Here is a 69,980-nt window from a genome sequence, read left to right as displayed (position 1 = left end):
GCTATCGAAGGTGTTGGAATAAGAGCATTGACGAGATCCGCTCAGTTTTTTCATGTCATCCACCGGGCTCAAAGGCGATTTTCGCATTCGCGAACGACAATTATGAGGAAAAAGAATAGTGGAAGGCAGCAGAAGAGAGTAGGCCGACATGAAAAAGCTAAACAGAGTGATCGTTCTAGTTGAGCCTGCGATCGAGAAAGCAAACGAACCAGCACCAGGAGGGTCGTACCTTGAAAAAAAATCATAATCACGAATATCGATTCACTGATCTCTCTCGGATCTGCGAGTTGGATGTCATCATCACACTCTGAATTCGGCTCGAATGATGCACTGAACATGATTGGATCTCGCGATTCGGAGGCGGATCGTGGAAAGCTCATCAAATCCTGCGCGCCTGTTTCGATTTGACAGACTCATTTTCAATACGATAACATGCATGATAATGACTTCCTATGAAACTGTCGAGTTACGCCTCCCCGTTGGTATCCATTACGGCGGGGAAAGCATCAAGAATTTGATTCATCCATTCTCATGGGACCGGTGCTCGATGAAAACCCTTTTCCGGCAAGAAACATAGGGCTCTCTTCTTTTTCCGAACGCCTGAATCGGGCTTGAGCTCTCTGTACACCGCCGAGCTTGCCGTCCGCAAACCTCGGCCGGCTGGAACGGTTGACGTGGGGGTCGACAGCTAAATCCATTCTCGGACACAGCTTCCAATGGAACGAGCCCGCTTTTGACCCTCTGAGGAGCATTTTGCGGAAACGCACTTGGAGTCGCGCACTGACTATTGGCGTTGGATTGGCGTGCTCTGCATCCGAGCTGTGTACGATCGGCGTGCATCTCCTCACACTCCGGATAATCACCTCGTATCGCTAGTCGATGCGAAAGTTTGTTTGTCCGCGTCTCTTCTGAGTACTCAAAGCATCGCATTAGGAAAATCCTGTCTGGGGCCAATCGTACACTGCACATGAATCGAGACTGAGGCTGACTTGCTCCTGCGGAAAACGGAATATTCCTAATAGACTGAGTCACGCGATCATTCACACGAGACAGAGAGATTACACTGCAACATGGGATCGAAAACGGGATGTTTGCGAAGTGCAGCAAACTATTAGCGATCCATTCGGCTAATGATGAAACATGCGAGCTCTAGCATTATCCACACCGTCGTCTTTTGTGTCGCTCGCAAGTTTTGGCGAGGAAAAATAACCGAACCTGGCGGGGGAAAGTCCTGGCATTATCATGCACAATATTTAAGTCGGGCTTTCTGACGCTGCACAGCCCCGCCTCGTGACGCGATATGACCCGTAGAACCGAAAGCTTGTCTGAATTCTATCCTGTATTATCCCGCCTAAACGAGACTTGACTTCTATGACAAAATAGGTACCGGGAATATTCGAATAGACGTCCAGTCTCCACTGAGCGGGCACCCTCGATGGTGTTAATACCGGTAACGAGTCGCGAAAAGCCGAAAATTCCTCTCGCCGCTCGTCTTTGAGAATATTAATCAATGGGCAAGTTACGGATCGTCGGAATATAGACGGGGATGCCCTTCAAGTCGAACCTTAAGGGTACGTTGTGAGAAGAGCCGGTCCTCCTGGTCAGAAGTTGGTCGATATTCCCCTCGCGACACTGCTCGCTCCTCATTATCGCGGCGGATAGGGCTCCTTCATTAAATCTCGGTCATAATCACACTGTGATACGAGCTCACGGACAGCTTAAGTCTGTCGAAAATGCCTTTCAGGCGTCGATTGAGTCACGTCTCCATGCCGTTCGCACCCGCTGAGCTCCAGAGTTTCTCTGAACTCAGCGATCGACGGAAATATTCCCATGAGGCCCAGGGAGAGACTTGAGGTCAGAACTACGACTGGGCAACCCCCCGGTGGATTGCCCCATCTGCAGAGCACCCAAGAGTATTGATATGACTCGGGTCGCCGTCATCGCGGCGATTTCCGATTCCATGATGATTAGTGTCTTACATACTCCCTCTTCTCTGTTCGTCCGTGGAGCGCTCTCCGCTGCCCTCTCCGATTTCCAATGCATACGTATACCTGCAAGCATCTGTGACGTCGTTGGAGCGGCATTGTGCCGTCGACGAATGTACTATGATCAGAACTTTTGTTTCCTATCGGTGGTCGCCAGCAACAGATCGACGCGGCGATCAAATCAGGCTTGTCAGCATGAAAGCTGTAAAATTTATGATCTGAAGGCTTTCTTCATTCTTTTCGATTTTCCATTCCACGCCAGCGCGAAATCATAGCAATGATGTCATCGGGAGCTCCAAGAACTCTCACGTTTCGCAATCAAGAGCCTCAGCCACAATGCACGAGCGATGACTTGTACAAATGGGGCGCACATCTTCGACGAATATACTATGTATATCGACGACCTTGTCGCTCCCCAATCCTATGACCCGCTCAATCACTGGCTCGCGAGGTCAGCACGATTCCTGAGCAGAGATCGGAGAGAGCTATTTGTGAGCGATCGATGCAGTAGACTGATAGCGTACTGTAGCGGTGTAGATGTCTTGACCATCTCGTCGCCATCGGCATCATCCGTCTTTGAGCGGCTGTGGTTAGATTTCTTTCCATCGAGGAAATCCCTTCATTTTCCGGTTTCCCACAAGTGACTCTATCGGAATCGACTTCGCGGCTGTTTATGATGCCGTAACGTTTTTCCTCCTTGCTGCGATATCCCAATGAGGCTTTCGGGCCGAGAGGATCGATGCCCCCAATCGATTCGGCAGATCCGAGCCCCGAAACACCGCTGAGGATCTTCTCGATCATTTTGACAGAATAATCAGGAACTTCAGATACGAAACTCCCAATGCCAACCTCGAGTACCCGTATGATTATCGTGGAGGTAGTGAATTATGGGTAAAAATTTAATCATATATAAAATATAGATTCTCCGGAGGTACATGGAAAATTTTTCTGCGCTTCACCTTTATAATCAAAACCGCTCGACTCGCGTGAATATTTTTATTTCACCTCCGTTCCTTGCCGGCTTCGTCCTTGATCCTCATTCTCAACGACGTGTGATGTATGCTCAACGGGGGAATACTGTCATGTGAGCGATAATAGGAAAAAGTTTTCGTAAAGAACAATCAGGTACATACTACGAAATCCACATCGGACCGCTGCGTGGCACAAAGTCAGCCTTGAGAATTCGCGTCGTCGCTTGCTAGAAGCCATCGATGTCGACAGCCTCACTTCAGCCGCAGCTGAACCCTGACCCTGCGTCTTCGGACGAAATAAAGAATCAATTGGAGGAGCAGCGGCCATCCCAAAATCGCGGCCATAACATGCGGCTGTATCCCCCCGAAGAAACTCCACCGTCCCGAGCGCTGTTCGTGGAGGGTCCGTTCCAAGTTATCCAGACGCCTGACAACCTCGTCCATCGTATACTGCAGTCGCACGACGGCGTACGATAGATTATCCACCGGCTGGACGTAACCTACAGGATGATTGGGATTACGACCTCCTCCCGACGCTCGCGAAGCGGCCCCATGAGCACAGAATTCCCCCGGCCACGGGCCTCGGTTTGAATGTGAAGCTTGATCTCTGCCCGACGACACGTAATATCCAGAGGGGGGCGGCGGCCCTGCTTCTCTTGGATCGCCACCTCCAGCTTTGATGATGTGGCTGTCGTCGCGTCCGGCCGCGCCGACAGCATTGTTCCTCGAGTTTTTGTAGATCACAGATCGGCTGTTTACAATGTCCGCTTGTTCTGGGCTGTTGCGTTCGGCCTCGATATTATTAAACGTGTCCGAATACTCTTCGTCGGATTCGTGACCGTCGATCTTCTCGATATCGTCATCCGAAGGACTTCCCCGATTGTTGTCTCGGAATTCGGCCGGAACATTATCGTAGTTGATGGAGTTATCGCTTTCGAACAATGGCTTGAAGAGGCCAATGTGTTTGGGTTCGGCATACGACAGCGCTTCCTGAACTTCGGCAGGAGTCGCGTTCGCTTGCAGTTGCTTGATGGTGTCCACGAATTCCGAGACGTATTGCTGCATGGCGGTTTCTTTCTCCATTGCACCGAGCTTTTGCCATGCATCGTATTTAGCCCGACCCACGATGTCCCAGAAAGCGGGTCTCGCTCCTTGACAGGGACCTGTCGTCGCCTGCTTGTAGTACGAGTAGAACGTCAGTTGCATCGAGTACGGGGGCTGGAAGCTGCCGTTTTTCGGGAGACTCCGTATAATCTCCACGGCAGCTTTGAAACGGTCATTCACACTCATTTTGGTCGAAGGGATGCACAGAATGTATCCGGAACTTCACTTTGACTCCGGAGACGTGAGCAACAGTAGTGTCCTTCGCCACGAGGAAAATCCCTGAATTGTGGAAGTGATGGAATTCTGAGCGGCCGCTCGTTTCCGACGGAGCCCAGCCGTCGGTTTATCCGACTCGCTGACAGCGGGGGACAGGTCGGGGATTCAGGATCCGTGGGGTGAACTGCGATCACTCAGGTTGCGCTGGTTCAGAGACCGAGAGAACAGGTTCACTTGTCTCCGTGAGCGAGCCGGTCCGTAGTTTCACAACGTTTTAAACGAAGTCCACATCATCAGCTGATGGAATTGTTTGGATTTAAGATCACTCGTCCACACTGTCCGCTAGGTGCACTGACAAAGGAGGAAGCAGCTGGCGAAGTAGTCAGGCCACCCGCTGCTACGAGGCAAGCAACGCACAAATAGCCGTCGCAGCGATAAGCTCACGCAGAACCGATGTTTTAGAAGAGACTGTTTTGATCGTCTTCGTTGTTACTCGCTAGAACGCCATTTTGTCTCACCGTCGAGCCAGGGAGAGGGGGATGCCACGAAATCTGGGACGGCTGTTGCCGGGGAGCGTGTTTTGGTGCGTGAGCGAGCAGCCGCGAAACCCGCAGCGCCAAGCTGAAGACGACGCGACGCTCACGGCCGCAGCTGATCTGCGGCTGATGGTCGATGCGACTGGTATTCGAAAGGGCGTCGACCCGCTGCTTGCTCTCGCAGCTGTTTACACCCGAAACCTGAGCTATGCCTCATTCCTTCACGAGATTCTCTTCGGACATCGTCGGCGTCGGTTCTACGAAATCTCACAGAATTCTTCTGTGCTCTGGATCGCGACGAACATTTTACACGAAAGAGAGGATTGACATCAGAGGCGGCACGACCACTTCTTCATTAGTGTCCGCTAATTCGACGGAGACTGCGCATGAGAGAGCGATTCATCAAAACCCCTCTTCTTCTTCTTATGACCCAATGAGCTGATGTATCTCCCGCGAGCATTCCGAAATTCTCTTCATGGGTGCACAATGCAAGCAGGCCCACTGAGATTCCATCAGTTTAGTCACGTCTAACCATCGCTATGATTCGGAGGCAGATCAAAGAGCGTAAGGTTCGGGAAGTGAAATTTTCCGCCAACTCCACAAATCCAGGATGCTTTCGTCGAAGTTCCGGGATCATTTATGACTCCTTCCCCCTCTGAGCGTGATTCTAACGACGGCAAACGCCAGCGCCGCGGTATCTGATGGAGTCCCGATTCGCTTTTTGGAGACATTTCATGTACCTACCTACCCAATGAGTCCCGCCAATGTGCCACTCCGGAAGTTTCCTCGTTACGCGTCCCTCCAATGCGACCTACATTGAGGAGGAATCCCGTTGAACGAGGAGTGAAGGCGGAGCGAGGCTCGGTCGTACGCGAGAATCTTCATGAAGAAGATCTGCTGAGATATACCCGACGCTACGGGCTGGTGGGCAATTTCGGAGAGATCCAGGATGTCCGAGAAGGATCCTTCTCCTATCCAATGAGAGTCCGGGGCTCAAACCTTCGATCTGAGAAGAAATAGAGCATGATTCCAGAACTCAGGAGCAATATCCGGGGAGGGTCGACTCGAAATCCTCACCGATAAGCCCCAGCCCCCTGTTGGAAGCTATCTTTTTGCGGGCATTCGGTCGAGAATTTTCTCGGCCGAGTTACCAGCTAGATGTTAAGAACGATCAGCAGAGGTTGAGCTACCGGAAGCGATTCCTGACGTGCGTCAAAACTCGCGTGCTCGGATGGACCATATCGTTTTCAGCGATCTCATCGCACCAGCCGCGTGTCTATGAAACGTGACCTCACGGGGGACTTCGAGCCTCTCCGATTTGAGAAACTAATCCACGAACAGATCTAAATCAGATTTTCGATTGCCGTTCCTCTAGGTCTTCGGAACGATTGCTGCCCAGAACTTGTCTCAAAGAAATGTACGAATCCCGGACTCAGCACCGAGTCAGCAGAGGGCACGACAAGTTGTAGCTCTCACAATTCTTTCGATAACTACACATGGGCTGCATCTGCTGCCTCCTAGGAGAGGGAAGGTGGACAGGTAATGGTGGGTCGGAGTCCGGACTATCATCCTTCAATCTATCGCATTCGTGCACAACGGAGGAGCACAATGCAGCAGGATCCCGTTCACGCCAGAATCACCATCACGAGAAGCCTTCCCCTTCGGGAGGGTATTTTTTCCTTTCTAACGTTTCTGGAGTAAATTTGAGTTACCTAGATTGAAAATTGAAATTGGCACCAAATTCTGGGAAGCCTGTCATTTTCCGCACGATGGCCGTGTATTCATCCGGTTGACATATCGGGTCATGCGGTGACGGAAACCTTCATCTGGATGCAGTCCGTGGTTGCGTGATTGTCTTGCTCCAATCGCTATAGAACACTATCGCTTAACGAAGGTTAACCAGAATTCACAATTCGCAATTCGCTCTTCGCCATGGAATGGAGCGGGCTATCACTATTCGGACGGTTCACGCAGAATACGTCATCGGGTGTCGGATCGACGAGATTGTCGATCGAGGATATTCTGATGCCTGATCAGAGTTGGGCGATTGTGATTTGAAATTGACATACATAAAGCTCCAACTGACGCTCATAGCCTTCGGGAAAATGAGCGGTCGATAGAAGCGACTATGGTTGATTCTCTCCGCCGCTCGATGTGGGATTCATGGATCCCGTCTGAAAACGCTCCGAACTATCTGGGACGTCGAGCTCTCGGAGGATATTTCGCGAAAGAATCGGATAATTTTTGCCTCGTCGCGGCTGTAAAGATAGCATCGTCAGAAATGAAATTCTGATCCTTCCGACGCCGATCGGGTCTTCCCCATGGTTAGAAGAAAAGCTTTTGACATCATGCGGCGGCGAACCTCGCAACGAAATTTCAGAACCAGATGAATGAAGGGTTCGAACGCCGCGTGAAGTTTCGCGAAGCCAAGGCTCTTGAAATTTGAAGACCGATGAAGATTCAGAAGGGTCGATAAATCTGGCGGGCTTGAATAATATCCGAAATGAATGTTCTCCGAGCCAGAGTAGGTCCAGAGCGGAAACCTATCGAAGACGCAGCCGTCCGAGTCCAAATAGAAGTAGCGGGCCGTCGAAGGCTCTGCCATGGAAGGTCATATTTGATCGAAAAAAATTGGCGAGATTCCTGCCCACGCACGGTCAATTCGGGATCGACTCAGACTGCGTCCGCGCTTGCTCGAATCGTGCCGTGCACTCGCATACGTCGGGGAGGAATCAGTGTGACCCCCGGAGGAACGACCATCAGAAACGAGAAATTCATGGTTTCCACTCGTGATATCGCCAAGACTTTCATCTCCGATTTCGCATGCATCGTAGACGCGTGTGCCATTGACAAAAAAAGATATTCGAAAAACTCCGAATCGAGCCTTGGAACATGCTCTCCAGCCAGTTCCATCCGATACCACGAGAAGAACGATCGAAGGCTCTCGCAAAACTCTTCCGTATGATAATCACCAGAAGATCTGTTGCCGATTATCCGCAGGATTTCGGTGGCATCCGGCTGGAATCTGTAGTGAGAGCTGATGCGGCTCCGAACGGATGTTGAATACCTGTACTAACCTCATATTTGGCATTGGGGTAGTCGGGCTTCGGACTGAGGAATTCCTCGTTGACGAGGTTAATCCCCTTCCGAGACGAACCTCACGTTGCTCCTGGGGACCGTGCGTCACTATCCTTGGCCGAGAATCACTTTCCGTGAGTCAGTTTCCGACGAGTAATTATATATCCGAGCCTTTCCTCAGGCGGGAGGACTGTGTTCATTTCGACATCACGGAATGCTGCAACCACTACCTGACGAAGTTCGAGTCTATTTCCAAGAATTTCCACCGGGATAGAATCGACGAATCTCCATAAGATTATTCCGCGTGGCCCAGCGACTACTGGGTATTTCCATAAGATAGCAAAACACAGAACTGCTAAGCTGAGCTCCGGGGGGACACAATTTTCGGCGGAACAAGGCAGCGAAAGATAATGTCGGCGGATTCCGGTGATTCTCTGGGGAAAATTTCCGACTATTCCATCGCGAACCTACAGATCTCTTCGCGAGCTGTGAACGCCTCCATGGAAGAAGACCGAGCTTGCGGAGCGGAATTCGTTTCGTCTCTTTGAAGGATCGTTTCCATTCTACCCAGGATATCCCGGCCGAGTGCGAGATGGTCTGCGGGGGATGAACGTCTATTGTGAAGGGGACTTGTTGATTTCTCTACGCTTTGAGTCGAGCTCCAGGTTTACATCTTCGGCAACAAATGCCAAAGTCGGATTTCCGAACATCTCATATTTCGGATCGCTTGGAACAAGATTGTCGGTCAGAGGAGAGCGAACCTTTATAGACTTCTGAGACCTTTCAGGGAGACACTGAGATGACGGGGTAGGACGTTCAGAAAAGAGAAACTCGAGGAAATTATAGTTTCCGATAAAGGGAAACAGGTCTCGATAGCACATACATCTGAATCCGATCAACGATGCGACATTCCATGCAAGCGAGAACTGACAGTTACCTTCCACGACGCATTTTAGGATACATGAAACTCTGGAAATCTCGACCTCAGCGGTGCTTGGTCGGATCGACACCCTACGGGACATATATACGAAGCTAGAGCTGGGAATTGCCGAACGATCCGATCTTGACTCACATGGACCCTCGATGCTCTTCTTCGAAGGTCTCGCTGACTCGTACGTGTGTCGATGCGCTGGGATTACACGTCGAGCGTTCCTCAGGGAGTTTATGCCTGGGCATTATATTGAGTGTTCGCAATCTGCCTCGAGTAAGAGACGTCTTCGTGTCGGTACGGATGCCTATCGCCAGCTCTTGAAGGTAAATATTCGTCGAATGTAGAAATATCCTATCTTGGATGCGACAAGATGGCACGATCCAATACAGAAGTGCTCTTCAATAAACGGAGCTTCAGGATCTCGGTTCTTCTCATATGTTGTGAGATTCTGATGAGAGTTGATGAGGAGAGAGAAAACTATTCCGAGAACACCACCATGAGCATTTTTACTTGGGCGATGAGGGTTCCCCGATGGCTCAAAGCGAGCCAACCCTTAGCCATAAGGATCGAAAGGCTTAGGCTTAGACATGGGACATCGGAGTTCGGGAGACGAGGGCTTATGAACAATTTCTCGGAAACTGCTCGAGGATATCAGACCCTCCGGCCAGCCCCTGTCCCCCGCCCCGCAGGGATCTGCGGAATTCCGCGAGCTCCATTTCCCTTTGCTCCAAAACCGTGCGATACACAACACAGGATATCCAAGCGAAGTTGATGAGCGACTTTGGAGAAAGATGCCTACATGAGTCGCGCGATCGTCGGTAATCTCCGCTCCCCGTAGTTGCTCCGAAGGCCGAGAAGCTCTCAATTAGTGATCCCACACAAAAGGAGACGGGGAATATTGACGCGCAGATTCGCTCTCCACAGGGGTACGACGGCGTTACGAATGCTCTGGACATTGACTCAATAAAGCTTCCGCGCGTTTCATATCTCTCAGCCGTCAGCAATGTAGTGAAAACAGCACATTATTCGAAGTGGCTATAAAAGGGAGAACCACAAACACATCGGTGACTACCTCCCCATGATACATAGATGAATCGATTTTCATTCGCTCAGTGATTATAGGCGACCTCCATGAAGGGCACGGCCGGCGCGACCTCGGAGTGGTCTGCCCCGAACGTGATTTCCCTCCCCGTCGGAGTTTCAGGGGGAATTCGCCTGTTGATCGACGCTCCTCATCCAATGGAAGATGAGTCTAGCGATGGAGCCTTACTTCGACTTCCATCCAACCGTCCTTAGGCGGTCTAAGGTCTAACAAGGAAAATATATAATTATTATATAGCTATTATTATATTATTATATTATTATAGTTATTATTAGTTATCAAATATATAGTTATTGATTATATCATCATGGTGAATTTTTTCGCTTGATTTCAACTAGATCATAACACGTGCGAACTTCAGGCTCATGAGTTTTGAAATTACCGTCTCTAATCGCACCCGTAGCGAAGCACGGGTAGGATGGGCTAGATTGCAAGGGATTCTCGTCAGCACGATCATTCCTCGCGGAGGGCCATCGTGACGTTGTCCGAACATGCGGCAGGGCACGTCAAATCCTGTCTCTGACTCAATATATTGATTATCTTCGCCAGGAGCGAGTTCATACGTCAAGATGCGTCTCTGGATGTAGCGCGTCTTGATTTCCCATACAATCGCGCGGGGAGCACGTATAGCATTGAAATGCCGGCTAATTAGGCGCAGCTCTTCAGAAGAGGGAGAATTTGATGATATGTATGGCCCCAGTCAGTGATCCGGCTCATCGTGAATCAGGTCGATGAGCTGGACTGAGCTGAAGGCCTTGTGTATGGAACAAATATCTTCGAGCAAACAAATCGCTCCCTCCGCCAGATTCGCCTCTGAGGCATCGAGAGGAAGCTTATTCTCATGGGAATGCGGTCCCGTATATTCCGGCACCTAAATGTGTAGGTTCCGGAGTATGGAAGAAGCGAATGAGCAGACGGGCAGGCTTCAAGGGGAGATAATTCGCTTAGAAACGGTACATATTGTGAGATCGACCCAAGCTCGAATTTGCCTCGAAACGAACGTGTAGCTCTAAGTTATCAGACAAGTCACTAAGTATGTCTTAGCAAATATAATCAGAGGGGATTATTGACACCATTCCCGGTAATAGGGAAAGGGATTTTCTTGCCCGACAGGAAATGCTAGGTTCCGGAATCGAGCGGAAGTAGTGAGTGGAATTTGAGGAGACGGAATCACAATTCGAGACGCTTGAAGGTAGAGATATAACTGCGGAGACCCATCTCGCGAATGTCCCGATAAACCCTCGGAATCTGCACATCCTCCTTCTGACGCAGTGATCGGATCCGAAACACTGCTTTACGAACTCTGTCTTGGAACTCCAGGGCGCCACTGGAAGGAAGGGAAGGCACCTGTCGCATTGATCGTATATATTAGAGCGCCTCCTTTCCCTTGAGCGAGGAGGCATCTGATTTATGGAAATCCACTGCGACTAGATCGTTATGTCTCCGCCGCTGGCCGTGTTGCGCAGGATCTGTGGAGCTTGACTTCTATCTCGAGATGCATTCCGTGAGACTACTCCGCGCATCGGATAATCGCGTACTTTAGATTCGTTGGAGTCTCGGAGCTCGGCTGTCCTCAAATCTCGGGGCAGCAATACTGGGCTCGTTACAGTCGATTCCGCGCCGAGCTCGGATAACTAGAAGCTTCGGGTTACAGAAGTCATGGATTGAAATACGAGTCCCGCGAGGGCCACCTCCTAATAATCTTCCGTCAGTTCGATGTGGGGAAGTCTTCCGTTGCGGTGCACACAAGACCGGAGCTGTCATCGGTGATTTCCGAGATAATGAGATAAAGCGACGCGGCATATGTTCCCACGAATCGGAGTCTGATATGCTCCCCGGCTCCTACTCTTCCTCCTGTCCCGATGACGTCATGCTCCCGCGGCGGAAAAGTTATTTAACGAGTCAATAATTCCGCGACTTGATATCCGGTGCGATAATGATCGGATCGCAGCGACACCTGCGGAGGCGCCTCGACAACTCACCGAGCTCCGTAGACTGCAAGGAGAACAAGCCCCGAGAGCCCAATGGAGAGGAATAATCCGCTGGATGAGCCGGGGAAAATACGGGAAGTCTCGACGGTCCACGACTACGGCCCCGACTAGGCTCGTAATCGTACGATGAAGCTAATGTCGGGCCTGCATCTCGCTCTGGAGGAGAGAAGAGCTCTAATATACTAGTTACGAAAACCTGAACACTGGCAGCACAGAAACGTCAATCGTGGGTCGAGCTGGTTGATGAGGGTCTAATGGGGTGGAAACCTCGTCGGTTTATTGATCGGATGGTCTAATTTGCGAGGTAAGTTCCGTCTCTGGATGAGAGTTGTGAAGACTAAACCATTTTTTTCGCACGGATAGAAAACTCATTCTGACCGAAATTGAAGACTCTCACCATCCGGAAGAGATGGTATATGGGACGAGTCATTATTCGTGAGAGAGATGTATAAACTCTACTCGTGTTCATTTCGCCTCGCTCATTAGCGCTGAGTATGATCTGCGGGCTGCTGGCATGTATTCGCGTCGAGAGGAATGCGACTAGCCGAGAACAGGACTTTGGTCCTCCAACGTTAGTGGATCCAGCGAAACAGCAATGCCGACTCTCACTGACCCTATGGTGTCCGAAAGCTTAGGGAGCAACTTCGTCGAAAGTTTGAAAGTGAAACCGAGCCTGCCAGATGCACAAGCGTGCAACACTCATTTAGAGCGGTATACCCCGCCGAGAGATTTTCGGCCAATTTCGAGGAACGTAAGACTCGGGGAAGGGAGGGGTCATGTCTCACGAGACAACTCGGAGGTTGGGCAGGTGCAATCTCTCAAATCTTGACTGGGTTTCTCCGTACTCGACTGAAAAAGGAGAAAACGGGACGAAGTTATCATTTTCCACTGAGGGTACGAGGCAGCTCCCTATCGAGTATGGTCGGCCTCTGCGGAAAGGCAGATAATCAGGAATGAAGAATCTCCATCATGGGTCGTACCTACTCGGGTAAGGTTTGGAAGCTGTCGCCGGCGTCTTTTGAGAAGATGGGTTCAATTACTCTCACTTATGCTACCTGAATGATGTGCGCTAGGACACGGGCGTACTCCGATAGACGAGCGCCTGTCGCAGAAATTCCGAAATTCATTTCACTTCTCATCATGAGTTCGCGAGAAGATCTACGTGATAGCTGGGCATGGGAACCTTATCCACTGCAATATCATCCCTGGAATAGTTTGCTCTGGGAGGATTGATCCCGCCGGCCCTGACCTGTATTAAAAAGATTAATGTGTATATACTCATGGTAATCATATTGAGGTACGAGGAGCTTGAGTTGTGCATCCATACCATATCGGAGTTTCACCCCAAAAAGCAGTCTTTCCGGTTCCTCCCCGATCATCTGCTGCCCGTAAAAAGTGTCATGGAATGTCTCCACCTCCCGGGGTAACGTTAGACCCCGGTCGAAGCCAGCACGTCTCGTGGAGTATCATCGCCACCAACTCCTTTCTCGAGAGAGTTTCTAAGGCTGGCTCGGAAGATCTAGACTCCAAACTGAAGAATTTCTCACTTTAATATCGTGTTTTAAGTCTTCAGGTGTGATTCAAAATCATATCCCGTCTGCTGCCGGATCCGTAGCTTCCGCGGTGTGTTGAGCCGACCGGAAATCGCTACGCCAAATCAAATTATGCCTCACGGAGCTCACAGGAGCAAGCGAGGAAGGCAATCAACACTATTTTGTTGACTCTACGCGTGGGGGAGGGCGTGGGATCCGACCGGGGAGGAACTTACGTTGACGTAAATAATGACGCATTTGATCTCTAGGTCTGCGCGCAAGTTCCCTGCTCGGCAAGCCTTCATTCGAGCCGACGCGTCGAGTCGCGTTGATGGACACAGGAGTGCACTGAGCTCGACTGAAAGATCAGGGGGCCATGATATTAGGTTCAAGGCACCTCCCGACTCTCGCTGCCCGAATTCGAAGCTCCTTAACCTCGGGCCACGGATATTAAGCCCGCGAGATGCGAGCTTTTCCCCCTTTCCAATAACATGCGGGACCTGCCGCGTTGGAAAACTCCCGATGGAACTGACGGAGATCCCGTTAATGATTCGTCCGCCCAAGTCTTCAAGCATGAGCCCTGAATTCCTTCGACAATGTGCCGATGCTAGCGGGTCGGACGGAGAGGACCTGCGAGCCGCTGCGAATCGACCACCCCAGCAGCAGATTGTTCTGTCGAGTCCCCTGAGTGCTGAGGCCTTGGGAAGTATCTAGGCCCAGGGTTTCGAGCCTCAGCCGAAGATCGGGCGTAGAACCGTCGGAGAGGTATCGATTGAAAGTTAAATCAGCTCAGGCACCGCATCATAGCGTTATTCGCATCGCCACTCGCACACTGCCCGGTGATTCTGATCCCAACAAAGAGAGCACGATTCACACCGTATGTTGTCGTCTATCGGGCATTGAGCGATCCTCGAAGGCATACGCGCGCTATCGGAAAGCTCCTCGGGGAGTCGAGTGCGCGGAATGACTCGAGAGCACCTCGACTTGTGTCGGATCGTTTGAGCTCCATCTCCTCCGGGAATCTGACTGAGTTGCAGAATCTGCGCATACCTTTGTTGGATTATGGCATCTCTCCTCGATTCAATTCTCGACAGATCTTGTATGTGCTCAATTCGATGCTATCCATCCTTCGAGCGACGCTTGTCGAGTGCTGTCCGGCTGTAAGCCCGGACGAGGAGGCGCAGAAGCTCCAGCTAGATAAGAGCGCGAGGCTCCCCAGCCTCACCTCGGTGAATTCTCCAATGGAATTAATCACCTTAGAGTAACTCAGTTTCCGGGACTGGTCGCTTGCCCTCTCCCGAGGACCTTATCGGACCTGACCACTTGTAAGGCCTCTGTCGAATACCTGTTAATATTCTCGCGCTTGAATCGGCTCGCGCTCGAATCGGACCCGCGCTAGTGTATAACCTGACTTAGCTACCGTTGAAAGGTGAATACAATTGACCTGAAGGATCGAAGGAGCTCCAAGCGTTTTGAGTTGACATGTTTAATTAACCACGGCGGATCGTCCGCTTACTCCAGTGAAAATAATTCAAGTCGTTGAACGGGGCATGGAAGACGTCGGCTTCGTCGACTTCGAAACCTTCTGTCCCATTAATCGTTTGAAGAAGCTCCTCAGTTGATCGTCAAACAACAAGAGTATGATGGCAATCGTCACTGTGAGAGCGATCGTGGAAATGGCGAATGCTACACGCGTCTTTCGGAACTTCCGTCTATTTTTCGAAGCCCGCAGGACCTAGGGAGAAGGCAGAATGGATTTATGCGATACTCGTCCGGATTCCTCCGGGATGGGAGGGATTCCAAATCCCTTCCGATGAGAAACATTGGAGGGCTAAAGACGTTCAGAGTGACATCGTCCGCGAGATTCAAAAGCGGAACGTGCCGTGATCTTAGCGTTGAGCGGCCTTGGAGAAATGCTATCTGTGTCGCAGTTATCGCTTCGGAGAAGGCTTGTAGAGCCTTTGGGTCGACGCGCATGCTTGGCAGAGAGGCTAAATGATCTGGAAAGCCATGGGGTGACTTCACTCAAGTCCGAGGACCATCCCATGCGTCAAACAATTCGAGGGTCAAACGATTCAGCTCGGATAAAAATACCATTCAAATACATATGGAGACTTGGATGACGACAGAAGTGGGCCCCTTCGATCAAGGGGGGCCCGAAGCACATCAGGGTTTAGGTACCTACTCGGGTAAGGTTTGGAAGCTGTCGCGATCTGTCGTATCAGGTTCGTCCTGGCTAATGCTCATCTCACGAGAGGCGGTCGGAGCTCTTCGTTATCGTCGTGACTCGCTCCGGTCCATGTTCAAGGTCGAGCGGAAGGCTCTTCCGAGCCCCGAAATTCCCCAACCAAGAAACTTCTAGTTTATGGTGTGCTCCTTGAGTTCGAGTTGCGTTGCCTTCTAGCGAGTTCTTCCGTGCTGTGAAATATCGCGATCAGGCCGCGAACGCTCCTCTCTTGGGTCAATCGCGGAACCGTTTTGCTGCTGGGAGATTTCCTATATCGAGGAGTGTGAATTGCGAATGAGGAATAGTGGAGTTCGATCCCCGTCTGAGAATCTTCTCTCGGTCGAGTCATCGAATACGCATCGAATGCCTCACCCCGATGGTGCCGATCCGCTGGACTGGCTCTCGATCTATCAACTTATCTGTACCCATTCCAGAGGTCAGACCCCGCCGGCATGTCGACGTGAGAGTTCGGCCGAGAGCTAGGTATCCAGCGAAGTGCGCTTTCCGGAGAACGAGTGCGTCTGATTAGGTTTCGCATTCATCAACCGTATGCGCCCAGTCGCGAATCACGAACAGGGAGCTCTAGAGTAGGGCGCACATGTTTGCATCTAACGCGTGGATACATTGGGTAGAATACGAAGGAGTTCATACGATGAAGTGCCGATCGGAAGATTTTTTATTCACCTCTCTTCCCGTATTAATTCATTGCAGTCTCCCTGGGGTAGATGTGTGAGTTTTCTTTACAGAGCGTTGATCCCTCGATACCTGCTCTATATTTCCGGAGACCTTAGCACAATCCCACGGTGTGCGTCTTGGAATATTTCAAATGGCTTCTTACTCTTCAAGTCGGGAGGAATGAAAGAAATTCCGAAAAAAAATCGGATGGAATTCGACGTATGGCGAGACAAAGCTCAGCTAGAGCTTTTGACAAGTCAGTTCCTCTTTGGCAGACGGCGAAGAACGTGGGCATCCGATCTGATTGCTTAGCTTTCGAGACACTACCAAGGTGGGGGCAGCCGTCATCGAGAGCGAATCTGGGAGGGAAGTTCAGCTCTCGCGTGGCTTGACGATTTCGATGCTGGACATTCTGCGGTCCTCTCTCGCTGCTCCATTCAAAAATCCGCCCGGAACAGTTTTTCCAGTGGTCTGTCCCCGCCCCCCGAGAGGATCTGAAGAGAGTACCGCGGTCATTCGAGTGATGCTGAAAGTAATCTCCTCTGGAAGTCTCGTCCGAAAAATCCGCTCGGCATCCGTACATGACGTCGCATGTCTAATTCGGCAACACTTGTCCCCAGACCAGATAGACAGCGCGACATGGCGTCTGATTGTCTGGAGTGCTCACTGCGGCTCGGATGCACGATCCTGCTCCAGTGTTTGGTATATTTGTATCGACAAATATCGATGTATTCATATCGATACTCTCAAATCGCTTGATGAAAAGTTGATTCAAACTCAGTCGGAGGTTTCTGCGGCCGCTGAACACCAAGGTCTCCGTTCCCTAATAATTCGGGGCCTGCGAGATATCAGGGGTCCGAAATGGCGGGAATTTGCCGCATACATGGAAATTCTCGAACCAGAATGATCGACGTATTTATAATCCACGCCGAAACAACTTAAGGGTGTCGTTGGAGACTGGAGACTGAATTCGGTGGGAATCTGCCGTCTCCGGAAGCGGATGCCGCGATTGTTCATCCAGCGAGTAGATAATGAAAGCCGGCGAGAGAAGATTTGGAAAGGAAAAAAATTGTCAGCCTCGCGGAGTCTTCGAGACAAACGACGCAGCCGACCACCAGTCGAAAGATGAATCTGCAAACGATTCAGATCATCCATGCCGCTCGGAGCGCATATCGATGTATCGATATCGATCGATATGAATATATCGATATCGATCGATATGAATATATCGATATCGATCGACATGAATACATCGATATCGATCGACATGAATATATCGATATCGATCGACATGAATATATCGATATCGATCGACATGAATATATCGATATCGATCGACATGAATATATCGATATCGATCGACATGAATATATCGATATCGATCGACATGAATATATCGATATCGATAACGCATTCTGCTCCACGCATGTGCGCAGGGATGGAAACCAAACGTCTCGAATCAATTTCCTCGGAATTGAAGACTGAGAACGCGGTTCGTACTCCGATCGAGATACCGAAGAATCCAGGAGCCCCGGTAGCCCAGCTCGCACTTTGAAGGCTGGCGCAGCGCCGGCGCCGCCTACCCAGCGGAAATGGTATTTTTCCGGACGGCGATTATATGTACGGATCAGCGATTCTGAGGTTGTTGAGTCCCATCCGAAGGAAAAACAGAGCCGCTTACGCAATCCACGTAATTCTTGGGTCTATCCCTTGCGGAATAAATGTTTGTTGTAGAAATTTGTATTCGTCGCGTCCGCGAAGGAGAAACGGACAATTTTGGCCTTCGTATTGAAGAGGGCGGATAGGTCGCTCGTTCGATCAGCGATCGGTACAGCAGCTCGGTATGCAGAGCACGCCCGAGCGAAGTCGAGATAGAGATAAGTTGGAATAATAATAATAATCTGTAAAGGCGACGCAGATCGGAGTTTGAGGGAAACTGCCTCTGCCTTCATGGGCTGCTTCGGAAGGTGTCCGAGCCCACATTTGGGTCAGAGCGAGTGACATAGCATCGCAACGTATCGCTATGCTATATCTGAATAAAATTACTACAATCAATCGACTTCGACAGTCTAGCGCTTCCGATGGATCGAGAACCACTGTAGTTACCGTGGTCGGACCTTTATTCGATCTGTCAATCGGGCATGACAGGATATATGTATCGAGCTTTACGTTCCGTATGTAATCTTCTCCAGATATTTCCTTGGACTCGGCGGGAAACTCTGAGGATTCTCAGGCGAAACGGCCCGGCGTCCCGATACCCCTTCACTGGCAACAAGATTCCGACGCAGTCTCCAATCGTCGTTTGAGGTGTTCACTGCGAGAAGACCTGTCGCGCCCCCGTCTCGATGTAAATTCTGAGAATCCCCTCGTGAGCTGCCACGGCTACCTTGGTTCCCGGAATCGATAATGGGTGGGACCTCTAGGCCGAGGCGCCGTTTTTCTGCCGCTATCGCTCGAGGTAGCCGATTCCTGTGAATATTTCTTCCGTCCTGTCTTATGTGAGACGAATAAGAGCGCCCTTAGGGATGTGTGCACGCATGGAGTCAATCGACTCTGGACGGAGATGCTCAGCCAATGATCTGCTGCATGCTCTATGCTAGCGAGTCCGCGTCATCGTTTCGGACCGCTCTCGAGCTCGGTAACGGTTATTGAACTTCTCCGGAAGCCTCGAATTTTATTCGAGGGGAATTAGATGCGAGCTGGCGTGTACAGAATCCATCCCCTCGTCTTCGCTGACGAATCCGAAAATATCTCCGGCTCACCGACGGCATCTTCCACGGTGGCTTATTCACGGTGGGAGGGGGGAGAGACGCTACCTGTCTTCGATGCGTCGAATGCCTGCTTCGAGAGCTGGAATTACTCTCTGGACTTCGAGACCTTACTTTACGATGTCGCATCCTCCACATAAGACCAGAATCGGGCTATGACGCCCCTTACGTCTGCCGAAGAATGGCTCACCGGTGGCCTCCTCGCATGTATCACTCTGAGGAGGTAATCGACGGCGAGGAGTCCTCGGTTCCTTTGACGTCATCCGAAATTTGAGATTCCATGCGAAAGCATTGCGTTCGATGCTTTCCAACAAGCAGTTTATTCAACACAAAGTCATTGAGGGGACTCCGAGCGTGCATCAGCCAATGCATGAGACGCACCTACCGTCTATCGGTCGATCGTCGAACCGGAATCTTAACTACGCTCGACTCAGATCGGATAATCATTGAATCAGGAGCGTTGTGTCAGCATCGGGATGGGAATTATTCCTGCGTGTCGGATACATATTGGTAGCTTCTCCATACATGATAGTCGGGCGGACTTCTCGCAAGTTCTCCACGCACTCCATGACGACAATAACTTTCTTCAATGATAACTGAGACCTCATTACGAATTGAGGCACTCCCATCGTCGCATCATCGAAATATGATAAATTGTGGATGCGATCATACGCGGGTGCGAAGAGTATGAGATAGTAGCGGGGAACTTTGACCTTGAATATCGGTAGGGAACCTTCAAAGTCAAAGCCCCCCAACCCCAGGTCGTTCTGAGTCGACCGGAGCCCGGCCGGTACTCATATCTCACATGACTTCATACGGGAGGGGAGCTCCTGACTTCTGAGGCTCTGACATATCGCTTCGTGGAAATAGAGAGACAGGAAATTCTTCGTCATCCACCGTGCGACGCTCGGGAGCCATGTCCCGACGTTCGATACGATGAATGAAGAGTCTCGATGTGGCTCATTCGTCCCTTGGCTGATAGAGGAACTCAAAAACATCGGACCTCGAGGGTCGACGCACTCAATTGAGCGGACCGGAGACCTACAACAAGTGGAATCTTCGTCCTCACTCACCCTTTACACAATGGCTCTTCTCTCCCGCAACCACGGACTCTATCGAAGGGCTCTGATAATAATTATTCAATTTGGCTCGAGGGGAGGTGAAGCCTCCGCGGGGTCAGACCTCCACGGTCTGAGAGAGGAATACGACGTCAATTTTCATCGGAGAAAAAAATTATCGGATGATCTCTCGCTGAACACCGTCAGACTCTTTTCTGGGAAACAGGGTTGTAGCAGTAGTTCTGAGTTGTGAGCCATATGATACGCATTGAATGTATTCCTCCATTATGGAGAGGGGGCGGCGAATGCGTCAATTCATCACCTCGGCAGGGCATACACCCACTCTGACGGAGGCTATTCTTCTCCATAGCTTATGTGGCATCATCGTTAGGAAACAATGGAAGTTTCCCCGGAGCCTACGTCGCCGAGTTGATGAAGCGTGACGCTTCTTCATATGGGAATCTCGGTCGGATTAAGCGAGTTGAAGGTCGCGCAATCGCCAGTCGGGAGGATGATTTTCCCTCGCTCATTGTCGAGGGTTCCCGTTCAGCATTTAATCAGAAGGATGATTTGGTAGGGGAACAACTCGAAGACTTCCATGTCCACAGGCACCAGTCAAAAATTCCGCGTGTCTCGTTCTCGAAGTATTGATGACGTCTACGTCGTTAACTTCCGAGCGAAAGTTCCTCCCTGTCACAGCACGCTGAAACCCACCGAGGTGCTGTCTCCCGAAAAAGTTGCAGGAACGCTCATCACTGAGCGGCAATGAAAAATCCCATAGGCTCCGATTGCCTCATCCTGGAAGTTCAGGATCGTTCAGAGCGGTGTTGCCTCCTACGGGGATCCTTCGCGTACGGCGGCGATTCCCTCACGGAAAAATACATCCCTGACGCCGCAGAACCGACTTGGTTCGCTCTTGTGGAGCAAGCACATCCCAAATCGGATTCACTCGCTCCGGGTGTTTGTGCCAATATTTCTCGATGCCAATACGGCGCAATTCCTTCCATTCGAGCAAAAGTGATTGCGTGAGTCACTCCTTTGTGTCTTCCGTCCGTTCGACCGATGGCTCCTTTTTATCATATGTTATCTTTCGGTCTATATACAAGTATTCCTATAGGCTACATGATATCCCTTTGTCGTGCACACACGATTGTGGTGAGCTGCCGAGAATTCGGCAGCGGTCTTCGGCCCGGCTCAAGTTCATTGTGTTGCGTCGGGAATTCCAGTCGACCCCACGTTCTGCTTTGTGCTCGGAAATCTAGCTTTGTTGGCGAGGCTGTGAAGATCTTGAATGAATTCGCGGCGAAAAAAACAGGAGGTTCGCGCCAATCCAACTGAGCGTCAAGAGGCGTAGACTTTTTTGCGTCGTGTCTGCACAGCTTTGAGGAATGGAATAACATCCGCCGGGAACGCTCACACGCCTAGCGCATCACGTCGAGAACTTCATTTTGTTCAGTCCGTTTTGGAAGTCGCTCGGAGAGGAGGATAAAGAGAACAATTCAGTGTGAGGCCCGGGGCGGAGGCGGCTCGCGAGGACTCTGCGAGTCATATCATGCGCCTCTGGTGGACACCCATCGTTAGGCTGCGAGCCTCGACCGACCGGCGAGATGCAGGCCTTCACACGCGTGTCGCTCCGATTGAGATCAGCCCGACAGAAGTTCCGTGGGTTGCGCGTTGCGCGATAGCGAGGAGAAGCATCTTATCTCACTGGTAGCATTTCCTTTGTTCGTCGTCGGTGTACTCCAGATCGATGGATTCCCCCTTTGTTTCTGGGGAAATCGGCGGGTATTTCTGGAACCTCCCAGCATCCCATATCATCTTGGGGACGAGTCCGGAGCATTCTCCAGGGGAATTGCAGCTGACAGAGCAGACGTTTCGGGTGAAGTTTTGAGTGTTCACGCGGGTCGCAGAGCTCGAGTACGGAGCTCATGGGAGTTGTTCGAGTGAGATGGGTCTTGAGTGCCTTGCGAGCATAGCCGTTGTTTTCTCTTCGCATGAACCCGAGCCTGGCAATTCGATTCTTTTGCTCAAACAAATCGGAGGAAATATTCATCTCTATTAGCATAGTTCCCCGGTCGTTGCCCTGGCCAGACCCGATGGGAGAGAGAGCGGGTCGAATATTTCACCATGAATTAAATAGACGAGCTCAAGTATTGGGAGAACTCTCGCGACCGATGGGAAGAATAATCGATGCTCTTTTTAGGGGATCAGGGATCGCTCGCGCATATTTTCCCAAGAGAGACCCGTCATCGTGCTCTTTCGGGCTCGAAGCTCCCGCGGTGGAACACCAACGGGAACGATATATTTCTTTGTTTTTCTCTCACGCTGCTGCTTCCGGTGAATACGACGGCGGCCACGTAGACTAAGCTCCCCGGCTTTTGACCTGGGCCGAAACCAGCTCGCGAGCGGGGAGGAATCTGTGGCGGAAGTCCCTAAGGACTAGCTCCCTTCTTGACGTCATGTCGTGAACAGCGGAAACGGCTCGAGATCATAAAATCCGAGATGAGGCTCAGCTCGTGGCGATCATGTCGTAAGCAGAGGCCCCGCATGATCACGCCGGCCTTCGCACCCGAAGGAACTGCCTTCTCGAAGACGGCTGGGGCTTGGTCCTGATCTTTCGATCGGGGCCACGACGCGACGTGTCGGCCAGATAAATATGTTTGACTCCCTGAAAGCGTCCGTTGGGAGGAGCGCTGCTGGATTATGGAAATGTGGCTCGCGATTTTCATGGTCGTAGCATTCGAAGGCAGATTCGGCTGCGTTTACGTTGCGTGAAGCTCGCGGAAGCTCGTGACTTCGGATACCGAAGCTCTGTGCGTCTCTCAGCAAACGATCCGCTCCGACAGAGCTCCCTCCACCCTCCATACCCTGAATGGAAAGCCTTCGATCGCAAGAACGAGGTCCGCCCTGCAGGTGTTTAACTTTACTTATTGTGACAAGATCCTTATGACGCCGGTCACCGTCATCGGCTTTCTCCATCTGCGAAACATCGGTCCAGATGGCTGGAGCGGAAACGGAAACTTTGTGATATTGCTCGTTGCTCCAAGAGCTTCTCGTGGCTCTGTTGCCGCGGGTCAATGGAGCAGGACCCGTGACATCGCCAAAACGCTCAACGAGTTCCCGCGATACGTGACAAAGTTGATTCATGGGTCGAATGAGATGGTAAACTGGGTTATTTAACGCCCACGACGAGTTCGAAATTGAGAACATCGATTGCAGATCCCGTTTTAGCATCAGATTATTTCCTCTGATGATATTCCCACGCTCTGCATGATCCGACAAGGCGGTGGAGATCTGTCCTCGATCGGAGGTGATCTACAGGGAAAATTCTCCTACCCGTTCTGAGTCCTTGTGCCTTCGAGTCTCATGGCCCGTCATTCATGCCCCAAGCATCCTAGTTCATGGATCAGCATCATTCAGCCTGAATGTTTAAAGGCCTCATTCCAAGTGCCCCTCGATCTGAGCCCTCATCTGTGAGGGAGGTCTGAATCGAGGAGAATCCCGAGAGCGGATCAGAATCCAGCCGGAATTACCTCATTTTCCGTAGAATCGGATTATCCCATCGCGACGATTCGCGTTCCCTTTGCGAGAGCGCGTCGGCATCTTTCAATTATTCGCTCTCGAGACGTCTAGTCTGTCACACCTAGACGAAGTTCAGCATTTATGTTTATATATTAAAATATCAGGAAGATGATTATTTGCTTTCCCCAGAGAAGAAAGCACAGCGGAGGACCGTCTGCTCGACACTACAGCTTTGGAAGTTTGTCTCCCTCAACTGTATCGGGGTAAGTGAATCGAGACCGAGTACTACGCCAATCGTGCAGGGCTGCGCTCATTGTTTGAGTTCGCATGAAGGATGGAGCTGCTTCGAGGGAACTCTGGTCGGGAAACTCCCAATTAGAGGAACTTGGCAGAGGAAGGTTTGCTCACCCACGTAGGATGACGCGCGATGCCGCCTACGTATCGATTTGTGCGCAGCCTTGCTCAAGCCTGCATAGATTGCTTCTCTAGATACAACCGACTCCCTACATGTGGCGTTCACCGCGCACTTCCTGACATTCACGTAATTCCGTGTTCTCAGCAGCGTCACTGCGAGCAATATTCGCTGGGGGAGTCCCGCTTCCTTGGCCCCTCGCTTGTTCCACTGCGGCTCCAGCAAGCGGAAATCGAGGGAATCGAGACCTGTGGGACTCTGTCTGGCGAAGCAGCTCTCGGGACGCGAAAGTTCGCGGAAATAGTAACTTGAGTGATAAGTTCTCGGACCGTTGCGTCGATCCAATGGCTCTCGCCGTATGACCCGAGACACGAAGGGTGCCCAAGTCGCCTTCCGGGTCGAGGACCCTCAGCATCCGGCATCGACTCGTAATTTGTGGAAGACGTTGCCGTGCTCCGGCTGCTGTCGCTCCTGTTCGACCGTGCTATCCTGGTCATACTCATCCTGATTATGAAAGTTGCGATTTATCACGCGGGGAGAATGTCAGCAGTCGTTCACCCACGCAAACCCGCGTCCCTCAACCTCGGGGATAGTCTCGGATGAGTTTCGTTTATTGAACTGAAAGTCATGCTCTCGGATGCGACTCTGCGGAGCACAATCACTGTCCTTGACAGCAGGATATCACGTCCGTGTGTTTAGACGCTCTCGAACGTGTTCCCACACCCGTTTCCGGCGCGGCCTTCCTCCCGTTGACTCGCCTGAGCGAATACATTCTCTCTCATCCCTGACCTGACGGATTTCTACAGAGTCTCAGGTGTCAGGCCGGTCCTGGAACTCAATCCGAGCAGGATATTATTCTATACTTATCCATTGAGCTCAAAATCGGCTGCCGAATCCTCCGGATCCCTCCCCCTGGCGTTTCTGCTCGGCTCTCGCCAAAGGTGTCAGCTTCGATTGACCCCTAGCGGAATCGGCCCTTCAGGTCGGCAAAAATTCGATCTTCATGTCAGAATCCTGGTCAGCGTTGGCCCGATGGTGCGGGCATAGAGCCAGAGGAGTGCTTGACGAGAGAATGTTTACAAAACACGCGCTCTGGCGACAAACGATTTCCAGCTCCTAGGTCCTAGAGTTTTCTGCTCGCTCCATTGGCAGAGCCTAGTGGGACTCACTTACGGGAAAACGAGTCTTAGTAGCAGCAGCATTCCCTCGTAATCCTCGTTTCCTTCCGCATCTACTATTCGAGGCTAGCTAGGCAGCTTTGGCGCGTGCAAGACGCCCGATCTCTAGTAGACAGGGAGGATTCTGTCATTTCCCACAAGGGGCTCGGTTGGACGCGGACATTGCTCGATGAATTGGGACACAATCGCGAGCCAACGAAGGCCCAGCGAGGCAGCTAGTCCGTCTCTGGAGCCTGGTGCTCGCGATTTAGTTGCGCATCGGAGTCAGATGTCGACGTGCTCATTCCTGGGAGGAGAAAGGAAACTCCTAAATTCGTAGACGGTACTTCATAGAGCGTCCTCACGGGAGTATCTCAATCTTCGCCTATGGAACGCGGGCTGTTCGATACAGCCCCGGCTTTTGGTGTGCACGAACGAAGCATGTCACCCAGCCATCTCGCCGGCCAGATATCACCGGCCAGATATCACCGGCGAGCTCATCGTGTCGATTGAGTAGGACTAAATTACGGTAACTGTGGATGCAATCCTCGGCTCGTGTTTATTCGAGCTATTCTTCGTTCGAGACTCTATATTTAGGAAGCGACAGTTCACAACCAAATTTATAGCGCTCTCTCGGCTGTATATCTCGGAGGAAAATAAAATCAATGACCGCGCACGGTCCAGAGCAACGGCCCTCCACGGGAACAAATCGGGAGCGACGCGATCCACTTCCAGCGAGATAAAGGCGAGACCGACAGTGTCCCGAGGTATCTCGAGATAAATTCGGGACTTGGGGAGTATCAGTATGGCTGAGCTCATCTGCCTTGACGCATGGTGTGCAGCGATTTTCTGATTCTGCGCCGAAGTGAACGGGATCGATATCCGTCTCGCGAAGTCCGTGCGTATGGTCCTGCGAACGTGCTCAACGAATAAAGAAATTGGATTTGCACGAGCGGTGTCAGCCAGAAATATTCCAATACGCTCTCCTAAATTCGATAGTAGAAGCACCCTTGAGAGACATTGTTGTTCGAGCGGCGCGCAGGATCTGAAAACCTCCTCCTGCGAACGTGCAGCTCCTATCAGCTGAAAAAGAGTGAGCGGGACCGAAAGGATTGGAACAATGTGCAATCTGCGAGAATCCCAGGAGCATTTCTCTCCCGAATCGGGCGTGCCCGCGACATGGAAAGCTCGTCCGGTGAAGGAAAGTCGTTCAAATCTTCGAATCGATATCTCACGGCCTAATTTCTGGGGATCTGGGCCCAGATGAACAGAGGGGGGGGGCGACGATACGGCGCTGCAATGCCAATCGGAAGAAACAGAGAGAATCCTCGTTCCGACCGTGCGGACGGGTGTGAGCTCGAGCGAGTCCATCTCCGAGCGAAAGGAAAAGGTTTTCTCCATGATGATATCCATAAAAAAATGACATCGGACTCACGGCGACCGTAGGTCCTTAGAATCTCGGCGAAGCTACCGAGTGTCCCGCCGCGGACGCTCTCCTTAAAAGAAAAACCGAACACTTCTCTGATCCGAGGAATCTCGAGACCTGTCATATTGGGACAGGGAAGATATTTTCGGGGAGCAAGTTTCTTGAATATTGATATGAATCACGCCGCCCGTGCCTTCTCTGTAGTGCGATAGAATCGAGGAAGACTCTTCCTTCAAGGTGAAGGTCATGGTCAGGCTCTCGTTCGAGGCCATCCCACCGCTGCGCGGCCACTCACTCACTCACCCTCGCACCGATGATGTCAAGAGCAGCCTCGTAACACTCGCGCGCTCACAGAGAAGGATGCGTCAAATCCAAGATGGCGACCTCCGTGATGTCCTTTCGCACGTCGCGGATTCTGACAAAAATTTTAATTCGTGATGTTCAGGGCTGTCCGAGCCGGCGAACGCTCTTCGGAAACATACTCGGAGCACCGGACGACACATTTAGTCATCGAGATCGACGACTTATAGGTTACAGTCAAGAACAAATGTATGCTGTGATTAGTGAAACCAAAAATTATCCGGAGTTCCTCCCATGGTGTACGAAACTCAAGAGATTCGATGAACGGGATGACAGCGAAAAAGTGCTAATGACCGTGGGATTCCCACCGTTCGAGGAGACTTACGTATCGCGGGTGATATTCGAGGAACCTTCGAAAGTCCGAAGTTTCTCCGCAGAGGGCACGTTTTTCAAGGACTTGGATGCATTGTGGACGATCGAGGACTGCGGGAAGGACTCATGCATCTTGAGTTTTCGGATCAACTTCAAATTGAAATCTAGACTGCACGCTCCGCTCGCAAAGGTATTTTTCAAATCAACCGCACTCACTATGAGTCGGGCTTTCATCGGCAGAGCGGGAGACCTGTATGGAGAGCCATCGTGTAGGGAGAAAAGATTGAAATTATGAGAATAAATTGTAGACACTTGTTTTTCCGAACGCGTGTTTTTTTCCGAGAACTCTCGCAAGGCTGGCGATTCAAGCAATCTGAATCTTTCTCGCGAGGGCATGTTTTATCTTCCCGGATCGACTCAGCCGCCAGGACAGAAGTTCCCAAGTCTCGGTCAACCACTTGTTCGTTCAAGGAGAGAGCTCTTAGAGAATGACGTTCGTTCTGTGCCTCTCTCTAAAACTTCCAAGGTTTCGTGGTCTCGATCAGAACTCTGAAATCTTTCAAAAACCAATGGAACTCCGAGTGTTCACAAAGTTACGGATAGAGGGCAATGCCAGCTCTGGAACGTTCCTGTCGGAGTCGTCGCTTGTTCAACAGTGTCCTGATCGGAGGACCTCGAATCTTCTCTCGAGGGAGGTACCAGATCCTGCTGCAGGAATCAGGATCCTGCTGATCCTGATTTATCGAAAATCCACTATTTTTTCTATTCGATTCTAGTCGAGCCGCGTACTGAGCCAGATCCTCCTGGCTCCCAAAGAGAGTTTCCCTTCCCGAGTTGCCTGAGTCAGGGAAGCGAATTTCCTGGTCGCAGACAATTCTTGACGCCTTGAGGAATTCTGCCGCCTGATATCGTACCATCACAGATTCCCCCTTCAAATAAGAGGAATTGGGTTCTGACACGAGTCCATGCCGGAACATTGACTGAGCCTTCTTCCGCGATTAGCTTCGAGAATCTGCCCGTCTTCTAACAAGCGTCTTCGGCAAGAATATGAACATCGCATGGACAAAGCCCTCTCAGAAGATTCGGCGGAGCGTGAAGCTTCTGCCGCCCATTTTCTGATCGGGAGACAGCTGTTTCTCCTGCGAGCTCCTGCTCCGTTCAAGGATGTCTGTATCGTGATCATATTACCGGAGAAACCAGCTAGACAGCGAGACAGAGTGGATAGCGAATTAGGTATATAGCGCCGGAAGTGCCAGCATCTCAAAGAGGGAGCACTAGCTCTCCTCGGAATGAGTTACCGAGTCTCTCGGGTGTGACTCCGGTTCGTGACCGAGGATCCTTACAGTATTTTCAGACAGAATCGAGCAGTCGCTGCGGACGCACAGGGAGTTTGTGCAGACAAAGGCAGAATTGAGAAGCAGCTAATCTCGTGGTCGATCGCGTGAAGGAAACGAATATCCGTTGCGTTTCCGTTACTAACCATCTTGTTTCCTGGACCACCGTCGCGTGAAAGCGTCGCAAGCGAGTTTCACCGTCAACTCTAACACACTCAGGAACACTCAATGAAACTCTAAACACGACGCAGTAGCTTGTCTTATAATTTTCAGGGAATTCCCAGCTACTGTCTCCGAGCCTCCACCCGCCACCAAAACCCTGCGTTTTCGCGATACCGTGACTGGTGTCCACCCGGAGCCCGAGATTCTTAGCCTGCCTCCCGGACTCATCCTCATTCTCCATTCCATGTCATTCTAAAGTGATCGTTCAAATTCTGGAGCCCTGTTCGCTTGAGCATTTCGGTTCTCTCAGAAGCCTGGAGTCTCCCCCGTCTGATGAGGTAGACTCCCGGGCTTTGACATCACACCGAGCGCCTCGCTTACCTCCCCTTCCGGAAAGAGAGGGGATTCGTGGCAAGGACCTCCACCGCTTCGAGCAGAAGTCAGTCATATACTTTCTCAGGTATATCTTCTATTATCCGTCTCAAGCCCTATTCTTCAAGCCCCATTTCCACGCTGAAACCTCACTCATGATTTTTTTTCCTTCCGACGATGGAGTACTTATGGGGGCAGGGCTCGCAAATTCTCAGTCCTGTTCAGAAGTACTTGAGCGGTCGGAATTTCTGCGAATCCTGACAATCGCTCTCTCTTCAAGGAATACAATGTCCGAGAACCCAGTCGTGCTTTCGCCAGCTACAAGAGAGAGGCTTCCAACAGCTATGCTTTCTCACGAATTAATGTTGGGCTCGAGCCACGTCCAGCCGCGTAATGTCTGCCTGAGCAAACTCGGTCCCATGGGAGGTCCAACGCCTAAGCCCCTCGCCGACGAAGGATCTGCTCCCTATTTAGGCGATGCGAATGCATAGTCTCGGGATCCGATCTATCACGAGTTCTGCCCGGAGAAGTGCTTCTTACTGCCCGGAGCAGTACAAGCGCAAGTTCGTTCCGCGAAATCCATTACTTCCCTTGCACGCACTGTCAGACCTAATTCCAGGGTCCTCCCTGGCCCGGTGCGCCCAACCTCACGAAGGTTATTTATCCTCAGCGTGCGATCGCACAGAGGTGACTCAGTGGAACACGGCGAAATGCCCGGAGTCCGAACCTTTTTCTGTCTGAGGTGCTTCCCCAGCCGGGAGAGAATCGGAGCTCCGAATGCTCGTTATGGAATTGAATTCCTTCGTCTCGCTAACACAGTCGACATTTCACTTCGAGTTGATCCTGATTCCGGAAGCAGGAGATCGACTTTCCATCAATGGAACAATCATGATTTTTTGAGTGATTTTCGGTGTGAGCATCATTCCTACACCAAAATACTTTTGATCAAGCTACTCTGTAGCCTCGGAGTCCTCAGGCCGACCGGCTTCCCGATCCGCAGGGATCTTCCTTATAGATGAGTTCCCCCAGATTAGAATCTCCCGTCGAAGTATCATAGATTCGAAAATATTTTTTTCCACTTTGAACAGAAAGTGTTGAGAAGGTGGTCCTTCTCCGTCTCTCCCAAATCGCTGATCCCCTGAAGAGCTCAGATCGGCCGTGCGAACGGCAAATCTGCTGCAATTTCAATCTCGGAATAATTTTGATAACTTTGATCATTTTTGATAATTAATAACTTCTTCGTAATAAGAGTATCCCGCCTGGAAAACTCTCATCATCTCATAGCGTTTCACGCGTCGAGATTCTCAACTCGAAAGACACCGAGGTGCAAGCAATCAATCGATCAACCAACCGCGCGCGACGCACCGAACCGAACGTGGATATTCACATCGTACTCGACACGTATTCCCTCGGTCCGGAAGTTTCCTCCTTCCCCGTAAATCTCATTCCTCCGAATTTCTCCCGCGCGTATCCAGCCGCGCGCCTCCCCCACGTCCACGGGGCTGATGCGAACACCGAGAACGATAGACTGTTGTATTTTGCATCCGAAATTGGAGTACTACATACGTTATGCGAAAACCAATCCATTGGGTGGGAGCAATCGACGGCACTTCCTGTTTCGAGCAACAGTCGGGGAAATGCCGCGTGGAAACGCGCATTATCAAATCTTGTTCCGAGCTCCAGTAGTGAGGATCATTCCTTTTCAGAACGACGGGTCGAGAACCCCGGCAATCACCGAATGAACATCGTTTTATCCACTGACCCCAGAAACCACCGTACTTACATACCGTCGCCTCTTGTCGCGTCAGCAGGACGGAAAATAACTTTGCGAGGTTCGCATGGTGAAAGCAATCCTTAGCCTGGATCTCCTCCGGTCGGATCTTGAATCATTGCCCGGCTACGCATGTCGCTACGTTATACTATACGAACTGAGTCCGGATTGAGACGTGGCGGAAATCCCTCCGAGCTGCTCTCCCTTTCCTCCATCCTTGATGATGCCCGCGAGAAAGCTATTATGGAAGCGTACACGTCGACTTGCGAGCTCGCTTGCGGGGATCTTTGGCTCGTTGTGTAAACAGTATCATGCTGCTGTCCTGTCTCCCATAATACGGCGAAACATCCGTGGAAGAATTCCACGCGGTAATGCACTGAAACCAGCTAAATTTGCCCGGGAACGGATACGCCATCGTGTTTCCGCTCCGCGAGGATTGATTCCTTGCATTAAGGCTCGCTGGACGACGCATCCGGATGAAGATTCCGGAAGACAGTAATCCTACCTGCGAGATCCGGAGCTGTCTTGTCAGTAACCAACGATAGAGTCGACGTCGCGTCGCTGTGGCATTCTATATATCGAAGAAATGATATGCTGCATCGAGAAGCCTATCGAGTCATTCCGCGCCTCCGGGGTGATGAAGGGAACTAAGGCGCTAGACTCGTGAGCTGCGCTGAAGTTCTCTCGCGACCTCGACCGTGAATATCAGCCCCCGCGGTTCCTTACCTAGAAATTATTGCCGACATTCTCGGCAGAGAAGATGCGAAGCTCGAACCGTCCCCTTCGAGAACTCCCAGAATTCCTGATCAATCAATTCATCCGCATTCAGGGACGGGGAATCAGGAGAGAAAATCAAGGTTCAGGAGGCAGAAATACGAACACGATTGAAGATATCCTCACACAGAGACCGAAATCCCGCGTATGCAACATTGAAGGTGATGCGTTGTGGGTTGTGGAATACGGGAACGAAGATGAAGGGAGAAGAGTCGATGGCCTGGAGGAGCGGTCCTCCAGGCGCTGGTACGCAGTAGACACCAAACAACAACAAGCCAAAAGCGCGCTACATCTATCAAACGCTCTATATATGGCTCCGGTACAATTTGGGATACGCATAGCCGACATTTCTACCTGTTTACACACGCAACTCGGTTTTCCTTGCGGAGCCAATCGAATATCTGGTCCGCGAATTATGCACACAACATCAAAAACTCCTCTGGGAGCTCTCCTCGCTTTCCGGCTGTACACATCTGTTTGAGTGGCTTCGCGTGTTATTTTTCCCGGTGGGCCGGGAGTCTACCGAAACAGCCAACCCGAAAACTATTTCTCTCGGTCGAACGAGAGAGGGAATTTCCATGCTCGACTTCACCTTCACCGCTTGACCAGCGGCACGCCCTAGAGGAAGTATGCGAGTTGGACAAAAATAGCGGACGCGGCTTATCCAGCAGGATGGACACGTTTAAGGACCGGATCCTTTATTACTTCAAGGGAGAACACGACAGCGCGTCAGCTGTGGAGAACAGCTGAATCTGGGAGCATGCCGTTCTAATACAAGTAGCGACTCTCACCGCTCAGCTGGACGGAGTCTGGTACGTGCATGTGAACTTTGAGGCCTCAGCTGAGACCGCAAACAAAGCGTTTTCAACGGAAACTCTCTCACAACTCCCAGACCTCGACCACTGCTTTAGAATCAAGAGGGAGCCCCGGGCTCAAACTTCTCTGATCAATTCCCTCCTCAGCTCATCCAGGGTCCACGATTCGTTTGGGAAGACGTCCTCGCGGAGGTGAGTCTACCGACACAGAGCGTGAGTCACTCCTCCATCCACGGGATAAGCTCGATTCGTAGATCCATCGCATGATCGATCGATTGATTGATTGATTGGCGGATCTCTCGTGATTGCTAGATGCATGAGAGCGATGCGATCATAGCGGGAGGATTGTGCGATGACAGCTCCCGTCGCGTTCCGTTTCCGATACAAGCGCGCGCAGCTGAGCGACAAGGGATTGTCTCTTCTGCTAGAGGGAGGATGTCGAGCGCGGCAATGTTCTAATCCGTTTCACTGACGTTGCTCACTGCTACATCACAGGCAACAACAACGCCACCGCCGCGCTGCCGGCATATTCGAGAGCAGCACCGCCATGAGACTCGAATTTTCCACATCGAATCGATAGTTTCCAATCGGGGAAAGCCAATGTTACCGACCGCCAAACCATGTTGGATAACTATGCAATCGACCAGTACAGGAATTGGTTCAATGACAATTACTACCGGATAACGTACGGACTCTCCATCGAGCCAGGTAGGTGCCAGCTGACGCTCGTCCTGCCCAACAGGCGACGACTCGACGACCGATCTGGAATGCAGCGAGGAGAGCTTCGCTCGGTAGAAAGTCGGTGATTTCATGTCTCCCACCGCTGTCGCCCTGCTCGACGGACTAGTCGGTGTTGTCGCCGCGGTCGTACTGGAAAAAGAATTCAAAACCCGAATTCATCAGAATGTTCTCCGAGCTTTCCACGACTGAGCGGTTTAGTCATAATTATTGGCCAGACTGAGCTGAATCGTTGAAATGATGTCCATGTAACTGTGAGAGAATTCATCTCGCTATCTTCTGTTCGAGTGTGGTCGTATCGTGTATCCGGAATTCGAAACCGGCAGCGATTCATGAATAGCAACACAGATCTTCGTGATGACTGTTTTCGGCAGAATCCGTCGATATGCTGTCTGACTGAGCCGATCGAAGAGGAAAACTTCGTCGCGGATTTTTTACCGTGGCTTCCCGACTTGGGAAACGCTCGCTTCCATGTCATTCATTATTATGACATTGAACTTTGATCCGCGGTGACGGCGGAAACAGATAGCTAGACCGGCTGGCTGGTTGGCAGGCCGCGGCAGTTAGACCATCCAGTCCAACAGACAATCGATCTCCCGGAAGAACCGGCAGGCAACGCTGTGAGATTTTAAGGGACCGAGCTCAGTCGCTCATATTCCCCAAATTTGATCAATCGACGTTCAAGAAATCCTTATTTTCGAAGGCCGGTCAAGATCGAGTCAGTTAAGTTGACCGTGGCATAACTTCAAATATTTTAGAAATGGAGAGGCATCGCAGCGAAATGACTCAGCGGGCTCATGGGTAGGCTCCATTCCTAGTTCTTTTCCCGGGCCGGAGATGAACGATTCCTTGGATACACCGACTCACAGGCCACAGATCAGCAGATTCGCTCGGAATGATAATTACTTCATGGAGCCGAGGTATTGCGTCCCGAACATGTTGTTCGGATGCTGGGCTCGTAAGCCGATCTGCGAAGACCGAACGATCCGTATGATACGACGCAAGCCAATGATATTCCCCTGCGGAGGGTCGACTCGAGGATCACTAGTGAATCCGCTCTACCGAATTCGAGGAAAACCTCCACGGGAATGAAGGATCGGACGGAAAGACAGGCCGGCACGCGCCCGGCGTCGAGCCGCATCAGCCGAACGACTAACCACCTACATTCGCAACCATGCTATGAAGTTCAGAGGCTCGAGGTTTTTGTTGCTCCTTTCCGGCTTTTATTTACTTTGCAATTAGGTACTCATAACGAGCGCTCCGCTCTATCCGGAGACAGCGTCGGCTTAGTGGCGGGAAAACTCCGACAGCGGATGATCGCGGGAGCAGCGGAACTTTCAACAGTGGCCGTATTCTGCGGTGCTTTTTCGGTGCGTGAATTACTTCCTCGTCTGTTCCGATGTCATTTCAGTTCTTCCCCGAGAAACCTCAGCATGACGCGAGATTCGTCTTTCCTGGAACGTCCCGAGGATACACGGAGGAAATTAGACATTCCTCGGCTCCCTGTGGAACGTCGAACGAGGGAGTTTTTGTTCTCAGGGAAATGTTTCAGGATTCCTACGCGCCGCAGACAGGATCTGTCTCCTCCCTCCGCTCAGTCTGTTGTTGTGTTTGCGGAAGTTGGATGGGAAATTTGTTAAAATCATTGCGAGGGTCCATGGCACTCCCAAGTTCCCCGCGCGTCGAGTCGAAAGCCTGGTCCATGGATGATACAGAACCCGGGGGGGGGTCGATTGCAGTCGGCATCCGAGCTTGGAAGGGTCATGCTGACGTTCTCAGCGAGAGACGACGGTTTCTCAGCTTCGGCGTGAATGTAGTCCCGTGTTCAATCTCCTTCGTTGAGTCATCAGATTGAGTTCCGAATCTCACATGGAGAAGCTCTCCAGCTTCTCAGGGACTCGAGACAAGTGTATCGTGATTTATTGCCACGACAAAGACCGTCTGGATCGCTGTGACATCCCGGCGCGTGGCATTGCTGCCAGTCAATATCTCCGTCCGTAGAATCGATGGCTCTTGACGTGAAAACGTCTTTCCTCAGGCTCAGCTGCCCTGTTCGTTTCGCTTCATCCTCCATCTAGCCGAAAATTGTCGCTCTTGCCGGCCTCATGAGGCGGTCCCCATCGGAGCTGGCGACACCCAGATTCCAGCAACGTATAGTGAATTTCCGGATGTCTGCTCCGGTTGAAAGCCGATGGCGATATATGTCGAGGCTGTTCCGTGGGTTTCGCCTTTCCACATGCCTCCGAAAATGGCGCGGAACCCGAAAAATTATGACGAATTTCAGCGTTGTGTTACAATCTGATTCGAGAAATCCCATATACGGAGGCTGGCGATGGGAAAACTATGAGGATTTGATGGTCATCCGGGGCCAAAGCAGCGAAGTATCCTTGATAGCTCTCGAACCCCGAACACTCACCGAGGTCGAATTATCCGTCGGCGTCAAAGACGCAATCTTCAAGAATCGAGAATCTCCGTGACGAGTCGCACGAACAAGGGAATGGGGCCGGAACGAGTGAGTCCTCGACGAATCATTCCTGAGAACAGTGCTGCATTCGTGACGAAGAATAGCCGCGAATTTGCTGAGTGCCTATTCATCATCGATTCAATGGGTCAGAGAGCCCTGTATTGTCTTTTCAATCAACAGAGATGCGCATGCCGTGCTCACGTAGCTGACGGTTATGTCACTGACATAACCTGGCCCTCTACGTATTTTCTCGAGCTGATTTGTCGACGGCGGGCGGTCCCCTTGGAATCTCCTCCTGGATATCTTCTCACCTAGATTGCGAAGTTGAAGGAGAACTTCTATGCGCGTAGCGATGCCACGGAATCTATCGCGATCTCAGTATATCGATAGGACCCGAACAGAATATGTATGCATTCATTTCTCCGTCCCCAGATTTCAGCGTACACAGGCGAGCGGCACGTCTCATAACCGCAATTCTCATACCACCACTTACATCAATTGGAGCCATCTATCTCATTCAGGCAGCCGCGGCAGAGTGAGTAATTCCTCCCCCGAACATCGATGCGCCGCGTCCGGAGTTCTCAAAAAACGTCCGCGTTCTGATGGGCGGTCTCGAGTTCTCCCTTGTGGCCGAACATTGCTCGCCCGATCGGAAGCGATCTCGATGTGTAATCGAATGCGGTTTATTAATCTACCCATGAACGTCTAGTCCTTCCAGACACTTGGCCGAATTGCGGATGCTCCGATGGGAAGCCGCATTGATTCTCTGCATTTCTCTACTATGGGTTTTCCTTCATCTACGTTTCCTTCCGGGACGCAGGTAAGTGAGTTGCCTCTGATCAATCCCTGAAACACTGATACTGATCGCCGGGATGTCTCAGATGTCCACTCAATTCCTCGGATCGAGTAATAATACAAATGAAGTGCGCGCGGAGTGCGGATACGGTATATTTCCAGGTACGATGGTCCCGTCTGCGGCAACGGTCTGCGACCGAGTTATAAACGCAACGGTTTCGCATTTTATATCTTAACTTCTACCATAGTCGGGACAGTGACTTGGGTTTGTGGAAAATCAGCTTTCTCGCTCCTTCCCGGACTATCTTTCACTGCCGTCGTGTTGGGTATATTCGCCGCATTGGCCGCCTACTGTAAGGCATGTTTGGCACCGGATCCGTCGCAGAGTTCTGCGCCTTCTAACCTCGTTTCTGACGTCTTTCACGGCCTCGAGCTCTATCCTAGAGTCGGTAAGTTCATCGGCTCGATCATTCGATATTGTCTCTCTTTCGGCAACGCCTCGTGTACAATATCCGATATCGTGGGGCCTGGAACCACGCCGAGCTAAAATCCTTTCTCTCTATCAACCGGTGGAAAAAGGCGAACTTCATGTAAAACAAGCTTTGATCAGACTCGGTGCCACTCTCAACCTGTGGGTCTTGTGGAGTTGTTTTTTTGCTTACCTGCGACCGAACCTCGTGGGCTCTGTGATAATTGGCCTCCAATTCCTGCACGCGGCTCGCCGCTTCTGGAACGAAGAATGTTACTCTCAATCGATCGAGGTCTCCTACTACAAATTCGGTAAGCATGTCTCCACACATTGCCGACGAATGGATACTGATGCTTGCGCGTGGTTCCTCTCAGCGGAGGGCCTCCCGAGCCCACATACTTTCGACGGAGCCAAGTCGAATATTCACCGAAAGCTGAAGGCATTCGCCAGTCTCATTGGGTATTCGCCACTTCGCAGGATTGAGAGAAGTTTTGCGACATCTCGTGTTAAAGCCCTTCTTGCTTAACCTCGGGACGATCTCGAGCGTTCATCGACCCGCTTCCTGTCGGCCAAGTCTCCTGATCTTAATAAGTTTGATCGCGATACTCTCTATCTTACTCGTTTATCTGATTGACCGACAGAAGTTCCTCGTCAAAAGCAAGAAGGTGAGTTTTTACCCTCGGATACGGATAAGACCTCAGCGTCGATTTTTCAGCCCATTTTCTCTCCGGAGAGAGATCTGTCTGCCGAGTATTTCTTTGAGCTTCGCCAGGGGGCTTCCTAGAGCCTGCTGTTGAGGAACTCGAATAGCGAAGCAGCTTCAACTTCAAGCGCGACTTAGCAGATTCTCACGTGGCACCGCTGAATTTTCCATTCTAGTGCAAATCCTTCGTGAGCACCATTCCTTGTCCCGACGTCTGCACGAGTCTTCGCGTGGAAACCTCATAGGCCGGAGACCGCTCGTTCAACCGCTCTCCCTGTCCCGTGATATACGGAACGAGCGAGCTGTACTTTCCCGGGGTTGTCCAGAGCGATTCCATGAGAATCGTGCCGGAAGTGGAGGAATGCCCGGTACCGGGACAAAATATGAAAGAAGATCCTTCCCTGAGCGAGCCCGACGGCCGTTCGCATCTAAGCTCAGTCTTGGTGCGGTGATCCCAACCTCTCTCCCCCGGGAAGTTCTCCGATACCGATGGGAATGGAAGTCATGAGTTTATGAGTCGGCGGTTTGCTCCGCCCTGAAAAAGATACCGCGCTCAGATACCGCGAGGTGACACGGAATTTCGCGTCAGGTCGCTGAGCCCGCCGCGTCCGCCGCGTCCGCCGCGTGCTTGTCGTACGGAGCTCAAACCTTCCCCCACGAGCAATCGATGAGCATTCCGCTTCATACGTTCCTTTCTTCATGCCAAATCATGCGAGATTGCCTTATGCTCGAGAGCGTGGGAGTGAACCGGACCCTCGTTTGTGCCTCTCTCCCGGGGTCGGCACGTCTCTCCTGCAAAACCCGATCGGCGTTCAATCAATACCGTGGCAATCGCGACGCCGCGCCAGCGCCGGAAGAGTAGCGACCGATGACCCCCGCTTCGACGAACTCGGGCTTTCCAGCGCTTCGGCTTTCACTTGGATTTCGGGGAACCCAAGCCGAACTGTACTTCCGCTCTCACTGCTTTTCGAGACATCTCTCAGCAGGAATCGGTTCTTCTCCATTTGGAGCTGCGGACGTCGCGTGGGATTCAGGGACTCAGAAGAGGCCGGGAGCGGTTTGCTCTAGCGAGCTCCGATTTATTAAATAGTGATCATTGATCCAATCTCAGTCTTTGTGGCCTGGGATAATTCAATGGGAGGGCATGCTCGTTGCCCCCGTTCTCGACGCCGCAGGCTCATTCCGATGGTCGGCCTTTGACTGACGCATTTCCGAACGAGTGACTGGCGTCCTCGGAAAGAATACTCAAGGACCTTCCGAGAGAGAAGGATCACCACGGAGAACGGAATGTTGTGTTTCGCTCAGGCTTTTTCGCCATCCGATACGCACGATTCTCGGTCTTCAGATCGAGAGAGCACCGTCGGGGTCACATTCGCGCCTCAGTCGTAGATCGGATCGAGAGAGCTCTACTAATCTCCTCGAGCCAATGGAAACTCGATCTAATCGTGACGCCGATAGAGTACCTAATCGTAACGCTCCACGATCATCACCGCTGAAGCCGGCTGGAGTCGAAGTTTTCGAGGCTCGCTCCGAGACGATTAGGATTTTTTCAGAAACGCTGCGGAGCTCCGTGGAATCAAGGAGGGAATAAGGATGGAATAAGGGTTATGAGACCATCGATGGTCCGGCGGCAAGGAAGAAATACATAAATAATCAATGGGCCGAATGTGTTTCCACGATTTCAGGGGAAATGCATGACTTGGGGTCGCATGGCGAGAACAATCAACGCCTTTTACGTTGATGAGCACGGATTGCGGAGGGCTTCCATCCTGTTGTTCTCTGGTTTCTGGGGCCTAGCACGCCATCTGAATTACACGTTCGAGTTCATCGTGTACTGCGTACTCGCTGGACCGGCTCTGACCAGTTCCAACTGGTTTTCTGCGATACCGCCTGGACTAATTCTCGTGAGCCTTCTGCACAGGTAAGCCGATCAAGTATCACTCTCGCAGGATCCATACGTTCTATTATTAATTCAGTCCTCATGTATCTGGGTTTCCATGTCGCGAGAAGAGCTCATGGCTGGCGGTGCGGCTATTGAAGGATTCCATCAGGGTTGTCGCTAGAAAAATGATCATACGAAGATTTCGCCTAAGCCTCTCGGAAGATTCATTCATCCCCTGGGGAGAGGGCATTTTTCGTTGCTGATTGGTTTTTCTATGACAGCTTTCGACTAATACATGTTCGCTTGCTCGGAAATTCCAGGGGCAAAGAAGACTTCGATAAGTGTCGCCGGAAATACGGACCATATTGGAAGATGTATTGTGATAAAGTTCCTTACGGATACATTCCGTGGCTGTGGTGAACGACCGGAGGGAGGAGACACTGAGTGATTATTTTTTGGAAGTTGAGACTTCTTCGCCTTCCTCGCTCTAAAGTGGGTTCAATTTTGGTTGTCACTCTCAGCGCTCTGGGAGCCCGTGCAAGCACGAGTGGAACGTTTTCTGAATATCTGAAGGAAGAATCCCGCATATTTGTTTCTGGCGTACTTCGGAAATTCCAGGAGCCTTCCCGTTCTCCGGTCGTTATTCTGTCAAAATCAATGTTTGTCAATTGTAAAACTTCGGAAAGTACTTCAAAATGTCTTGTCTCAGTTGGAGAGGAGGAGTAAGATCGTTACCGACAGAAATTCGGCTCCGCTCGAAAAGTGAATCGAGATGAATATTTCCCTGCACGATCAGCTGTTCTGAGAAATATCAGAATAAAACGAGGGAATATTTCAACTAGAATCGATTTGGTTTCTCTCGGCTTCGAATGCTCGCGATCCGCGAGCTCATCGGCTAATCTCGTAATCCTGCGGGATTTCAACAGCGTCACGACGATGAAAATTAATTATCACACACTTCATGTCGCCAACGGTGGCGATCGACGGAACAGATCATCGAGTCCGAAAGAGAGTATTGCTTCGCGCTCCGCTAGAAAGTCTCGGAGCCCGCGAGGGAAACTCTACCCTCGACGAACAATCGCGAAACCGAACCAGTTCCGCCGGTTTCGTGAAATTCGCTGTCGTCTAGGGATTCGAAGTCTGATGAATATTTCCAAGCTCCACGGAGCGATCGGCCGCAGTCCGATCCCCCGCTGACCGACAGAACTTCCACACACCAGCAAGAAGAATTCTTCGCCCTGGAAATAAATTGAAATACATAATGATCATCGAGTAGATCACGCTAAGCAATCGGTTGACGAGAAGGGTAAAAACTCCATCGTCAAGATGGCGGGATTCGCGCCACCGACCGCCTGCCTCGGGAGGGCGGCAGCAGTCTCTGAGTTCACTCTCCGGCTCGATGATCTTCACGGATCCAGTGTCTGAGCTCGTCCGGAGCGATCAGACAAGCTCGAGAGAGCGATCGTGCTGCAGCCGCGCCACCATTTTGGGATCAGTGCCTGGTTGTTGATTCATAATCTAGATCCCAGTGAAGTGCGGTGCAAAGCCACTAAGCGAACGTAATTTACGCCAGCTGACCGGCCATCGACCCCTTGCCGAAATTACCTTCTTCACCGAGAACAGAAAAATCATCGACACACAACAAGACTGGTATTGGTTGTGTCTTCATTGACCACACAGGCCATCGGTCGATCGGTGTATCAGCCGAACCTCGGCATAGTCTCAGCTGAAGCGATCAGCTGCACTTATGTGGAGACGGCCTGAGACGGTCTTCTGACAATATGAAGGCGTCGTCGTTCGCCGCAGTGCTTTTTGTGACAATACTTTCCTTTAGTGGTAAAATTCAATGCGAAGCGCAGAATGACCGCGACTTCTACCGGACATTGGCCAATGTCACGCTGGACCGTTACATGGATCTCATTTCGATACCCCAAGTGCCCGGTCGCTACGTGACCGATGAGGATCAACAGAGCGTAAGTTTTCTGCGCAGAAGCGCGTTCTTAGAAATACGCATCCAAGAGAAGCGGGATTGTTCTTCGAACGTTTTCAACGAAAGCGAGGGAATTCCACGAGTGTCTTGTTCGCAAATCTTCTGCGCCCGACCATCCTTCGATTTCACCCTACACCGAAGGGCTCGAATCGTTCGCGAACGAAGATCAGTGTTCTGAGTCGTGTTGGCGGAGCAGGACAGAAAGCTCTTATGTAAGATAGCGTTTCAAAGTCGGCTTACAGGAGGATTTTCCAGAACTGGGTTTGGGAGGAGAACGACGACGAGTACATCAGGAGTTATCAGGTGACGAATTGCCGAGATGAGAGAAATTCTGTGGTGAGTAGACCTACCGATTTTTTTGTTCGCTCTCTGCTAGCGGAGCCCCGCGGGGAACTTTCGGTGCCGGACGACGGAGGGAGAAGAAATACCTCGGTAACTATATGAGCCCTTCAAGGTGAAATATGGCGATCTCCGCGTCGAACCAGATCCCCTGGTATTCCCTGGAACGATTCGAATAACTTCCGATATACAAGTCCTGGAGGATTTGGTGGATCCGATCAAGGTGAGTCTGACCTAGAAAGTCGATCAGCGGACCTGGAGGCTACCGTGGTTTTTGGAGGGAGCTGCTAGGCTCGACATCCTCTCTCAGAACATCTGTGACGAGGACTGGTTGAGTGACATCCAGCAGTTTCACGGGGGTGCTTAGATTGAGGCGGTTCGTGAAAAGCCTCAGTGAGCTAGAGATGCTGGAAAAAGCTCGGAATTGGAAGGACAGCAGATGCCTCATGGACGCCTTCAGTTGTCGTCAATGCGGCTGCTGCTGCTCGTGTATCAGCAGTGTTTTCTGGCTTCGGTGGGAAGGATTCACCGTGCTCTGAGCGGCTCTGAGTGAAGCTCCTGGACAGTATCGATAAAAACCTCGGACGTCATCCGAGATACGAGCCCTCACCGAAAAACGTATCTAATCCCGGACAGTCTACGACTATTGCTCGATGGACCAGGAGCCGCGTTTCCAGGACACGAAGACACTTCAGCTCTCCGAGAGATCAAAGCGATCGGTGCCTTTGACGAGTCATTTGACACGTCGATGGAACAAGCCGTGTCAAAAGTCCACTCGACGCGTGACTCGAGACTTTTATGATGGATGTCCCTCTCGGTCAGGACGGCGTGTCGGATCCTGAGCGGGTCGCCTAGCTACGGCACGCGATTGATATCCTATAGGTACAGGTCACTCCTCGAAGATATGCATGATTCGCTGCGTGAAGCTTCTACCATCGTGAATGAGACCGCGGTGACTGAGTGAAACGACATCTATGCGGCCTGGTGACCCATCGCTTATTGTCGGGATGAACGATCTGGATATTTTCGCCTCATGAGGACGAGTCTCGAGTATCCAAAATCTATCCTGATGTTAGAGGCTGCAGAAATCGGTGGCCAAAATGCGATGTGTCTAGAACAGTGGTTCCCGACCCGGGTTCCATGGAACCCTAGGGTTCCATCGAGAGATTTCGGGGTTCCTTCGGGAAAGATTTGGTGGAACCCTGGGGTTCCATCGAGCGATTTTGGGGTTCCTTCGGGGAACATTTGGTGGAGCTCTGGGGTACCGTCGATCATCTTCTGAAGTCTTCTCAAAGCCCAGAGTCTAGAAGGGAATAATATAAATAAATCGAGGCAGGCGTTCCCACGTTGCTTTCTTTAATGCATCGGAACGGGGGTACTGCTAAAAAAATTATCGAAATACTTCACAACACGGGCAAGGGTTCCGCAGGTAGCTTTGCGGAACCCAGAGGGGGTTCCAGGAAGGGCTTTCCGGAACCTCTGAGGGTTCCGCGGGGAGAAAAAGGTTGGGAACCACTGGTCTAGAACTCAGCTTCAAGATCTGGCTCTTCAATGCGACGATCCCTTAGGAGCCTTCGCACGTCGGTAGGCCTCGAGGTGGACGGCGCCCATGGGAATTTTCTTAGCGGCAGGAATACATCGGGAAGACTGACACAATCGAGAGGGTTGCTGTGGAGAATACGTGCGTCATGGGAGCAAGCGAGAATGTATACTGTTGGAGAAATTACGCTTCCGACGGGAGCACCCTCTAGATCAATCTGAATTAAGAGTCGGAAACGGACCGCGAGCCAAGTCCGTAATAAGGCGTACCTCGGTCGTGCCTAATGTTGTCAACAAAGATCTCATGACTGTGAGCTGCCAAAGGTCTGCGCTGAGCTTTATCGGAGTGAGCGCGAGAATTCTCACCACGTTTCATCCTCGGGCGCCCCGTGCCTTGATCCTCACGAGCCACGGGATCGATGCCTAGGTTCGGGTGAAATTCAGTGACCAATCGTTAGCGGAGAGAGGAAATATCAGCTCGGAAGAACATTCCGGAACCATTCTCGAATTTCAGATACGGGTTCAGATGCGCCGTCGCATGGTTTACTTCTGGATGGACCTTCCCTGCTTGGCTCAGTACGGCTCGTGTGTCTACGAAAATATTTGCGAGTCATCGATCAGATGTCCAATATTCTACGATCTGCTCGGCCTGCCCTGCGGTTGCCCCATCAAAAAGGTTAGTCATGCCTGGGGGAGCTAGAGCGACTGAATTCATATCAAGGTCCCGGAGGAACTTCCCATTTCGTTTTTCTCTTTCGAGTTTCATTCTGTTCCCCTTGCTTTCAGGGAAACTACTCTACGGAGAACAAGCTGTACAACGTTCCCGATGTTCTTCCGACTTGGCTCACATCCGGAGACTACCAAGTCGTCCTCAAAGCCTCATCCGGAAGTCGATCTCTGTTTTGCGTTCATTTCAAGCTCTCGGTGGAGGGGCCGGATGACCGTGAAAAACTCCTCAACCTGCTCTCGAAGTATTGATGGGCGACCTAGACAAGATCTTCGAAATAAAATGTGTGTCGGAACGCAGAGGAGGACCCCTTTCTTTCTTCATCGGTCCTTTTCGGAACTTGCGCAAGAAATCCGTTGATCCTTGGTTTCGGAGAGTAGCCACAGCGACATCAGGGGGCAACGATCCTCGAATCCGATGGGATCGGGACTTAGTACGCGCTTGCTTTTCCTTCCGCTTCCTTTTGCGGGTGCGAGGCCTCAGTCCTTACGGGACCGGATTCTCCGGAGGAAAAGGATTAGAAAAAAAGTTCAAGAGTTCGGGGAAGTTCTCGCGATACGGAATAATGTCCTGTCCACTAGTTGGAAACGTTCGCTGCCGAGCCAGAAATAGGCCCCGGGTGATTCTCGACGGGATTGATGTCGCTGCGCTAGAGAACTCCTCAATTCAAGCCCCTAAGCACGTACCTACAAAAAACGAATGTCCTCAGGTCGGAGAGCCCATTCGCAACTGTCTAAGAGGCTTCGTTTTCATGCGCACCTTGTTCGAACAGCTCTCGTCCGAGATTGTTTGTTCTGCTCAACGGTCGACTCGTTGGAAGACAGATTCGGAGGAGAGTTCCCTCTACGCATCGCATGTGACCCTCGAATCGTCCTCGAACGGAAGCCGGTTTGCGGTGCGTCCGTTGCCACGGGTGATGAATCTCGCTACTCTGGAACTCTATTTCTTATTGCCGGTCCCGCTGAATCCATCATGGGAATCGTCGACCAGGAAACTTGAACACTCGAGCAAATTCCAAACTCTCTCAGCGTGGACGGAGCTCAGAAGGCGCAAACTCCCCGGGAGCTCCGAACGTGACTACCCCTGCCTTTTTGTTTTCGTTCGCGTCAGCCTCGACCCATATAATCAACAATCCTCAGAAATCCATCCCCCGCATAAGGCAGAAAGACTTCTCGGTCGCAAAGAATGGCGCTCACATGCTCCGAGCCTCTTCGACTGACTCTCTCAATTCGGCCAGATCAGCATGCAGCGCAGCGCTCTTCGGGGCGAGATACTCATAAAGAGGAAGTGAGCACATATGAATATATGGGACTAGCTGCATGCATTCGCTCGCCGCTGTGTCTGCTCCCCCGTGAATTTACCTCCACATTACATTCGTTGTAGAATGAACCGAGGGAATTCCCCTTTCTCGTTTCCTCACTCCCCCTTTTTCATGCATACTTCCCCTTCCTCGTCCCCCCCGTCGCCGTTTACCGTCACATCGCGTCCCCCCTCGCTTCCCCTTTCACAAAAGTTACCATGTCCATTACCTCGTTATTCTTGTCCCGCTCTTTCCTGTTACCCGATCCTCTTTTCTATCCAATTACTTAATTACAAGGAAACACTTCGGGCTGCGGTGACATCTGATGTGAGAAACGAGTGGAAAGGGTTCACGATTGCCGAAGGATGGGGAATATTGAAGAAACACATATTTTCCGCGGGGATACTCGTCTATCATGCCTCTAGACAGCTCCTAAACCACACATACGTCTCTGCCGAACTTCGGGACAATAAGCCCGCATCGATTGAAGCCCGCAAATTTGAAGTTCCGCCGGAGGGAAAGGTCGCCGGAAACTGGTTCGTTATCAGACCGCCCCGCTGCTTCATTCTACAGGGGGATGGAGGCGGGCAAGCCATAATTCAGATTCGGGGATGCTATTGTGTGGAAACGGTAAATCGTAAGCCTCGATCTCTGCTCCCTCCGGTGCCTTCCAGAGCTCAGGAATCGATTTAAGGTTCATTATTCGGTCGGTGCCGCAAGCGCGAATTTATCCTCGATATCGAGTTATCTAATAAGCATCCTGAACTGAATCCAATTCGGCACGCCGCGGTTGACGGATTCGGAGAGCATTCAACCGTCTTTGGACTGCGGGGTCGCACGTCTTGAAAAGAGATACATGATCCGACCGGCAGAAATTCTCCATTCGCCAGAGAACTGTCCCGCACTGAATGTGTCAGTGTTCCGGGGAAACTCATTCCGTGTTTTGAATCCCTGATGGGTAATCAAATTGAAACATTCCGTTCCTGTCCCTATTGACCAGAATGACTTTATTCGAACAGAAACGAATTCGCAAAAAGCGGCGAGGCTCAATTCCGAATATGCGGAAGTTTCTGCCAAATCATCGATCAGGCTCCACGGAGTTGGTCAAGTCCGATGAGTGTTACTCGTCTTCTTCGAACGCATCTCGGGCATCGCAAAGAGGATCGGCAATGAGAGTGGTACTTCAAGGAATCGGCCTTGCCTGACCCCGAGCTGAGGTCAAGATGGCCGTTCAAGTTCGAGGTTCCCCGTCAAGGGGGCGGACGCTCTATAAGCTCCGAGCTGTCGACGAGAGACAAGCTAGCAAGAGAGCTCGCGACAACGCCTGTCTGGGCGGAAGGTTTAACACCTCATGTTGCAGAGGTCGTGGACGCTCGGCGGAGTCCACGCTGTGTCATGAACAAGCCTCATGAAATGCGTGGTCGAAAAGAAGCTGCTCCGGCCCCGACTCCGGCTGTAGCTTCCAGATTGAGCTCGTTTCTGACAGCACTTCCATGCCGGAATTCGCTCGTAACGTCGCTAGGTTGCCAGAGCTCTCCAGCCATGTTGATGACATTCGCGTAGTTGACCCCGTTGGAGCTTGCAGTGACCGTCTGTAGCTGCAGGCGGCTCTTAGAGCACGAAGTCCCGGATTCCGTTCAGAGAAGTCCGTAGAAATTGAATCTGAGAAAATTTCCGACGGCCAGAAGTCCGAGCGGATACAAATTCCAAGACACGGACGACCCGCAACGGCAGGAGGATAAGCTCATTCAATATTTGTCCCACGTTCGCACGTCAGAGGCGAGCTCGAAGGATTACGGGAATGGACGAAAACTCCCACCGCTCTCTCCCCGAATTCACGGCGAATGTCTGATATTAATCCGACCTGTCATCTTGTGTCAGGTGTGAATTTCTCATCGATCAATGGAGCAACGTGATCCGCCCGACGGAACGAACTCGTGCTTTTCATGTACATGCATACCTAGAGCGTTGTAGCGTATCGTCCAGCCGTTCCGAGTCTTTGATCCGCGGAGAAATGCCGTCGATTTCCACCAGCTCGGTCGAAGAAAGCGCGAAAATTGCAAAGAGGAGAAAAAAATCATAGAAATCATCTTGGTCGACGCCAAGCGAACAGTGGGCGTCCCCAGTTGACAGGCCATTCTCCAGAAGACGATGAGTCGGAACCGCTCGGGATCCAGAATCATACGGTCGGGCTCAGCGCTGCAATGATTGAACTCTGCAAACTAAATTAAGTATTCCAACGAAGAACTCTAACAATGTTGTTTGCTCATGGAATTTGTGATGTGTGCGGGCGTAGAGAATAAAGTCGATCAGTTCGTACATGGGAATAAAGAAGAGAAAGACGCATTCCCGGCATCGAGTTGAAGTCTACGATCATCCAAGAAGAATGGGTCTGCATTACGAATCATCTCGAACACACCGAGAAAACCGTTCCCGACCCTCAGAAAGTCAAGGCTGAATATCGTCGCAGGTTCATGACTTCCTCCGGTGGGCGGACTCGCTCGATTGAGCGACTTTCGGATAAACCCTATAGGAACACCATACTGGGCGCTGATTACGGGAGCGGCGCAAACACCTATCGCCGTCTCCGGAATTGTCGTCTGCCTTCAAGACCGCTCGCGCAATACTCTCTTCCGAAGTTTTCAAGACCCCGTCAGCCAAGGCCTAGAGACCGTGTCGGAAAACTTGTGGTTCCGTTTCTGATTCACCGACAAGAGACTTCAAAAAGCAACAAGAGAAATTACTGCGATTGTTAGAATGTCTCGAGACCGCTTTCAATGGTTATCTCGTGTTTCGCTCGTCCAACAAGCGAGTCGCTCGTGTCTGTGTCCGCCACAGAAAACAATTTTCTCCATTTGTTTGCTTCCCCCACGGGAGCCGCGGAGACGGCTCGGCTGCCCAGAAGAACTATCACTAGAAAGACGAAGCGCGCTAATCTGCTTACGGTCTATTGTTCAGCGATTTGTATGCGTTAGCAGCGGCTCAGTGAGATACAATACATAGTTGCCGCGACGTCTCCCGATCCGTCGCTTGAGCTAGCCAAGGTTCGGAACTCGCACTTCCATACCTACCATCTCCTCACACCTGATAAGTGTTGCTTGACTCTCAAGCCGAATGCTGTCTGTGCCATGAGAACGATTCTGAGCCATCACTATGTATCCCACGTACGATACTAAAACAGACTCAATCCATCTATTCTAGTCCAGTCGTTTGGGATATGTATGAGAGCCAGCCGAGAATCAGGTTTCATCAGAATGAGGCTCAAAAGGAAAATTTTCCGCGATCGACTCGTGATTATCGATCGTTGCAGCCATAAGATTTCCGAGCTGAAGAGCTTCTGCCCCTCTTGAGATACGGGGAAGGCGATCGGAAAAGACCGATAGAGTCCAGAACTTCGACTTTCCCGCACGAACGTTTGGCTCGCGTGCCGCCTGCGGCTCCCCTCACTTCAGCTGGAAGTCGCACCCTCTCCTGTCTTAAGCATATAGACTATCTTCGGCGCGGATCCGCCGTTTGAAGTCAGATGTTGCAGCTTCGCGATCACTTTCGAATCAGCGGTAATCGCTCCGTGCTAGATCTGTATTATTCATTCTGAGCAGGTGGACCGCGTGTTGTGAACAAGGATACGTATACGTTTTGAGGAAAGCGATCCCGAGACGGAGATCCGCTCCACAGGCGTACGGGACCCAGTGAGTATGTAGCGGTGTGAGCATCCGACGCGTGCGCTCGATCCGAGGGGGAAAATTTTATGGCATTCACCGGTGTAGTTCCTTGTCGAGAATGAGGGAAAATCAATCGGGACGAGCCTCTTTCGTGAGAATTTATGTCCACGCTTGAAGATATGCAACGTGTGGAAAGATTGGGACTTCGGATAGTGAAGCCCTGACAGACGTACGTCAAGCTCGGGAGTTGAGTCTAAACATTCCATTGTGATGCTTCCCCTAAGTCCGACTAGACGATCTGATTCTTTGTGTTCCTAGACTGAAGCCTTCAACGGAGCAGGCGACAGAAATAGACAAGCTTTCACACTCCGTACATTCTGGATTGTCGCGACGGAAAGACAAACAATAGTCTCCGGCGCGGAGCTCCTCTATTGACTCTCTGTGGAATCCGGTCTAGATTCTCGTGTTCAATTTTGGATATCCATGCCGCATTTGAGAGCCATGCCGAATTCAATGATTCGTCTTTCGATTCCTGTTCTGAAGTCTCACACCGAATCCGTTCTCTCGCGCTTCCTATCATATAACAGAAATCATAAGCTAGTCTGCGAGTTCGAGAAGGATGTTTGGGCGTCATCCAGTGAGGGGAGTCTGGTCCGTCTGCTCCGGACTTGAGATTGATAACCGATGTATTATCTTTGAAGCTCCCACGTAAACGAGCTCGGGAAACCGGAGAGCGACGAGAAAGGGAAAGTAGCGGTTTCATTTTTTTCGGAACCACAGCAGTTTTCGCGTGACTGCTCTTTTCGGGAACATCAAACTAAAACTTGTTCGGGAACTCGTAAATTTCGTGTCGATGGAAAATGGGGAAAATCCCGATGCATTCTCGGGGTGGCTTAGTCTCGAACGATGCGGGGATCGGTCGAAAACGTTTCACAGTATAGGTCCCGCTCACTTTACCAGTCTGCTGGGTTCTTCTGAGCTATTTGGCTCACCAAACACGTCCCACTTTTACTCGCGACCCGTGACTCTGAGCGATGTAGCCCCTCTCACTTTCACTGACTGCATCGTAAGTGTAATGAGAACAAGAAGCTTCAAGGTGCAACATGCTGGCGTCGACTGGCGAGTCCGAAGGAAGAGAAGTTCCGAAGCGCAACTCACGCCCGCCGAGCGGTCACAGAAGCTGACCAGTGGGAACAGCGAATAGAGAGCTTCTCATAGTCTTGGATCGGGGAACGTCCAAGAGTCAGATTGAGTCGAAGAGGATTTTTGCGACTCCTCGTGCTCAGATTCTAGACGGAGCGGGGGAATATCCTCGAGCCCGAAACCCCGATTTCCAGGAAGCAATCGTCAAGTCTCTCCGATAATTGGATCCGAGAAGTTCCGTGGGAGCTCATGATCTGCTGGGCGAGGAGTTTCTGGAGGAATGAGGCCTTTGGTCTAAGATCACTTTGCGGTATCGCGTTCCAAGAGGGTTTTGATTGAATTGAATTCATTCGAATCTATTCAAGCGGCCTGAATCTAGCAGGAAGCTGTTGATTCGCAAGCCACCATGTGGGACCTAATAAGTTCCCTAGGCTTAGTAAGTCCGACTCACCATGTCGATAAGCATACTCGGCGCGGCGGCTCGTACATATTCGTATAAATTCGTGTAAGGACGGTGGATCGGCAATGTCGGTTTTCTCTCCCTTGTAGGAGCGAAGGAGTCTACGGGAGCGAGCAACATTCCATTTTCGTCGAGGATTCTCCGGAAGGAAGAAAATCCGGAGGTCCGCGCCATATAATCAGACGGGTGTGTTGCGAAGGAATACAGGGGTGGAAAAATAATCGTAGGTTCCCGCGAAGATGTTCATACCTTCGATATGGCGGAGGAGGTGGAGCGAAAAAAAGAGCGATTCGGTCATCGGACAAATCGCATACTTTGGAAGGACATTCTCCGGAGCCTTGCTATGCATGGAGTCTCGAGTCGGAAATTCTGGGAACTTCTGCGTGGTCTCCGTTGCCCTCTCTTGGACTTTTCGTTTACGATAGGTGTATTTTCGGAAGTCTCATAGGGTGGGGCTCAAGTCCCGGCGGCGTCGTTCTGCTCATAGGCAGGCATTTTTCGGCGGGTGCTAGACGTCAATGTTTCTGGGGCTCTTGTTCGTTTTCGTGTTGTCGTCCGCCGGGAGGGACGCGCCTTGAAGAGAACTTCTCAGAAGAAGGAAAAATCTATTGAAACATTCGCTCGTCCGTCTCCCCTCTTCGTCTCACAATTTCCAACCGAATCTGTCAGCGCCGTACCGCGCTTTTCTGTGTTTGATTGTCAATCTGTCAATCCGCAGATAAGTTGTCGACGCGCAACTGTCTACCCGAAAATCCGAGGCACGAAGACCGCAAGTTTTTGAGAATACAACGTGATTCCGTTGGGAGGACAGAGCTCATTGTGACTGGCAGCGATGGCTGCGCAGAAGCTCCGCAGGAACATTCGCTGTTTGCGTCAGATACAGGAAAAAAAACATTCGTTCTCGGACTCCATCGAACACGAACATGAATCAGTCGAACAGTCAAACAGACGTGCGTGGGTTTGTCGAGTAAATATGACCACTCGACGAAATCTCCAATCAATTGTTCAAACTCGGTTGAACGGGGGAGCTTCCGACTAAACAGAACGCTATTTATTCTGTCTATGCGAATCCGTCATCGCCTGTTCGACCACTGGATCATCGATCTTCCCGTCGGGTGATTCTTTTCGATGTCATCGAACACTGGAGCACCCCGACAAATCTTGAAACGGCTCCCCGAGAATACGGCAGACCTCGCCTCTCCGGAATCCAAAACCGCCTAAAGCAAGCGCGCATAGCGTCTTCCATTTTTTATGTTGCGGTGAAATGTTCCAATGCGGCGCGGATAGCATCATGCCGAACAGTCTGACTGACCGACGGGCCGTCCGTCCGTCCCTTCATAGTCTGTCTGTCGGTCGGTCAGTCGTGACTTGAGACGTTCTGTGGGTTCGAATCGCCACAGCGAAAAAAACTTCCGACGCGCCTTGAGGCGTGCCACGGCTTCGTTTTTGAGCAGCAAGGCTATTACTCAAATCAGCTGTTTGGTGCAAGCTCGCTCCTTATTTTTCTCGATCGTCTTTACCCATCACTTGTTGTCGCTCTCTTGTTTGCCTCCCTCGTTGCTCTACAAAAATTGAATCCCCGGCCGTGTCTATAGGATTCGGTCAGCAAGTTTTTGGCGGTGCAGTAGTCTGTCGACCCAGCCCACTCCTGCGCGGAAGGAATAGAAGGGTTGCTCGGGGAACATAGCTTTTGCTCTAGACGGCTAGCAGAATTATCGAAACCCGAGCAATGATCAGTCGGATAGGCGTCCGAGGATCGTTCGCTTGAGCGACGAATTCGGGGACTGCACGGAGCTTCAGTAGAGCTCTTTTGCGTGTTAATAGCAAGTCTCGAACCCGTGATCCTCGGCTCGTCAGTATCCGGATTTCTCGGAGACGCGCTCTCTATCGGCTGAACTCGAGTTCGAGCCTGAACGGATGAAACGGAATTACCAGTCTATCAATGATAGAGGAAATCTGGGAAAGAACTTTTGGGAATCTTCTCGACTTGGAAGAAAACCTTGACGCGCTGAGCTTTGTTTTTCCACAGATGCAGCGGCTAGATGCGACGTTCCCGCACCGACGGCAGTGAGGACACGGCGAGACGACGGACACGCTCGCGTTGAAGCAGAATGTCGATGAACGCGACGGAGCTATTTCTCCCGACGACGGAATTCCCGGAGGATCTCTATAAGATCGCTGAGTTTCGATTCGGTTACCGTTCGATAAGGGCTGCCATCAATGTCCTTGCCATTATCCTGTCTGCGCTCATACTCGTGTCGAGTGGGTGGTTGAAGAGGCCGGCGAGCCCGCTTTTCATCTTGAACCTCCACGTTCTCTTGATAAACATCTCCATAGCATTCATTCAAATCCTCTTCTATGTTGAAACCGTAGCGATCGTCAAGTTTAATGAGACGGAGTATCATTGCACCGCTCTATTTGCTCAATTCGTTGCTGCATCAGCTTTTTTCGTGGCCTCCTTGAATCTACTCACGGTGGGCACCATACACGCGATCGAACTCTTCAGACCCTTGATCTGGGTAAATTCCAACATGCTGTCAAAGCGTCGAGCCTTCGGAGTTATAGCCCTTGAATGGGTAGGGGCCATTCTCTTCTTCACCTACTTCTACCTGCCTCGAACCGGTTTTTCGAGCACGGCGTGCCGGACGCATTCCGTGGAAGTGTTCGACAGCGACGCTCTCCTCATCATCACGTCGGTTGTGACGGCTCCGTTCGGCGTGTCTTGGATCCTCTACTGTGTTCTGATAGTGTCTCTGTGCTGCCGACCCCGGTACACGGAGGTTTCCCGGAAGCATTTCTATACCTCGCTTTGTATACTGATAACATTCAGCTTCGGTTTTCTGCCAGATTTGGTTTTCGCGATTTTATTCTGTGAGCATTGTCCGCTCTACGAGTCTGATTGGGATCGATATTATCTAATTATGGCAGGAGATATGGCGAGAACAACTCTCATGACAACGAAATTCATACTGGATCCAATCATTTACATCTGGAGGAGTTGGGAGGTTCGCGCAGATTTGCAGGACACGATATGTGGATGCGGGAGCGACAAAAGGCGAGTCGAATCGCCAGAAAACGGCCGTTCGATCTCTACCATCTCAACATCAATCATCGGATACTACGAGTGATCGAGGTCTCGCAAGTTCGAGAAACACTGTAGAGAATAGCTTCAAGAATCTCTAGTCAAAACGCGAATGTCTCGCCCAATGTGCAATCCGCATCTTCATCGAAGTCATCCCATCGATCGACCACATCGTAGATTCTCGAGACTCAGTAGAGCGTCTCAACTCTCAAGTAGCTTATCATGGTAGAACAATCTGCAATCTGTACTTATACCTACAAGGGAAGGCAGACCAAGATATGAAGAGAAATAAAAATTTATTTATTCAAGTGAATGGTTTTTCGCCCTTTCTCTTGCCGTTTCATTGTTTGTTCTGTCCAGTTCACGTACCATCTCTCCCTCTTACTCATAGGACTATCGAAATTACCTCTCTGAATAATTCAATCGACAAGTGCACGTATTGGGTAAGCCTGAGAAACCACCTGTCGACATCGAAGAACAGCATCTTCGATTTTTTTCATGCATTCGTATTTATTCGGGACGATGCTGTGGCACCGCTACGGGTCCCCTGGACCCTATCGGTTTTCTGTGTTGTTTTGTGTGTTGTTCCCAACTCGTCTCCTTCGTCGGAAACTAATTAGACGAAAGATTGCCCTCACTTTGGAATGTGATTGTCAAATCGCACCACCACGATATGACCTTTGCGCCGGCTCGTCGCGGCCTTCAGATTTCCGTCACGATAAGAGAATCGTCGAACGAGCAGCCGACTGGGAACCAGACAGAACAGAAACTCGAAATTCACAATCCTACGGAGTGAGAGTTGGGCACGAAGATACCGGAGTGATCTTAGAATACTAAGCATCGCTTCACGCTCGATCACGACGAAAGTTCCGTGCTCGAATGAATTGCCGCCATTCGCTACAGCTTGACGGGATCTCCTCGAGGTGGACCTCCATCGTTCAATCATTCGTGTCAATAAAAGAGGATAGCACGGGAAAAGGTGACAAATATCAGGAACTCTAGGAGCGGTGTGCTCTGCCCAATGAAAACTATGGCAAAAAATTTGCGGTCGCTCTAAAACTCGGAAAACTCGAAAACAAGGCGAGGCACCCGATTAATGGTCCTCCGACACACTCGTTCCTCCATTCCGCGCTGTGAATCCATTGGAAATACTTAGATATGCTCATTTTGATTCTGAAAGCGACGATGGAAGTAGACGGGGCAGAATCCGGTTCGGTTAGTGATTAGACCTTCTTCGTTATGAGCGAAAAGCACGTTCTCGGAGTCGGACTTGGACTTACGTTCGAAGGTCGCCAGAAAGAGCTGCAATGTTGAGACAGAAGAAGAAGAACTTGTCAAGAACTTGAGAAAATCAGACCGATCGGCAGCCCGAGAGAGTGAATATTCGGGGGATAAAGGCTCGCTCTTCGAAATAGGCTCTCATAAGTTTCACTAGAAGGGACCATGTAGAAATCGTCGAGCTCGGAGGGAAAAGTTTGGAAATGAGAATCATGTTCGCGGAAGACACGTAGAGAGCAATTATTGCTACTCCTTCCCGACCCTGATCACTATTCACCTCCCCAAGAATTATTGTAATTCTAGGAACGACTAAAGTGGCTGCTCATCGAGGGAAGCAGCGATGGATCGATTCGTTCTGACTCAATCTGCCGTTGAACCTGTGGAAAACCCGGTGAATTTTGATGATTCCGGAATACCGATAGTCGACAGAATATCGTCTACATGATATTGGAGAGATGGAGGAATTTCCGCGAGGGAGACAGATGTTTTGTGCTCGACATCGGGATAACTTGATCTATTGTAGACGAGAGAAGAATTCAAGCTTTGCACCAGACGATAAATTTTCAGCTCCGATTGAGGATACGAGACGCTGGAGCGGGGCTTTGGGCCTCGACGGATCCCGAAGACCCCCAAAGAAATTCCCTACTTTACTGCTTCCTTGATATTCGGGATAGAACGAGTCGGCTCCCTGAAGCTGGAACGGATCTGAGGTATTTTCATTCAGAAGGTGTGGTGCGATGGAAACCGAGCTCCACAATTGACTCTCAGAATAAGAATCAGGGTTGCATAGATCGTGTAGGTCCAAAGATATCTCTTATTGAACTGGGTACCTCAAGGTGAGCACGGAAGACAAGCTTGAGTAAGCTAGAGCGGGTTGATCAGGTAAATTCAGTGTTCAGTGTCATAATGAACCAAGTCTGGCGGAAGCATCAACCTTGGAACATTCAAGTCTCTGCGGGTTCCAGAGCTTCATGAATTCATGATCCGCGATACGTCGGGAGAATATCTACCTACTTGTGAATCCTGGACTATAGATTGGACTGCTCGGTGGAAGTCTGGCCGTATTGAAAGGCTTGTAGGCGACGGGAGCGCCTAATTTCATACGGAGGAGCTCCGGAACTGCTCATCAGAATTTTCCTCCTGCGATAGACGAAGTGCCAAGCAAGCTGATTCCCGGCTGGAGTGTTCCCGGCTATTCGTAGAATAAGCGCAAACATACCATACCGTCAGTCAAAGGAGGATGTCGTCGTTGAATTTCCGGGACTGTGTCCCGAAATCGTTCTTCCTTCAATGGTATGCAAGAAAAAACGAGTTTTCTTTCCTTCCTTGTCGCACTCGTCGCGACGATTCATTCTTCGTCGGAGTGGCCACCTCCAGGCGATAGCGGCCTGACGTCGAGTGCGCTCGATTGTGTGGTCGGACATGATTTTCAGATAATCTGAGGTTGAGCCTCAGCGAATTCATCAGCGAAGCTCCGGAGAAGTCTCGGGGATTGAGGACACTTGCGTAAAATCCCATGACGGTCCTCTCCCGGAAGAGCGATCCACTTCAGATGAAGATTTTGATCACCGACTTCTCATAGTTTACCAGCAAGACATTTTCTCCAAGGAGTGTCCGATCAGCCCCCGAAAATCGCGTGTTGATCGAGCAACCGACTTCCTTTAACGACCGCGAGCTTGCGGATCGCATCGAATTCCGGACCAGCACTCACAGAAGCGAGCGAGGTTGTCCGGAACAGGATTTGAAATACAGAGGAAAACCTCTACAATTGTCGGAATCTGTGAGGCGTCCGGGATAGTCTGCACCTATCTCTCCAAAAACTACGGCCCTGACGGAGCCAGAAAGTGTGAAACGGAAATCAACTATCAGATTTCGCTTGCGTTCCTCCTGGGAGGACGAAGAAATTGGAGTTCTTCGTGCTCGCATCGTCTGAGATTCGAAGTACTCGAATGTCTTCGAAATTCTTGGAGTTTCATCGGAGAATTAGACGGAGCGAAGCAGATGTGTAGCGACGAGTCGACGCCTTACCTGAATTCGAGCGTCATTGTCAATGCCAAAGACCAGCAGTCATCGCGGCTCAGCGGTTCCCGGTGAGAGAGCCGAGCTTCCCCTACGATATAGAATCGCGGGGAATCCCCTAGGATTTCCGGAAAACCATCGGTGAAATGTGAGATCGGCTCGGTAGATATCGATACCCTGCCTCGACCTCACCTATCATCGGGGAGTCTATCTTCGGAAGATAGACTTTATCGCCTATTCGAGCTTCCTAGCCCACGAATGAGGAAGTCGACGTCGAAGTTGGAAAAAGATTGTGGGGAGTTATTATGGCCTCTCCGACTAGAGCCATCGTTGGTGGATATATATTTATACACGATACGGCTTCTCTGCACGGAAACACAAGTCAGCAGGGGATTCAGCTCTCGGTCTCTGTAAGTTGAAAGTCACCTGCATGACAATTCTTGAGAGAGTCCAAAACAGGCACTTCGTTTGTCGACTGAACGATCGCCGAGCGCTCGTATGAGACCGTCTCAGAGCATCTCTGAGGGATACTTCCATTTGAGCCTTCGAGAACAGCGACAAGAAAATAAGAAAATGAGCTGAAAAAACTCGTGATGCATGGACTTGATTGATGCGTCGATCCGGGGGAAACGATATGAAGCGAGAAGGAGCGCATCGCGGAGCCGCGGATCATTCTTGCCGCTATGTTTCACAAACAGGGCGATTCACAAAAACTTTCAAGTGGTCAGATGACTGTCATTAAGAAGAAGGATGAAAGAACGATTCAGCATGACGTCACGATTTGTTTGGGAGCGAAATTCAGCATTGCGGTTCACTCTCTCTCTCTCTCGTTTCCCCGATTGTCTATGGCAGCCTATCAGTCTGCGAAGTATCGAGGGATTTCCAAATCGAACGATCAGCTGTGCAAGATGTGAGCCTGGGGCCTGGGCTCGGGCAGACTGGAAGAGAGATGCGTGTGGGATCCGCGTTTCATTCTTACAGTTATTCTGATGCTCACAGAGCAGTTGCTCAGAATCGTGGTTGGAACTTTTCCCCCGTCGGAGTATTGAGCCTATCGGAGCAAAAATGCAAGTAGTCTAGGTGGCGGTAGTACAGCTCGAAGCGAGGATGTGTAAATTGATCGTTACCATCGGTCATGAGGTTCAGCGGACCCTCTTTCTTCCACGAGCAAGGAATCGTAGGAGAATTTTTCTCTACGTCATCCATTCGTTCTGCAATATTAAATTTTGGATTCATTAATCGTCGCTCAAACGTTTGGTTAGGAAAATTCAAGCTGGAAAACATGGAGACACACGTTGAAACAATTGTTTCTGAAAAACTCATGACACGCAGTGCCGTTTGCCTGAGCTAAGAGGGAGGATCCGGCAAAAATATGGTGCCAGTTTCGCAAAAGACCCGAATCTCTCGGATAACATTTTCGAAGCTGTGCTAGTCTTCGCGCACTTCTCAATCCTTATGTAAGTTGGTGGCAACTCCGAGCGGAATCAAGCTGATTCGATTCTCACAATGATCGGATATTCGCGTGACTGCGACGGACTTTACCGGAATTCAAATCGCTGTGGCGTCACTTAGCCTATTCATCTCAAGTGTCCATCCGTGGGTCGGTCGATCGAATCATTTAGCATCTCTCAAGCGATATTGCCCTGTGTTCCGACCGCTCCCCCTTCCTAAATGTCTGTGACGTTTTTGATGACCACATCGATCAAGAAGGCGTGCGCTCCTAGATTGCTTTCGGTCTTACTCCGGAAAATGCAGAGCTCAGTTACTGCAAAAGAGTTACCTGTCGAATGAGGGTTCGACTCCGCGACTCTACTATCAATACGTACCCAGGGCGTCGCCGTCGTATCGTGGATTCCCGAGGTCTGGTGAAGACCGGGATTCGTCGGACGCTGTATTCCCGGGTTTAGAGTGAGTGTGGATACGGGCGAGGCTCGTCGTTTGTTCTTCCTTCTCGTCCCCGAACTTTCCTAAGAAAATTCGACTCGATTCAGGTCGACATATCCGCTGAATTTTACGCATCGGAGCACGGCTTCCTTGTGACTGATCCGAGCGATGAAAGTTCATTTCTTTCGGAACGATCTTCTGAGTCGAGAGAAAAATATTGCCTTTATACCCCACGACGGCTCTCATCCAGTCACGGGTATCGCGCGCGGTACCGGACGGCGAAATAAACATTGTTTATCTTCATGAGCCTCACGATGTATTCCGAAGACTTCAGCAAATGGACACCCGGAAGCTATGAGCCCGATGAAACTTAACGCGCGTAGTGAAGAGCATGAAATCGTTCCGCTCGAGATCAAAGCTCCCAGAGCCGAGCTGCGGTCTACGCGTCATTTTGGCACGTCCGTTTAGTGAACCAACAGAAAATTCCTACTCTGTGCTACGTCACTCTATCAGTCGGAGCTCTGAGATCCGATTCAGACAAGAGGGTGAATTTGCCCTTGCGAGAGATCTCGGGAGTCTCAAACACCCCGAATTTCACGACTGAATTTACCTGTCTTGCGATCGAGAATTCTCACAACGGATTGGCGCGCTTGGCATAGCTTATGGCACTGGAAACGAGCCATAAGCGATGAGCCCGGGCGCGATAAGAGGAAGGTGGAACGCCTCCTGGACAATTTAACATTGAGGGTATCACGTTCCAGCTATCGGCCTAGCAGCATCGCCATTACTTCCACGATGCCTTTGCTGCGAGAGAGTACCTGAGTCGCCTCGATTTCCGCTATTGCTCCGATTTTCTGCGGGGGCAAAAGCACTTTCTGTTTCGCTACGAATCTCCTCCTGCCATGTTGACGCTTCTCGTGAAGTTTTCCGATAGTCAAAGTTCTCCGCCGCTATGGCCAACTCGAAGTGAAGCTCCGAAATGGCGTCCCGCTTGCTCGCGTTCCGTGATAAAATATCTCGGCTGGCTTTCCCACCAAAGTCCGTCCGGTTTAGTTTCCACAGCTCCGCTGCTGGTCGTTTAGCTTTCGGGGCTTCCATTTATTCTGCTCTTTCCATCTCTTCCATCCGCAATGTTCAATGTTCCAAACCATCTGACGGAGCTGCAAGACTGCGGAACTCGTCATATGCAACCCCCCCTCCCGTGAACGCGTCCGAACATGCGAATTGGAGATATAGGAGTAAGTTGTTGGCGTGATTCGACTCCAGAAAACTCTATCTGCGGCCCGTACCGCTTGCTGCCCAGTCGTACCTCGTTTTTCCCACTGGTATCAGTCGGATCCTCGGCTATCGAAGGAGCATGTGATGGGGGACCCTCCGCTCCGGTTCCCTCGTCCCCTGGAAGTCGTGGGTGGGATACTCCACATTGGATTCTCTTCCGGATTGACGCAGATATGAGGGGATACGATGATGGATGTCCCGGGCGATGGGTCTTTGCTGATTGGGGAGAAATTTCCCTGTGAACCTAGTTCTCCCAGATCTGCCTAGACGAAAATCTTTCGGCGGGTGAGGCGAAACTCGAGTTCTCTTACTCGGCAGCGGGATGAGCATTGAATCATCTTCTGTCTGCGCAAGACTTTATGGATACCTAATTTCAAAGGAAGCGTTCGGTTTCGTAAATCCATGGGCGAAGGCGAGGCAATACTCGTCGAGCGGGGACAATTCCTCCAATCTTCCCCATAACTCCAATCGTTCCATCCGCAGACTTCCAAGCAGAGGAGCAATCCAAGCGAGAGCGACTGTGAGGAGATCAAAATGAATCTGACTCTGAAATCACGAAGCCATTTCGGGATATATCGCTATATTCCTTCATTAGAGTGACACACACAGAATATTCTGGTCAAGACTGAGCGACTCGAGTTGACGCCGAGAATTTCAACTCCGATTGTGAGTTCACTGTCCTCTTAGAAAACGTGGGCGTCGATCTCTTTGGCCAGAACGCATTCTAGACCCGCCGCGGTCCGAGTCCCGGGAGATTCCCGCGATCGCTCGTGGGAAGCGTCATAGCTACCTTAGTGCGCCCGAAACGTCCTCAAAAATGAAACGGTACGCAGTTGGTAAGCGAGTTGAGCCCCCCTCCCCCGTTCGCTCCTGGCTGATGTCAGAATCCCCCACCGCCGAGACCGTGAGGAGAAGCCCTGAATCTTGTGAAAGCACAATCAAGAGTCAATGAGCAACATTGGTAGGGAAGGGCGGCTATTATTAGTCAAATCAGCTCCGTTCCCATCACTGAAGAGCACAGCTCCGTTTTATTCTGGGCATCAGATTCCCTGAGCGTTGCGAAACGCGTCCCCCGCGAAATTCGGGAGCCTTCGTGATGATTGAAGGTCACGGTCAATCCAATGTAGATTTTGCCGGCGGCATCGCCGAGTCAAGATAACAGTAATACCTCTACTGCGCAATAGTGAGCTCTTCTCAGCCTTGCTGCCGGCGACAATGGTCATCCTTCAAGATGAATAATGATTTTCAACGCCACGCCGAATTTTGAACCCGACAAAAAGGTCAGTTCAAAGCAGGCGCGAGTCCACGGACCGGATAATTACTGAGCGAATAATTGATGAAGTTTTCTGATTCTCGACTGATTGAAAGACTAAACAAATAGACGATTCGATCGCATACCTCCTGAACGGATCCGGGTTGATCAGAGATGAGCCGCTGCAGTTGTCCATGCGGTGCTCTGTTTTTCTATTCTAGTGCCCTGCGCGTGAGCTCCTCCCCATGTGAGCTCCCCCCAATACCGGCCCTCCCCACATTCTGCGCTCGATCCACCTGATTTTTCGTGGGCTCGATTCGGAGGCGGCTTACGGCACCGGATGAAGGAATACATGAGTGGACGGGATAATGCGATGCGTGTTTACTCGACAAAATACATTCTTCTAAATCATCTCTCTCTGAATCACAATATTTGGCAACTTGGATGAAATATGATTTTCGTGAACAGAAAATATAATTTGTGCATCTGGTTGCTCGAATAATATCTCGTCGACCGATCACATAAATCTCCTCGTTTCAAGGAAGAGACGATCAATATTCTCGCTTTGCACATGAGTTCTCCTCCTCTGACCATAACGATCTGGATTTTTACACAAGGTGGGCTTGAAATGTACATGAATCGTCGACAGGGGCGTGATAATATCAGAAATCGTGTGAAACATGATCACTTCAATTATTGAAGTATGGCACAAGACGACATAATACTCTCGATGCGAAAGTTAGCCATGAAGCGGACCTTAATGTGAAGAATCGGCTGACGGCCGAGTCGATCGAGGCTTCATTAACTTGATTATCGGCACGAGGTCGCCATCTTCTTTCGACACTGGCGATCGGCAGCCGCTGAAGAGCGAGTTACCTGGAAGAAAATAACCTCCTCGATAATTGCGGGCCAGGGTACACGGTATTGGGCGGTGAGGAGCGCGTTCATAGAAGGGCGGGGGAAAAGGCAGAAGATACTCATGTTCATCTCCCCCCTTCTCCCCCGAAGACTCGGATACGTATAGGAAGTATTTCGGCTTCGGGGGGGGGAGGGCGCTTTATCTGTTTTTCGCGCCCTAAACTCAAGGGCCGCTCCCCAATCCCCAAGCTAAGGACATTGCTGCGTTCTGGGCGCGGAAAACTTCAAATTCTATCGAATACAGAAACTGCTTCCGGAGTCCAACCGTGGACCGCTCACAGTCTGCTCGCTTGATTTTGCTCAACCAGCTAAACTCAAACTCACCGTCGTCAGAGCTGGCGTCCGAAACGCTCTCAGTGTCCGTGTGCTCCTTAGCGAGTACGCACTCTTTGAAGCTGGGAAAAACCCTATCCACGAAATCCTGCTGCAGGTAGGTTTCCGCGTGCGGGAAATCTCCGACGAACTCCTGCCACTCGGAAGCGAAACTGGTATTCTTACGCTCCTGCTTCGGCAATTCCATTTGTGAAGCTGTCATTTTGCGGATCGCGTCGCGATTGTTCAGCAGAGAGTTGCCGAACTTTATGGAGATAATTTTTGAGCCTGGATCCATCTCTATTTCCATTGAGCGAGACGACCGCTGCGTGGAACGTCGAACGAGTGCACAAATCTAGTAGATGAAGAGAGTGGAATTCCTCTTCACTCAGGCGAAGCGCGCTGGCGGTGCTCGGTCAGAGACTCGACTCGAGTGCCGCTGCCAATGCGCGTTTTAAGGTCCCCGCAGCTGAAAGGACCACTTGTTTGTTTCTCGCCCTCGGTATTCGCTCTCGCCGCCCAGTAGGCTTCAAGTCTGGCAAATGGTGGCTATGTATAGCCAGACTGATGTACGGTTTCTTTAACTGAAAGGGATATGATAGAGTATGAGATGTTGAATGAAGCAGTAAAAAAAGAAGACGATGACGAACTACGCCGAGTTGTAGAGGGTGGACGGCGAGGGTTCCCGCTCGGGAGGCAATCTCCATAACTCTTTTTCTTCCATGCTCATGACACTATTCTCATATCTGTGGCTACAGTCCTACCTCCATGTGCTGCTTCTCGGACAGACGTCATCCTCAGAAATCGATGAAGTCGGATCATCCTATCGAAGTGCTTCCCCGATCGGCGGAGGGTTTGCGAATCGGACTCAGCCTTCACGCTGGAGTGTGAGATCTGACGTCTTAGCAGGATTTCTAGCGCTCTTCGGCTCCGCTTCGCCCACGGATATGCGGGTCGACACCATAGAAGCTGGCTCCACAGACCTTGGCCGTCATCAACAGAGCTGGAGTGTCGCACGGGTAGTTTGAGCGAAGTCAATGCAAGGTTAACAACAGCACGCACTTGCCGTTTTGAGTGACATCCGAGAAAATGTACGCAGCTACCTCTCGACCGACCTCGGAGTCGGAGGCATTCTATGTACCTACCTGGAAGACGACACAAAAAACTTGGCGAGTTTCTCTCGTTCTCGACCGAATAGAGAACCTCTCTCATCAACGGAGCTGCCGCACACAGGGCGCCTCATCATGGCCCTCACGGCTTCATAAACGCCACAGTGGTTCTTGGGAAATCAAATAAAAACTCGTGGTGAGCTTCGAGAGACTATGCTCGCTTCGACTCACCTTAAATGCATGGTCTGACAACCCTTTGGTTCACGACTGTCGGCAAGCGACAATTAGGTGTTTTCGAAGCGCACGAGGTGCTCGGCTTGTTGAAGAATTGCCAAGAGCATTTGTTTGGTGGCTTCACGCCCGGATTCTCTTCGAGCAAAAATAAACTCTGAAAAATGACCTTCGATCCCGATGTGCCGCTCTCGCGCGCCGTGACTAACAGATGAGCGTAAATAGTGATAGGATCCCTCCGGATGTGTTTTTGAGCATGTCGCGGAATGCCGGAAGAGCTTTGGGCTGTATCCATCGATGGATGGGGATGTCAGAAACCTCGCACGCTTGGAATAAATGAAAGTTATGTTGATGCTCATATGCTTCTATGAAAGCCGGAACCCCGCTCCGCAGCGTGGGAAGAGAGGCAAAGGTTTCGGTTCCCGCTCCCTATCGACTGCTCTGAACTTCGAGTCCGGGCGGAGTTCCACTATCGATATCAACTTTTTAATGAACAGCAAAGCCCATTGAAGACTTCTCCGGGACCTCACCCAGTGACACAATATCTCGCCGCCGGCAGGAATTCTTCCACAAATAGAACGTTTTCTCCATGACCACCCTTCGCTCTCATCTTCTTCCTTCTAAGTTCTGCCGTTCCCGAATCAGCGCTCCAGTGCACCTCCAGCCTAGGACGAGGGGAACTCCGCTTACTATCGAGAGCAGTATCGCGTCCACCTCCAGATTTTAGACAGAGAGGCGAATCGATTGACCGGTGAACCCTAGAAGGTAGAAGCAAGCGGTCATAGGAGGACTGGAACAACAACTACAACGCGACAGCTCAGATGTCAACGGATAATTTTGAGCCTCTCGTCAGCAAAGCACGAAGAGCCGCAGGACCCTCGATCGTGAGCTGACGGTGCGGTCCGCTGCGGCTCTCACAGGTCTTCCCCTCCCATCCGCCAGTCTCAGTTTTATAGAGCCTGTTCAATCAATCTCGACTGATCACCTGTTACACCTGATCAAAGAAGTCGTTGCACTCGCTGATGTACATTAGTCTGCAAGGCTTGCAGATAGCTGAGCCAGAGCTTTCTGCAGCGGCAGCGGGGATGATGTCTTACGCTGAACTTATCGAAGCCAGGCTTAGGGACCTGGACCTAAGGACGATAACATTGGGAGAGATGTATCGCAAGTGACAGAAAGAGAAGCTCAATGCGAGAAACGCGGCCGGATGAATCAGGCGGAGTTGACTTGTTTCTGCGGCCTGATTTCAGCCGACAAGCTCTCGGTGGGATGGTCTGCGCAGCTACAGAAGTGATGCATGAAATCTGTCATGCAATCTAATTTTCGGTGCTCACGCTCCCTCCGACCGCGTATCTGTCATTTCGTTCGGATCCTAGAAGGATTTGCACACGGAGCATCTTGTTGCCTTGGGACTCATTCTTCCCTTTTGAGTCTAGTTTGTCTCTGATAAGGAGTTGGTGTGGGGACAGCTGTGAGGGGGTGAGAATTTATTGGTTTCTCTCATCAATATAGTGCAAGGGAGAGGGAACTTCAAATGCCGGTGGAGACACATAATTTCCACACATTCTCTTTGGTCTTCCTTGTTTCTCAAGGCCAAAAAATAAAAGATTGCTATCGAGGAATATGGAGAAATTCGAATGAATCGTTCTGTACAGATTCCGAGAAAGAGCTCTCGAAAAGGATCATTTGTAGTCGAGCGAATCACCGTGGGATCTCAGATTCTGCCCCATTCTTCTGGAGACGGATCAGAGTCACGAGGAAAATTCATTGAGCGACGCGATCTTTCGAGACGCCCAATCGTTTCGGAAAGAAGTTTAAGGCGAAATCCGAGCTTTTTCGACGCTGCCGCATTCCGATTAGGTCTTCGAAGCCCGCGTGGGCTGAGCGAGACGAAGCTGACGCGAAGACCCTTGCACCAGGTGCCTGGCCTTGGCTACCTTACTCATCAAACAGAATGAGCGAAAAAAAGCTAATTGCAGCGCTAACATGCCGTGCACAGGTGGGCGAGGATCTTCTCCCGACTCTGTCGCTGTCTCGAGCTTTCAAAGGGTTCTCAGCGTGGTCAGTGAATCGTAGGGGGAGGGTATATCCATCTCCCTGCACACGGTATGTCTTCAGTATTATTCTCCCGAATGAAGCCAGGGTCAAACATGGGAGTTGGGGTTCGGACTTCTTGGAAGATTCCGATGCGCTCAGAACACATTGTATCTTTATTTCTGTGAGCTTCCGGCAAACGAAATGTTGAGAATGGATTCGGAATTCCCTGGTTCTTTTCGACGCTCACGTCTATTGGTGATATCGTTCCAGTCTGTTTCCATTTAATGCTCTCACCGATTCCTCGTTCCGATCTTTTCAGTACCCCACGTGTAATACCTACGTAGTTATATGAACTCGGTATTCAGGTGTATGGATGAGACGTGGACATCGATCGAATAGTTTCGAATCCATCGTTATGATCCGGAATACACGTGCGGAATATGGATCTTCGAATTCTCAGGACTCTCCGAATTTCCCACGTTTGGAGTAAAATCTGATTATCCTCGCTCTGGATATCGACCAAACTTCCGCAGGCCCAGTGGAGAGATATTTAAACATACTCTCTGGATGGACGCGTCCCATCCAAAATCTAGGGCTATGAGTCTCGAACGGGAGTGGCTCTGTGTACGCGCCACGCGACGAAAGTGTTCCGGAATGCGTTGACTCACAGAGTTTGCACTCATAATTCGAAAAGAATCCGGTGTTTGTTGTTAGCCCTTGGCACACATCGAGACTCGAAGGGCTTCTCTGAGCTGCTTTCTGGCTGCTCGGACATGCCAGTCTTATTTTTTGGGAAGAGCCGAGAAACAAATCTTGACGGCGAAGAACGATACTGAGCGCCTCTCTAGGAGTTGCCGGTTCCTTCAACTCTGGGATGAGCCGTAGGTAATCGGCGGTCGGTAGAAACCGGCTGACGCCTTTCGAGGAATGGTCCTGGAACATCGGATCTCGGAAGAAGACTCGCCATGATACAATGGGGCATCGATGGTGATTTTACTTTCTTAAGTTTCGGCCTGATCTGGACAGCTTCAAACGATGAGTAATTCTTCGCCTGGACTTTTTCGGGAGAACCTACGAAGCCGCCCCCTCGTTTTTTGGGAATGCTCGCCCCGCTCATGGCCAACCGGGAATGTTCCGGAACATTTTGGTGTGACTTCGCTCCGGTCGCGAAAATTTATAATTTCATTCCTCAGTGCATTCGAAATGAAGCAAAACGAGCTGCGGCTCTCACAGGTGGATATTGGCCCCAGAATGAGCCCGGGGAGCCCATCCGGAAAAGAAGCTTACCGGGTGCGCGAATTGAAAAAGCAACGATGCATGTCACCGCTGAATAAGGTAATTTTCCAGCTCCGAGATTCCCATATGCCATCCTCGGCCGTCTCGCCTCTCCTCGTTACGCTTCAGGGGTAGGTGAATCGAGAATCGAGTTGAGCTTTGGTCGTGCTGTTGAGAGGGAATAATTAGCCTCAGCGTTCCGGAAAATATGCCTCTGAGAGGGAACGGGAGTTCGGGAGGGCCGAACCGGACCGGAAGTTCTCTGAAATATGAATTTCCTGGTTCACGCAGCCCCGAGCGCGGTCGCAACTCGCTTCCTGAGCGGTTCCCGCCACGTGTCTAGAAACCAGAAGACAGTGAGGGACATTTTTCTTCCAAGCGTTCCTATCCTCGAGACCGGTCCGGAGATTTGTGGGATGCGCAGAAATGCTTCGCCTCGCCGGATCATCATACCTCGTCATGCTTGGTCAACGAAGTTCTCTCGACAAAGCTGCCCGAGACTGCGGTCACTGCCATGGTGGAGAATTCGTTTGCATCGCGTATTTCGCATTTCTGAGTTCGTAAACAACGATTAAGATTTCCGCAAGCACCTCACACCCATTTCGGGGGGGGGGAGGGGGCTTGACACGGATTGAAGCAGATTTACTATTGAAGGAGACCGGTATTTGATCACTCGAACGATTTCCGTACACTCAGACACTCGGGTATCTCCTCCGAGCCGAGCGCGACTTCCCCGTCGGAGTCGTTTCTAGCGAGTTCCTCTCGGGTGTCTCGGGCCCTGAGCTCCTCGGATCCGGCTCCGAATCTCGTCGGATGACGCCCGATGGACACGCTCCTCCGAGAGATTGGAGCTCCTTGTACGCATCCCTCATCTCGCGAGACGCCGCGAAATTGCCAAATATTCTTCCGCTCGGTGCCGGAGCGTTTCGGGCCTCGAGTTTCTCGTAGAGCACGACTCAGATGCGTGAGTCGCCCGAAAGCCCCGAGAGCGAGAGTGAGAAATATCTTAGGAAATCTGTGTCCTCAGGGAACGGAGCTGAAGAGCGATTGCTTGTCAGTCTGCTCTCCAATGGCTCGTTTCGAATCGTAAGGGTTATTCATAGGGTTCGGAAACGTGCAGTGCGACAGCGGAAATTTCCGCGAAACTCCGACGATGAGAATGTCGACTCGTCGGTGAAACCAGTAGACAGGAACGTTTACCAAGAGCCTCATGTGCTGAATCTCACCAGGTGCACCTATGGCTTGAAGCCACCTGGATAGAGACCTCTGAGAAGCGTCTGTCAAAGTCAAGGCTGTGAGACCTTGACGCGGGATACGTCCTGCGTCAAGTTAGTACCCGTGCCTGCTCGTCAGATTGAAGCTGCTGTCATTCGGGGACGTACTGACACAGTCGGGCGTTTGTCGGGTGCTTGAAGCCTGTATACATAGAACCGAAAAAACGAAATCAGTCCGATCTGACCACTGGGATTCGGTTTCCCTCATCGGAGCTCGGGCACTCCATCTCCTTTTTCCGATGAACGACCTCCGTTCAAGTTATCGGTAGGTTCTGATGAAGGATCGGGGGGAACTTGCGGAAGTCCCGTGAGTTTTAAAAAGGAAGGTCTGGATTCGATTCCTGCTCAGATACGTGATACGGAGGAGAGAATTGAAGACGGAATTCAACGAGCGGGAAGAAATCATTGAAAGCCTAAACGTTCAGTGAATCCTCCTCCAAACCGACCACTCGACACTTGCTCTGCTCGTTGACAGATGATATCGAGGTCCGAGAATCGTCGACCAGACATCCTTCGCAAACATTGGCCGATTCTCGGAGCGCTCGCTCGAAAGAAGACCTTGGGCTTCTCACGCGAGGGAGCGAGAGAGTGCGCGTGTAGACGATCGACCAAATCTTCATCTCAAACGAGAGGCAGATGACGATCGCACAGAGTGGTACCGGTAGGCGAGCGAGCTCTTCGTTCCGTGCCAAAAGGGTTTAAAGCAAACGGTCATGTGACACAGAACTCAGAGCCAGGGGCTTCGCTATGGATCACCTCGCGAGCAACTTTCTTAATCGACGCAGCATCGGCTTCGTCACAGAGCTGAAATTCTTTAGCGGCATGAGCAAACTCTCGCCGGGGTAAATCCTCACAGATATTCGGGGAAAAGAGCTGAAAGTTCAGTACTCCAATTCTTTCGCTTGGGACTCCTCGGAAATCTTGAAACCGTAGCCAGCTCCGGCCTTCGGCGAATCTTGATCATTCTCATGTAGGAGGATCACCTGGGTAGTTCCAATCATTCCTTGCGGGCGTATCCGAAGCGAGTGATTGGTGCCAGATAACACGTTCGGACTGCGCCCAGGATTCGCGACTCGCGATCCGAGCATAGAGTTGGGAAAAAGTCGACATCTCCAAAAGGAACCTGACAGCGGGAGCCCTCGGCACGATCTTTTGCCTTGCTTACGCCCCGAAAGACGGAATATTCCCTGGATACTCTCCGTCCGGATTAGGAAGCAATTTTGAGTTCT

General features: G+C 51.0%; 6 protein-coding genes across 6 annotated transcripts; 4 read left to right on the top strand and 2 right to left on the bottom strand.

The window, feature by feature from the left end:
* Positions 1-2,971: 2,971 nt before the first annotated feature.
* On the bottom strand, positions 2,972-4,607 carry LOC100906224 (acyl-CoA-binding domain-containing protein 5). Its single transcript, XM_003745371.2, has one exon. It carries the CDS (start codon positions 4,244-4,246, stop codon positions 3,209-3,211), a length of 1,038 nt encoding a protein of 345 aa, XP_003745419.1. The 5' UTR covers positions 4,247-4,607; the 3' UTR covers positions 2,972-3,208.
* Positions 4,608-27,061: 22,454 nt separating this feature from the next.
* LOC100905199 (coenzyme Q-binding protein COQ10 homolog A, mitochondrial) lies at positions 27,062-27,677 on the top strand. The gene has a single exon (XM_003745364.3). It carries the CDS (start codon positions 27,068-27,070, stop codon positions 27,656-27,658), a length of 591 nt encoding a protein of 196 aa, XP_003745412.1. The 5' UTR covers positions 27,062-27,067; the 3' UTR covers positions 27,659-27,677.
* Positions 27,678-32,580: 4,903 nt separating this feature from the next.
* LOC100906078 (7-dehydrocholesterol reductase) lies at positions 32,581-40,202 on the top strand. Its single transcript, XM_003745370.2, has 9 exons — positions 32,581-32,783; positions 33,087-33,299; positions 36,226-36,328; positions 36,503-36,613; positions 36,751-37,037; positions 37,168-37,368; positions 37,535-37,722; positions 39,446-39,681; positions 39,963-40,202. The coding sequence occupies exons 2-9, from the start codon at positions 33,212-33,214 to the stop codon at positions 40,060-40,062; spliced, it is 1,314 nt and encodes a 437-aa protein (XP_003745418.1). The 5' UTR covers positions 32,581-32,783; positions 33,087-33,211; the 3' UTR covers positions 40,063-40,202.
* A 1,221-nt stretch (positions 40,203-41,423) lies between these two features.
* On the top strand, positions 41,424-44,488 carry LOC100905931 (ganglioside GM2 activator). The gene is made up of 5 exons (XM_029112055.1): positions 41,424-41,615; positions 41,888-41,968; positions 42,078-42,194; positions 44,025-44,186; positions 44,297-44,488. The coding sequence occupies exons 1-5, from the start codon at positions 41,424-41,426 to the stop codon at positions 44,486-44,488; spliced, it is 744 nt and encodes a 247-aa protein (XP_028967888.1).
* Positions 44,489-52,913: 8,425 nt separating this feature from the next.
* Positions 52,914-53,930, top strand: LOC108864517 (uncharacterized). The gene has a single exon (XM_018640330.1). It carries the CDS (start codon positions 52,914-52,916, stop codon positions 53,928-53,930), a length of 1,017 nt encoding a protein of 338 aa, XP_018495846.1.
* An 8,031-nt stretch (positions 53,931-61,961) lies between these two features.
* On the bottom strand, positions 61,962-63,246 carry LOC100905058 (uncharacterized). The gene is made up of 2 exons (XM_003745363.2): positions 62,838-63,246; positions 61,962-62,471 (listed from the first exon to the last, which is right to left on the bottom strand). The coding sequence occupies exons 1-2, from the start codon at positions 63,133-63,135 to the stop codon at positions 62,353-62,355; spliced, it is 417 nt and encodes a 138-aa protein (XP_003745411.1). The 5' UTR covers positions 63,136-63,246; the 3' UTR covers positions 61,962-62,352.
* Positions 63,247-69,980: the final 6,734 nt, after the last annotated feature.

Source organism: Galendromus occidentalis, unplaced genomic scaffold, assembly GCF_000255335.2.
Source record: "Galendromus occidentalis unplaced genomic scaffold, Mocc_1.1 scf7180000077482, whole genome shotgun sequence".
NCBI classification, from domain to species: domain Eukaryota; kingdom Metazoa; phylum Arthropoda; class Arachnida; order Mesostigmata; family Phytoseiidae; genus Galendromus; species Galendromus occidentalis.
The sequence above is the reverse complement of the archived record's forward strand: the minus strand, read 5'-3'. Positions and strand labels throughout refer to the sequence as shown.

Coding starts and splice junctions, on each gene's coding strand:
- LOC100906224 (XM_003745371.2), bottom strand. CDS start 4,246: ATGAGTGTGAATGACCGTTTCAAAGCTGCCGTGGAGATTATACGGAGT.
- LOC100905199 (XM_003745364.3), top strand. CDS start 27,068: ATGGCGACCTCCGTGATGTCCTTTCGCACGTCGCGGATTCTGACAAAA.
- LOC100906078 (XM_003745370.2), top strand. CDS start 33,212: ATGTTGGATAACTATGCAATCGACCAGTACAGGAATTGGTTCAATGAC. Junction 37,038..37,167: donor CGAGCTCTATCCTAGAGTCG/GTAAGTTCATCG, acceptor CGGTGGAAAAAG/GCGAACTTCATGTAAAACAA. Junction 37,369..37,534: donor GGTCTCCTACTACAAATTCG/GTAAGCATGTCT, acceptor GCCACTTCGCAG/GATTGAGAGAAGTTTTGCGA.
- LOC100905931 (XM_029112055.1), top strand. CDS start 41,424: ATGAAGGCGTCGTCGTTCGCCGCAGTGCTTTTTGTGACAATACTTTCC. Junction 42,195..44,024: donor ATTTGGTGGATCCGATCAAG/GTGAGTCTGACC, acceptor CTCGAATTTCAG/ATACGGGTTCAGATGCGCCG. Junction 44,187..44,296: donor GCGGTTGCCCCATCAAAAAG/GTTAGTCATGCC, acceptor CCTTGCTTTCAG/GGAAACTACTCTACGGAGAA.
- LOC108864517 (XM_018640330.1), top strand. CDS start 52,914: ATGTCGATGAACGCGACGGAGCTATTTCTCCCGACGACGGAATTCCCG.
- LOC100905058 (XM_003745363.2), bottom strand. CDS start 63,135: ATGGAAATAGAGATGGATCCAGGCTCAAAAATTATCTCCATAAAGTTC. Junction 62,472..62,837: donor GGACGCCAGCTCTGACGACG/GTGAGTTTGAGT, acceptor ATTTTCTTCCAG/GTAACTCGCTCTTCAGCGGC.